The sequence below is a fragment of the Moschus berezovskii genome, chromosome 18 (assembly GCF_049115385.1).
Source record: "Moschus berezovskii isolate FMDL1 chromosome 18, NW_MosBer_1.0, whole genome shotgun sequence".
In the NCBI taxonomy this organism is placed as follows: Eukaryota; Metazoa; Chordata; class Mammalia; order Artiodactyla; family Moschidae; genus Moschus; species Moschus berezovskii.
In genome coordinates, this window is record NC_142477.1 from 42,631,561 (window position 1) to 42,703,649 (window position 72,089).

Consider the following 72,089-nt stretch of genomic DNA (forward strand, 5'->3'; position numbering starts at 1 on the left):
CTTAAGTGGAATTAGATTTTAAAAATAATCTAAAGTAGAGAGTCCTAGATTATTCAAAAATAAGGACAATCATTTATTAATTTCATTCTTGATTGTCAATGTCTCCTGAGGGAGGTAGTTTAGACATCATTGATTCTTGCCTAGAAATAATGCATTTTTATGGTCAAATTTTGAAATCTATTTTTCAATGCCCAATCCATTATAATGACCAGACTTTAGTTTCACAAATAATATTATTAAGCCTAGAGATCTAGCTTAGGAAGAGTTTAAAAGCCTTCTAATCATTTTAATCATCATTATATTCAAAATGTCTGTTTTATGGAATTGAAAATAAGCATTCTGTGAAAGTTATTTCTTTGAATTTTAAAAAAATTCAACCTCATACTGTAAGAATTAACACCAACCTTACATCAAATATTTGGCTGCTATTTGTTTTGGGAGATACAGTCATAGTGTATATGGCTTCTTCACTTCAGTTCAGTTCAGTCGCTCAGTCGTGTCCGACTCTTTGCGACCCCATGAATCACAGCACTCCAGGCCTCCCTGTCCATCACCAACTCCCGGAGTTCACTCAAACTCATGTCCACAGAGTCGGTGATGCCATCCAGCCATCTCATTCTCTGTTGTCCCCTTCTCCTCCCGCCCCCAACCCTTCCCAGCATCAGAGTCTTTTCCAGTGAGTCAACTCATTGCATGAGGTGGCCAAAGTACTGGAGTTTCAGCTTTAGCATCAGTCCTTCCAGTGAACACCCAGGACTGATCTCCTTTAGAACAGACTGGTTGGATCTCCTTGCAGTCCAAGGGACCTAGAAATTCACGATACATACAGTAAAGAGATACTAAGAAGGACACATCCACAAAGCACTCTCTAGTTTCTAGTTGTTGTTTTTTTTTACACCCAAATCCCTATTCTCACTTGCAGGCAGATGCCTTCACTTCTCAGACCCAGGCAAAGTGGTTCAGCAAGAGCCTCAGCCCAACTGGAATGGAAAATGTCAGTGACATTGCCTGAGCCTGGTTAAGGAAAATGAAAACACACCAAGTACTTCTGTTAAGAAGTTAGACATGAGCAACTGAGGAGTGACCTAGTGGGAAAAGGATACAAGCTGATCTCTAAACCTCAGCCCAGACACACTCACAATCTCCTGTAAGGCCCAGGAGAGCTCACAGATAAGCTACAAAATAATCACAGAGACTTATCCAACTACTGCCCATGTGCCCCAGGCATACAACTAACCACAGGGGTTTCTCCAACTGGGCACTTGTGCCCTTGATGCACAGCTGTGTCCTCAAGTGACCTTAGGCAGCCAGGAGCCCATTAAGCGTTCATCAATATTCTATACATCCATACATCTGATTATAACAGACTAAATGGGAAAGACAAGCACAGTGGAGCCTGTGGTGAAGTAACTTGCAACTGTCAATCAAAACTGTCAGTTCACGCCCACCTGTATGAATATGCAAAAGCCCTGTCCTTAAAACCCCTTACCTCCTACCTCATCATCCCTGTGCCAGTGCCTCTCTTGGCTGGGTCCACTTCTCCCTTGAGGTGTTCTCTCTGTTTTTTTCTGCTCTTTCTGTTATTTTTCAATAAACTTGTTTTTGCCACAGGTAAGACCTCAGATTCTTCTTTGTGTCCACACCAAGAGTCAAGGTCGACAAAGGAGGATCTTCTTTGACCCTCTCCCTACCCAGTAATAGTTTCAAAACATGAATTTAACACAAGGAATTGGCTACATAGGTTTTGGAAGAGTAAGGAACAAAAAGAAGGAGGTGGGATCAATTCATAAACTTTCCTTTGAATGTCATTAGAGATTTCATGGGTTTGATCTTCATGATTCAAACTGTTTGCTAACTTTCCCACCAAATAATCATCAACAGTAACTCTTGGAGATGCCTTTCTATTAAATACTGTTCATAAATTCCAACAGAAGGTGCACTTAAAATCTTTGGTGTGGTTGGTTTGATATTTTCCATCTCTCTGACAACTTGATAAAACTTCAAGCTGCTACTGGTCTATAACCTGGTATCCTTTCACTGTCATTCAGAAGAAGAGTTGTACCTGACCTCCAGTTTGCTGCATGTAATCTATAAAAAAAAATTGGAGTTCACACTGCTTATAAGAATGCTGTCCAAGGGAACTATGCAACGTCTCCCAACACTTGCTGCCAGTTTCAACATTCACTCTTTGTCTGACTGCAGCCATTGTATTCTTGAACCACATACTTCTTTACAAATAATAAGCTATTTATTTGATTTTTCATGGTGTTGATATCATTACCAGCTGTATCTAGAGATTGAAGATACTGTAATTCTTCTACTTCCTTACTTCTGACAGCTTCTAGCTCTCCAATATTGTCACTCAATTTAATGATGTTCATAAAGTCCTCATAGTTTCAATCAGAATCATGGATCAACCATAAGATATATTGATTAATATAATCAAGACATTGAGTTGATTTATTAATGGAAGAAGAATTTCCAATGCAAGGATTTTCCTGACAAAGATCACATGATCTTTTTCTGGAAATCTCCAGGAAGTAGCAATAAATACAGTAAGGCTTCACACAAAGCCCTTAGGAATCCTTCATCTTTGAGAGAAGTGCACAGCACAGTTGCTGCTGCTAAGTCACTTCAGTCGTGTCCGACTCTGTTTGATCCCATAGACGGAAGCCCACCAGGCTCCCCCGTCCCTGGGATTCTCCAGGCAAGAACAATGGAGTGGGTTGCCATTTCCTTCTCCAATGTGTGTAGGCCATGACAAAAGTCCTTTTCCATTTCAGCTTCAAAGAAGGTATCTACAAGATCTTCTGCTGTACCTTTCACTTGATTGTCTTTTTCTGTTATCTTTTGTTGAGCCTTTCTGAGTACTTGAGATGAAAGAGTTATCCTTCCTTTGCCAGACTACATTTTATGTGCACATGTTAGCTGAACTGGATATGTTAAAATACTCTAGTTTCAGGGGATCGGATGATGCTGATGGAGAATCTTTTAAGGATCTCCTAAAGGATGGAGGAGCCTGGTGGGCTACAGTCCATGGGGTCGCAAAGAGTGAGCAACTTCACTCACTCACTCAAAGGAAGCATACGTTTATCTTTAGATGACCTTTCAAAAGTATCTTCTGCTGATTCAGTACAACTTCACACTTACATTTCAGCCACTGGTGTTTGTAATGATCATGGCAAGACATGTCCATTATATGACATCACTGTACACTGGCACAATCTCAACAGTGAGAAGATATGGAAAACCTGCTGTTGTCATAGTGACTCACAACTTCCACACGAGGAAGCGACAGAAGCAAAAGGAAGATGGCATGACACCGTGATGTGAGGCTGCTAAAACTACTGGGCTAGAACCCCTTAGCTTGCACCTGCTGCTGTGCTGTTAGAGTCATTTGTCACAGTCACTCCTGGATTGCTGAAGAGGGGTCATATCCATCAAAGTGGGGATCTACCAAAGGTATGACCTCTACCAGATTCTTGAGGTCAAGAATCACACAACTCTCAATGTATCCACCACAATACTGTAATCCAGTCCCTTTACCTTTTCTCATTAGTGCCTCTTATTTGCAGAACCAAATATGAATTGAGTTTTCATAGGAGGCTGGTAAAGGCTATCTGCAGATTCCTGTTCTACATAAATACACAGCAGAGTCCAGAGCGAAATGGGACCTGAGAATATCCAACTTGTCCAGCACAGGAGGCAATCTACTACTCCACCCACGATGAGTTGTTTTTCTATTAATAGTATTAGAAGTAGCTGCCTGCACATCCTCCACACTTTTCCATCGGGTGCTTTTTTTTTTCCTGCAGCACATAGTGATGGGTCAAGTGAACAATCTAACCCATTAAGCTGACCTGATCTGGTTGGCCCACCCGGAAGAAAACGACATTTGGGGACTTACCACTTCAATCCTATTGTCAACTTGTGTAATGGAAAGGAAAAGCAAAGGATAATACTAGGGAGTAAGCTTGTACTATTGGACAGTTCTTTGAAATCTATTAATAGAACACTGCATCGGGGAACTAGTCATCTCAATGGGAGACAATCCAATCCCTGTTCTCCTGATCTCTGGATGATGTTCGTGCAACAGCTGAACATCAGCCTAGAGGACCGAAAACCAGAAAGTGTAGGAGATCAAATTATGCAGTAGGGAAATGTTTCCTTAACCTTGAGATTAAGGAAAGCTCAGACTGCAAACCTAAATGGAGAAACTTGACTAATTTATTTTTTTTAAACACAAAATGTGCTGTGCTGTGTTGTAAGTCATTTCATTTATGTCTGACTCTTTGTGACCCCAGGGACTGCAGCCCTCCAGGCTCCTCTGTCCAAGGGATTCTCCAGGCAAGAATACTGGAGTGGGCTGCTGTGCCCTTCTCCAGGGACTGAACCACATCTCTTACATCTCCTGCATTTTGGCAGGTGAGTTCTTTACCATCAGCACCACCTGGGAAACCTTAAATACAAAATAGCTACAAGGTAATATTTACAAACTATATACAAGGTATAAAGTAAAAACACAATAGACACCTGAATATTTTGTTTCACTCTCCCTCCTTTCTTCCATTATTTTTAATTCTGCATTTATAACAATCGCTTATTGTTAGAATATTGGCAAGTATGTTTGTATCCCCAAATAAGGCACTTCTTCATTTTGCATATTTTAATATTCATGTAAACAAATTATAATCTATATAATCTTATAAAACAAACACATTTACTCTAAAATATGTTCTGTTATTAAATTTTAATCTTGAATGTAGCTATGTTTTATTCATATTCATTGCTGAGTAATATTTCTATTTCAATTTTAAATATAATGAGTCAAAATTTCATGCTTCATTTATTCTTTCAAGTCTTTGTGGATTTTGCTTTCTGTTTCAATTTCTTTTAATATTCTGACAGTTCTGCTACAGAATCTTTGTCTTCAAATCCTAATGCAAATAAGCAGCTGTGAGTGTATCCTCAGAAATAGAATTTCTTAATAACAAGAAATACTGCATGCATTTAATTTTGTTTAAGAATTAAAAACTGCTTTCCAAAGTGGATGAGCACACTTAAAATCCTTCCAGCTGCTTCTCCTTCTTATTAATACTTAAATTTTTCCCACTTAAAATTTTTTTCCAGTGTGGTTCAGTTATTTTCAGAACTATAAAACATTTATCAGAATATTGGCCAGTGTAGATTTATGACCAAATGACCTATTGAAAAATTCATGCTATGACTGACTGTCATTAGTTTGCAACTGGAAAGTATGGCTTTCTGAGAGTGCTTTGGCATTCTGACAGAGTCAATACATACAAAATAAAATTTACGATGTGTCTCAAAGAGAATTTTTTAAAATTATAAATTATTGAAACAAATATTTTCAATCATTAAACATCTTCCAAGGCCGGATTTTTGTGCAAGGGTATTTTTACTTATAAAAGATAACATGATGATATTTAATTCACTTTTAAAGGTTGATCTCTGATGTGTACAGTTATCTGGTCAAGTAAGTAAACTGTCAAATAGATTACATGCAAAGAATAGGTCACAAACTCCACAGATGCTACCATCAGCTTTCAGTTTGCTAAGAGAAGCTGCATTTGTTGCTAGGTTAATGTCTTCCAGAATTATTAAAAATTCATCAAACACATTATAAGGGTCCATTTTATCTGTGGATTGACAGAGTTCTGAATTATATGTTAAAGTACACTGAAATAAAATATTATTTTGATAAGCTAATTATGAGTTATATTATACTAAGCCCCTTGAGGAATTATAATATCAATAAAACTCATAAGTACATTAGCATGCAAGCTACTAGATGGAGGATGAATTAGTTATTCTTGTTCAAAAAATAATTTATATATTTCTAAATCTACAGAGTTAGGGAATATGTTGAAAAATACAGATAGATATGGGCCTGAACATATCTGGGTATGAATCTGGGCTATTATTTTCAGAAATATAGAGAAACAAATGTAGATAAGTTCTGTTTACTTTGCTTATGGTCTTATTTCCTTCAAATACCGTAGTATACTCACAAATAGAAAAAAATTTCAAGTAAATCAAGGCATTAAATGTGAAACTTTCCTAATTTAATTTTCATTTAATTCTTATTAAAAACTTTGTCAAGTTCAATTTAAGATCACAGAGCTTCTGTCACACTATGAGATAAACTTTTTTGCATTAACCCTTTCAATATGAAGGAACAATCCTTTGGGGTGAGAAAGTACACTAGTAAAATTTTTATGGAGGGTATAAAGGCATTTTTTTCCTGAGTCACATCTTTATTTGGCAAAGTTCCTTGCTGATAATGCAGCCACGTGAACAGAGAAACCACAGGACATCACTCAGCTTCCCAAAGCACCCTTTCCAGTAAACAAGGAGCCAAAAGTCCTCCTCCTCCACTTCCTCCACTGTCATTTCATGTCATGATGGAGACAGCATGGATGACAGGACAGTGGCCAAGCCCTTCCAAAACGCTCCCTCCTCCCTAATCACAAAGCAGTGTGAGAACTTGACTCAGGAGCTGAGAACCTCATACTGATGTGTCACTGGATTGTAAGGAGCTGGGTAGCAAAGAAGGACTGTCTTCAAAATCCAAAACTTATTAAAAGTTTAACATTTATATAAGTTTATATAAGACTTGAGTGTTTATATAGGACTCCGTCATTTCACTTCCAAATTGAAGCCATGCAAGGAAGAATGGAAGAAAGAAAATAAAAAAGCTTCTGAAGACGACTCATCCAGGACATTTTCTGTTAAGGGCTGCATAGAAAGTAGCTTTGGGTGGAGACTGTGTGAGAACAAGAAAGAAGAAATCATTAAAAGCTTTGCCCACATAATTGATTTAGCAGAAAAGGATAAAGTGACTGTGCAGAAGACATTGGTGACTGGGAGACAATGGCCAGAACGATGCCAATGAGCAGGTGAGAGGGGTTAAGATCAGGGGATTAACCGAGTTGACAACGGGTGCATTGTCCATCATGTATATGTACAGTGCAGAAGCAGCATGCATGCAAGAGGAGGCTAGATTTTGTGGAAGGAAGGGGAGTAGTTTTCATCTGTATGTCACAACAGGTTTATAACCAAATGCCCTACTGAAAAATTCATGCTATGACTGACTGTCATTAGTTTGCAACTAGAATGTATGATTTTCTGAGTGCTTTGGCATTCTGATAGAGTCAATGCATACAGAATAAAATTTACAATGTGTCTCAAAGAGAAATTTTTAAAAATTATGTTATTAAAACAAACATTTTCATTTATTAAACATCTTCCAAGACTGAATGAGAAGAAAAAGATGTTGAAGATTTAAGATAGCAAAAGGCTGAGAAGGATAAAAAATAATGATGTAGGTGGGAAATATATACTTGCAGTAGGCTTTTCAGAAATTGCTGAATGGCCACCCAGTATTTAAGGTCATGTGTTTAAAGAAGGGTCACTCAGCACACTGGTGAGATTATCTCCAGAAATGGCAGCTGCTCAGGTGAAAAGCTCAAGCATGGAACAGATGACTGTTGGATTGAACTAAGATCAACATTTTGTTTTGATACATATCATGGAAGCAGGAGGGCAAGGGAGAAAAGATAATTTGAGAGGAGGAGATTTGGGGCTGTCCCATGAAATTTAATTTGGATAGGCAGGGGCATGAGGAGACAAGGCTCAGCTCAGTTCATTTCAGTTGCTCAGTCATGTCCGACTCTTTATGACCCCATGGACTGCAGCACGCCAGGCTTCCGTGTCCATCACCAACTCTCTGATCTTACTCAAACTTATGTCCATTGAGTCAGTAACGCCATCCAATCATCTCATCCTCTGTCCCCTTCTCCTCCTGTCTTCAATCTTTCCCAGCATCAGGGTCTTTTCCAGTGAGTCAGTCTTCACATCAGGTGGCCAAAGTATTGGAGTTTCAGCTTCACTATCAGTCTTTTTAAAAACCAAAGTATCAATGGACAGGAGATGCCTGTGTGGTGGGAGAATCATTTCCAACGTGATTTCATAAGTGAACTCAGGGAAGGAAACCACCTCTTATTTATGCCAATGAAACAACAAAGTATTGAGTGACAAGAGATAGTAAACACACAGTGAATTGTGGACTTTTTTAAAAACTCCTTGTTAAGATACAAAGAATTCAAAGTGACAATACTACAGTTGGTGAAAGAAGGTGTTTTCTAAGAGTGTTGCTCATATGGTTAACTAGGAAAAGCGAAGACAAATTGCTCTCCATTCAGGCAAATAGAGGAAGAGGGAAGATCTGATGCTGTGTATCAGTGTACATCTGCTGTGATAGCTGAAAACCTTTAGCTTTGAATCTAAGCAGTACTACATATATTTCTCTTACACTGAGTGACTCCAGAAATAAGAAGGTCAAGTATTCAGCATGGCTCATTTTTCTTCTTGTTCTGAACTTGGCAAAACTTTGCAAAATTCAGAGCTCCTGTTGAATTCTCTAGGGCACTGGAGCCTTGGCTCAGATGCATGAGCAACGTGGGAAATGGCCCCTTTGTCCTTTGATCACATACATGCAAACCAAACAAGGACCAAGCTGGAACAGACTGGATGTGCAAACTTCCAAAGAGAGACCACGACATGCATAGAGCCACGCCACTTCAGCATGTCCCCCATTCCTCAAAAGTAGGAAGCCTGATGAATCAGTGGTGATTCTACCCAGTTCAAGTCATGTTCTTTCCATGCAACCATGATTATGTTCTAATTAAAAAGTTTTGGGAGCTTAGCTTTTGGGGTGAAAGACTTTAGGAATGGTGAGGTCTTTATAAAGTATTAAATCAAAAAGGCAAGACTTTTTTTTCTAATGAATTCTCTTTTATTTTTAATTAATTTATTTTAATTGGAGGCTAATTACTTTACAGTATTGTAGTGGCTAATGTGGAGTTATTTATCTCAGGGTGAGGACAGTTGAAACTCACCTTTATTTATCTAAAGTTGTATGAAATCACAGCTAAGTAATTATTCCTCCCTCTAATGGTCACTACTCAACTTACAACCATGTGTTTAATATGCTGTTAGCTTTCTATTCCTTGATTCTTATTTCACTACCACCACAATCTACCTCTCTTCACAGTTAAAATCTTTCAGTAGCTCTCATTGCTATAGAAAATAATACAAAATCTTTTTAGCCTGGTATTAAAGGATAGCCCATTGACTCAAAATCTATAACAATATTTCCAATGTGTATGCAAAGTTCTAAGAAATGCTATGATGAATGAAATAAGTAAAGTCTCTGTGTTTACATTATAAGAGGAACAGGAGGAATGGAGAACATTTCAATAACATTCAAGTCCTATTTGTTGTTGTCGTTTAATTGCTAAGTCATGTCTGACTCTTTTGTGACCCCATGGACTGTAACCCACCAGGCTCTTCTGTCCATGGAATTTCCCAGGCAAGAATACTGGAGCAGATTGCCATTTTCTTCTCCAGGGGATCTTCCTGTCCCTGGGATCGAACATACATCTCCTGCACTGGCAGGTGGATTCTTTACCACTTGTACCACCAGGAAAGCCCTAGAGTTCTATAGCACCATTAGAAGGGGTAATGCATGTCATCTCATTTAATCTTCAAAACAATCTCATAAAAAAGAGGCAATTTTACCTCCATTTTACAGTTAAGAAAATTGAGGCTCAGATTAAGTACTTGTCAGTTTTCACTCAACCAGCAAGAGATGTGGCCAGCGTGAATATATCACAACTTGGCTTCGCAGACCTTAACCACTAAGTCTATTCCTTCCAGTACAAGTCTTCTAAGCCTATCCCTTCCTGAATACCTGATTGCATTCAGGTATGTGCAAAATTTCACCTTTACTATTTGCAACACCAAACACAAATGTGCCTAGAATAAAGAAATGTTAATGTTTTAAATGGCTTATTTTGGATAACTGGATATAAAGAGTCTCTGAGAAACATTTTTCTTGGTGATTTTCATATTCTCAAATAGATTGTGTATTCTTCATATAAGTGATTTTTCTTACTTGTTTGTTTTGCTGATTCATGGACTGTTCTAAATCTTGGGAATCCTGAGAAACCAAGTACATTTTCCATTTTAAAATAAAAACCACAGTATGTTAAACTTACTAAAATGGTAGAAATCTTACACTAAATATAACTTTTGAAATTCATAAATAATTCTGTCACTGTATTTGTTTACAACATTTATTCAAGAGTTAAATATCACATCAAAGTTGCAACTAACTTTAGATTTACAGAGATGAAAACTGTAGTCTACCAAAGAAATAACCAAATAAGAACTTGATACGGGCTGTTTAAACTGGTTCAATTTCGAAAACTCCCAAGTTGGAAAATGATTCATAGCTCTATGCTTTGGAGAAAAAAAATAAATGCGCATCGTCATTTTGTTATGCAGTAATGAAAACACAAGTGTAGATGCAGGGCATATTTTTAAATTTCTCCATCTTCTCTTCATAAAAACCATCTTAAAGTTCCTTAGCATTCCATTCTCAAAGGTATCTTTCCAATCTGACAGTTACAAACTATATGTGCAACTAAAATAATAATGCATAAGGACAGATTAATTAAGTCTGGAAACAAAATGTAAAAGCACCTTTCAATATCTTTCTTTACCCATAAACACTCTTCTGGCCCACCCTATATCTTCACCAGTGTAACCCGCCACAAGTATTTCTGCATCCGTTTGTTAAAGATTTTACTGAAATAACATGCAGATTCAAGGGGAGAGATGCGCTTTTCTCTGGTTGGTAAGGAAAGAACTGTTTGGTTTGGTTTAATTAGGTTTCCGTTTAGACACATGAAATAGATTTTACCTTAAGATGGTAAGTTAAAAAAAAAAGACACTTTAAGCAACTGGCTGAGACACCAGTACTTAGGTTAACCTGATAGTACTCTTTGTATTAAAATTTATTATATTAAATCAAGATGATAACGAGGAAGAAATAAAGACAGTGAAGTACGAAGATGCTGAACTCACCTCCTGCCATGAACACTTCAAAACTACATATATATATGGAGCAATTCTCACTGAAAGCAAGCTGCAGTCTGGTAGAAAATCTCTTAGGCAACCAAGGTTGTAACAAAGATTCACACAAAGTCAGGTCAGAAGGGAAGGGAAGCAATTGGGTTAAGACCCATGCCCCTAGGAGGGGCACAGAGCAGGAAGGAGATTACCTGGGTTGAGAGATCCTCCCTGAGGAGTGAGCAGTTCCAACCAGCCTTGGGATTGGAAACCAGGAGGATGAGCCTCCTTAGCTGGTTTGCAAACCAGTGGGACCGACTGATAGCAGGGCTATAAGAAATCTAGACTCTGCTTGTGAAGAGTACATGCATACTTGCTTACGCCAGAAACAAAATGGAGGAACCAAATAGAAACTGCTTAGGACTCTGACTGATTTCTCATGAGAGCTCCAGCACATGCCCCCAGATCATGCCCACTGCCCACTGTGGCCCCAGCTCCAGGACTCTCCCCCTAGGGCAGAGGTGCTAATGCTGGAAGTAGTGATGACACACACTAACAGAGAACAGAACCAGCTTGGACTCAACCCTCAGGGCTTTTGCTCCAGCAACTTGGTACCTGAACACATCTCCCCCTCCCCAGTAATGTGGTATTGGACACTGAGCAGAGGAGAAGCCTTGACTGTGGCTTTAGTCCGTCCATACCCGTTTCCATCTACTAGCAATGTGATAGCTGAAAGCACACCTGTGGGAAGACAGACTAGAGCTCACTTAAGATCCAGCTCTCCCGCCAAAGCCACAGGGCACATGCAGACTGTACAGGGGCACTGCCACACCAGGACACCCCTTCAAGACTAAGCTAGGTAACTGTTTCACCTAACATCACAGAAAGTTAAGCAAAATAAGAAGAGAGCGGAATTTGCTTCAAAATAAAGAATAAATGAAAAAAAAAAAAAACTAATGAAACAGAGATAAACGACTTACCAGATAAACAGTTCAAAACATTAATAATACTGGGTTGCCAAAAAGTTCTTTGAATTTTTCTGTCCCATTTTATGGAATAATCTGAATGAACTTTCTGCCAAATTCAATAAGAATGCTAGCTGAACCAGGGAAAAGAATAGATGAACACAGCAAGAATTTTAACAAGGAACTAGAAAATTCAAAAAAGAACCAGTCAGAAATGAAGAATACAATAATTGAAATGAAAGACATGCTAGAAGACATTAAAAGCAGATAAGGTGATACAGAAGAAAGCATAAGTGACCTGAAACACAGAATAATGGAAATCATCCAATCAGAACAGCCCAAAGAAATACAAATTTTATTTATTTAGTTTTGTCAATCAACTATATTTTATTTTTTTTAATTTTTAAAAATTTATTTATTTTAATTGGAGGCTGATTACTTTACATTATTGTATTGGTTTTGCCATACATTGACATAAATCTGCCCCGGGTGTACATGTGTTCCCCATCTTGAACCACCCCCCACCTCCCTCCTCATCACTTCTCTCTGGTTCATCCCAGTACACCAGCCCCGAGCATCCTGTATCATGCATTGAACCTGGACTGGCGATTCGTTTCACATATGATAATATACATGTTTCAATGCCGTTCTCCCAAATCATCCCACCCTCGCCCTCTCCCACAGAGTTCAAAAGACTGTTCTATACATCTGTGTCTCTTTTGCTATCTCGTATACAGGGTTATCATTATCATCTTTCTAAATTCCATATATATGCGTTAGTATACTGTATTGGTGTTTTTCTTTCTGGCTTACTTCACTCTGTATAATAGGCTCCAGTTTCATCCACCTCATTAGAACTGATTCAAATGCATGCTTTTTAATTGCTGAATAATACTCCATTGTGTAAATGTACCACAGCTTTCTTATCCATTCGTCTGCAGATGGACATCTAGGTTGCTTCCATGTCCTGGCTATTATAAACAGTGCTGTGATGAACATTGGAGTACGTGTGTCTCTTTCAATTCTGGTTTCCTCGGTGTGTGTGCTCAGGAGTGTGATTGCTGGGTCGTATGGCAGTTCTATTTCCAGTTTCTTAAGGAATCTCCACACTGTTCTCCATAGTGGTTGTACTAGTTTGCATTCCCACCAACAGTGTAAGAGGGTTCCCTTTTCTCCACACCCTCTCCAGCATTTATTGCTTGTAGGCGTTTGGATAGCAGCCATTCTGACCGGCGTGAAATGGTACCTCATTGTGGTTTTGATTTGCATTTCTCTGATTATGAGTGATGTTGAGCATCTTTTCATGTGTTTGTTAGCCATCTGTATGTCTTCTTTGGAGAAATGTCTGTTTAGTCCTTTGGCCCATTTTTTGATTGGGTCATTTATTTTTCTGGAATTGAGCTGCATGATGCTTGTGCATTTTTGAGATTAATCCTTTGTCAGTTGCTTCCTTTGCTATTATTTTCTCCCATTCTGAAGGCGGTCTTTTCACCTTGCTTATAGTTTCCTTTGCTGTGCAGAAGCTTTTAATTTTAAAATGAGAACAGTCCAAGGGACACTGAGGCATCAAGTAAACCAACATCAAAGTTATAGGGCTCCCAGAAGGGAAAGAGAGAGAGAAAAGAGTCAACAAAATATTCGCTGAAATTACAGCTGAGAGTGTCCCAAACCTGAAGAAGGAAACATGTGTGCAAGTACAGGAATCACAGACTCGCAAACAAAGAGACCCACACCAAGACGTATCATAATTAAAATGACCAACGTTAGAATTCTAAAGGCAGCAGAAGAAAAGCAAAGAATCATATTAAGGGAGCTCTTATTAGGCCATTAGCCAATTTTTATGGAGAAACTTGGCCAACCAGAAGGCAGTGGCATTTTAATACATGAGCTGAAATGGAATATATCTGTAACATAGGATACCCAGCAAGATTATCATTTAAAATTGAAAGAGAGATAAATAACTTCTCAGAAAAGCAAAAGCTAAGAGTTCACCAAGACTAAACCTACCTTAAAGAAATGTTAAAGGATCTTTTCCAAGTGAAATAGAGAAAGGTCACAGCAAGAGGTCAGAATCTATAGGAAAGGAAAATCCCAATAATAAATGCAAATATATAGTGAAGATAATAACAATTGACATGGCAATTATAGTAATGACATGATAGGAATAGGACGATAGTTTCCGCTATTCATTCTGACTCGCTCCTATTCCTTGGCTGCTTCTTCTTCATACACATATTCTACTTAGCACAGATTGCTAGGAAGACTTTCATAGACCATGTAACTGAGGCTTTTATTTCGAGATTCATAAACAGACGTCAAGAAAGATCCAGAGTCCTCTCTGAAATTGAATGTTATTTGTTTATATATAGGTATGTTCATTTTTCTGGAAATGGAAGCCCATTCTCTATGTTCCAATAATTAAGAACAAAATTCTAAGCCAACATATACTTATTCTATAAATGAGGCAACTGAAGTCCAGAGAAATGGACTTCAGGTCCAGAAATGAGATTCAGGTCAAGTATTACAGTGTGGTGATCTGAAAGCTTTTACCAACATCCTTAAATTTAGGTTAAGTATTTTTTTTTTTTTTACAGTTCATAATTTTTATAAATAAAATAAATTAAATTACAGTGAATAAGTTCTCTGAAATATTTCAATACTTCTGCAGGTTTAGTAACATCGTAAAATACATTTCAACTAAAGTTCACAAATCTAAAAACCTGTTAGGCATTTTTAGGCGTTTTAAGTTGGAAATGAAGACCAATGTTACATTGTAATATGCCAATTACAAATAGTACTTCAAATAGCAAATACTACAGTTTGTCCCAAACTTTAAAAACTATTCATGAACTCAACACTGAACTATTGATGGCTATGAGAATTGTTTCCTAGCCTTTTTGAAAATTTCAACCCATTTACGTTTAAGGTAATTATTGATAAGTACGATCCCGTAGCCATTTTCTTTATTGCTTTGGGTTCAAGTTTATACACTCTTTCTGTGTTTCCTGTCTATAGAAGATCCTTTAGCATTTGTTGGAGAGCTGGTTTGGTGATGCTGAATTCCCTCAGCTTTTGCTTGTCTGTAAAGCTTTTGATTTCTCCTTCATATTTGAATGAGATCCTTGCTGGGTATAGTAATCTGGGCTGTAGGGTATTTTCTTTCATCACTTTAAGTATGTCTTGCCACTCCCTTCTGGCCTGAAGAGTTTCTGTTGAAAGATCAGCTGTTATCCTTATGGGAATCCCTTGTGTGTTATTTGCTGCTTTTCCCTTGCTGCTTTTAATATTTGTTCTTTGTGTTTGATCTTTGTTAATTTGATTAATATGTGTCTTGGAGTATTTCGCCTTGGGTTTATCCTGTTGGGGACTCTGGGTTTCTTGGACTTGGGTGATTATTTCTTTCCCCATTTTAGGGAGGTTTTCAACTATTATCTCCTCAAGTATTCTCTCATGGTCTTTCTTTTTGTCTTCTTCTTCTGGGACTCCTATGATTCAAATGTTGGAGCGTTTAACATTGTCCCAGAGGTCTCTAAAATTGTCCTCATTTCTTTTAATTCGTTTTTCTTTTTTCCTCTCTGTTTCATTTATTTCTACAATTCTATCTTCTAGTTCACTTATCCTGTCTTCTGCCTCTGTTATTCTACTGTTTGTTCCCTCCAGAGTGTTTCTGATCTCATCTATTGCATTATTCATTGTATACTGACTCTTTTTTATTTCTTCTAAGTCCTTATTAAATCTTTCTTCCATCTTCTCAATCCTTTTCTCCAGCTTATTTATCTGTAACTCCATTTTGCTTTCAAGATTTTGAATCATTTTCACCATCAAAATTTGAAATTCTTTATCAGGTAAATTCGCTATATCTTCTTCTTTTGTTTGTGTTGGTGGGCAATTATCTTGTTCCTTTACTTTCTGGGTATTTCTCTGCCTCTTTATCTTGCTTATATTGCTTTGCTTGGGGTGGCCTTTCCCTCTTCTTGCAGTTTGTGGAGTTCTCTTTATTATGTAGTTTCTTCGCTGTGTGTGGGGTTGGACGGGTGACTTGTCCGGGTTCCCTGGTTAGGGAAGCATGTGTTGGTGTTCTGGCGGGTGGAGCTGGATTTCTTCTCTCTCCTTTAGAAGACAATGGGCTGCTTTTCTGGGAGCCTGATGTCCTCTGCCAGTATTCAGAAGTTGTTTTGTGGACTTTACTCCGCGTTCAAATGTTCTTTTGATGAATTTGTGGGGGAGAAAGTGGTCTCGCCGTCTTATCCCTCCGCCATCTTGTTCCTTCCTCCCCAGAACACTGGATTCTTATATTCCACTTGGTCGTGGAGTATCTCTTCCCAGCTGCTCCAGCAAGGCGCAGCCACTGTACCTTACCTTGGACGAGGGGTATCTCCTCAAGGCCGCCCCTCCTGCTTTGAATGTGGATCAGCTCCTCTCGGCCCTCTGGTGCCCAAGCAGCCACCGCCTCCTGGATGTGGTACAGCTCCTCTCGGCCACCGCCCTAACCCTGGGCGCCCGGTAGGTCATCTCAGCCACAATTCTGCACGTGGTCGGTTGCGCCAGAGCCGGGCGTCTCCCGCGTCTGCAGGTTAAGTATTTTTAAAAATGTGTTTTTGCCTCAAACATCACACTTGGTTTAAGTATATCTTACATAGAAAGAATGATGAAATTGAATTTTAATGTAGAGAGAAGAGGTACTAATATCCCTGAGAGTGGATGGGTGAAATAAGATGTCACTCAGATTTCTGAAACTGACACCTAATATTTTCTCAGAAATTGCTTTAAGACGTAATGCTTTTTTAAAGCTTTAGGAGATGATAGAAGAAAACAGAAAAATATTCTTGAAGGATGTGAAGGGACAGGTTGCGCTATTTTGTGCCCCGAGTTACCCAGCCCAGAAACGTGTGAGCCACCTTCTATCCTGTTCTCTTCCTCACAAGCCAGTTGGTTCCACCACTTTAATCTCTCTCTCCTGGGGTTGTCTTCCCTTTGTCTGTCAATACCTCAATGCACGTCATCCTTATTTTCACCTGGACTACAGAGACAACATCCTGAGTGAGTCTGTATTTTGTTTTGTTGCTTTAAGTCTGCCCATGCTCCCCCGTCTCTTCATTCATTCACTCATATTGTCAAAGGTCTGCTTTTAAGACTGAACTCACATCCTTTTATATAGCTCTTTCCTGGACAGTCCATTCTCTTACCACATGTCCAAAGCAATCTTTCCTACAAGGCATTCAGACACCTACTGATATTAATAGACTTGCCATACTTTTTCAGGTCTCTGCATCTTGTTTTATCCGATTTCTTTGCTAGAAATCATCACCTTAGTCCTCCCTCCCACAGAGACTCAGCTCAGGCATTTTCAAATTTAAAAAGTCTTTCTGGACACTTATCTCCTACTCTTGTCTCATGGTGCTGCTGATTCAGACTTAGGTGTCTCTTCTCTGAAATTCAATGACCATCAGAGCATCACTTGTATAATGAAGACCCTGATTCTCACGCCATATCCCCAGGCATGCTAAATTTCTTCATACAGTTATCATACCCTGCTTATCTTCAAAACCCTGAAGCACACAATTAAACAAAGCAGATGAACAAAATTGAAAAATGTTCAATTTAAATTTGCATCAATTCTCTTTTTCTTTGCACCAAAGCCATAAAGCTGATTATATATTTTATTCAGTTGGTCCCAATCAGTGTTTTTTTGAAAGTTTAAGGGAACACAGTCTTTTAAATAATAGCCAGTGTTAATAGTTAGTATTTATAGTGTGCTTTCTATGGACCCAGGAACAATACCAGCTATTTTACAACCATTCAGTTCAGTTCAGTTCAGTCGCTCAGTCGCGTCTGACTCTGCGACCCCATGAATCACAGCACGCCAGGCCTCCCTGTCCATCACCAGCTCCCAGAGTTAACTTTACAACCATTATGTCTTTTTAACCTTGAAACATAATCCTACTTTATGGATATGAAGACTGAGGCCCAGGGTATTCAAATGAATTAATTTCTCAAGGTTACCCAATCACAAAATGCAAAATCAGAACTTAACCACAGTTTAGTTGATGTCCTCAAATGCTGTACCACATATGGAATACCTAGTGTACCATTTTATAAAGAAGAATTTAACTACAAATATCTGATCTCTTTCCCTATGCAGTAAAATTCCACTCTAAATGTCTATTCAATTCTTTTCACATATTAAAAACAAGCCCAGAGAATGCACCTATTTAGTTCAGCGATGAGCTCATACATTATTTCATCTTGGCAACCATTTAAAATCAAAAGGTAGCAATGTAAATAACACATTTAAAAGCATACATAACAATGGAAGCAAATAGATATTTATAGAGAATACCATGGCATCATAAGCTTTTCAGAGAACCATCAGAGTGATAAAATCTTTGGTATTATCTCAGTTTAATCCTTAAGATTTTTGGATTATATGTAGATTAGGAAAATGTAGGTACTCATTTTGCATATGTGAACAAACACTGAGGCCCAGAAAGGCTGAGTGCCTTTGTAAGGGTGATTGCATAATTTGTAAGAGTGAAGTCTTCAACTAATATCTCCTGGATTACAGTCCACTACTAGTTAGCTTTGAGAGAACAGGAAGATAAGCCCTCCTCACCCTTTAAAATAACAACCTTTAAAAAAATAAGAAAGAAAGAAACAAGAAAACACTCTTTGCATCCTATCCCCTTTGACTTGCAGAAACCAGGTCCATTCCTGTCAAACCACACCCCTCCAAAACCCGCCCCCAGTTCTCACTCCCCTCACCCACACCAGAATCTCAGGAATTCATTCCTTAAATCACATGTGTGAAGCTTTGGAAAGCTAAATGGTTAGAACACAAAGTGTCCAGTATGGCACATTAATATTTTCAAATTCAAACAGATGTATTTGAAATGTTTATAAATCCAGCTGGCATCTGGCATTTGTTAGGAAAGTAACTCAGCTTTTAAAATGCCTGCCAGCCCTGTGGCAAGTCGAGTTGCACCCACTTAATGAGAAATGTAGCCGTTAGCTTCTCTCCAAGCTAGCCAGACACCACATGCTGCCACGCATCTACCAAAAGAATATTAACAAAGTGCTGACACATCCATGATTTGTGTTCGGATTCAGATTACAAAAGAGAGCTGCAATTCCAGAAAACTGATTGATGACCCTTAAGTCAAAAACAGCTGTTTAGGTGGGTCCCCTGATATCTTGAGGAACTTTTTTTTTTTTCTGTATTATATCCCATCCTTGTATTCTTATGATGTACATAGGATCATAGGATCCTGTTTCAATGCCCCATTGAGAACTGACTTGCAGGTCACACTGTATGGGCTCCAAAATAAATCTCTACATGCTTGAATGTTAAAGCATAAGGCAAGAAATAAAATAGAGATGTAAATAAAAATTACATATGTTTTCTTCCTGCCACTATTGCTTTCTATGTTTTTAATTGTATGGGGTTGTTGTTCAGTTGCTAAGTCTTGTTGGACTCTTTGTGACTCCATGAACTGCAGCACACCAGGCTTCCTTGTCCTTCACCATCTCCTGGAGTATGCTCAAATTCACCTCCATTGAGTTGGCGATGCCATTCAATTCCTTCATCCTACGTCTCCCCCTTCTCCTGCCTTAAACTTCCCCAGCATCAGGGTCTTTTCCAATGAGTTGGCTCTTTGAGTCAGGTGGCCAAAGTAATGGAACTTCAGCTTAAGCATCAGTCCTTCCAATGAATATTTCCTTTAGGATTGTCTGCTTATTTATTTATTGAAGGATAATTGCTTTATAGAATTTTGTTGTTTTCTGTCAAACCTCAACATGAATCAGCCACAGGTATATACCCTTTTGAACCTCCCTCCCATTTCCTTCCCCATCCCACCCCTCTAGGTTGATACAGAGCCCCTGTCTGAGTTTCGCGAGCCATACAGCAAATTCCCATTGGCTAACTATTTTACATATGGTAATGTAAGTGTCCATGTTACTCTTTCCATACATCTCAACCTCTCCTCCCCTCTTCCCAAGTCCATAAGTCTATTCTCTATGTTTGTTTCTCCATTGCTGCCCTGTAAATAAATTCTTCAGTACCATTTTTCTAGTTTGATCTCCTTGCAGTCCAAGGGACTCTAAAGAGTCTTCTCCAGCACTACAATTCAAAAGCATCAGTTCTTTGCTGCTCAGCCTTCTTTATGGTTCAACTCTCACATCTGTACATGACTACTGGAAAAACCACGGTTTTGACTAGACAGACCTTTGTCAGCAAAGGAATGTCTCTGCCTTTTAATATGCTCTCTAGGCTTGTCATCACTTTCCTTCCAAGGAGCAAATGTCTTTTAATTTCATGGCTGCAGTCACTGTCCACAGTGACTTTGAAGCCCCCCAAAATAAAATCTGTCACTGTTTCCACCTTTCCCCCCATCTATTTGCCATTGTTTGGGGGTACAAAATGAATATTCAAGAAAACTAGTCCAGGTTGGTAGAGAACATATGTGTGCTTTAGTTTTTCCCAGTAATGGGATTTCAGTTCATTTGGTGTCTGCTTATTTTGAGATCTCAAACTCTTACCAAGGTGTTTTCAGAACTGGTTAGTACCTTCATATCTCTTACTATCCCCCCAAGACATACACTCTCCAGCAGTTGGGAGCTGTAAATTTTCCTCAGAAGAAGCATGATTTGTCTTTGGAGTTGTACATATGATGAAATAGTCAAGAATTTTTATAGCAGGGATAAGAAGCTAACAAAACACAAAATTCACATTCCCATTTTCAATTATGTTTTTGACACAGCAGAAGCTTCCCAAGAGGCAGAAGTTTAATCTTAATCTGACATGTTTTGACTAATAGCATGAAGTTTGGAGGAAAAACAGAGAAATGAATGTTGAAACTGAGGAAATTCTCTCTCTAAGATTGTATTTGATTTGCTCTCTTCTCTACAGAGATGTCTTAATTATGTGATATTTTGTAAATATCTTGTTCTCAAATTGGTAAGATCAAGAAAATTTTAAATTGAGCAAAAATTTACATTCTCAGAGAATTTTTGAAAAGTCTTTGAAAATGAATATGTCCTCTTTCAAAGTACCCAGCATTTACTTAAAACAGTATTTTGTCTTATTCTAGGTATAAGTACGGTACACAGATGAGACTAGACATTTGTCTAATGCAGAGACAATATAAATAAGTTGCATGAAAATGGCCTCTCTCATTCTTATGCAAAATCAGCAGGTTTTCCAAAAAGACTGTCTTTGTCTGGTAGTCCCAATTCTTTTAACCGCAACCTGGTAGGTAGGATCTGTTCTCATCCTTCCTCACCTGACCACAGAAATTATTTTTGTACTATTATTGTCTATATTTAATTTAGCATTTTGTCATTTACTTGTGGTTCTTACGTTAAGTACATAAATTTTGAACCCCCCAAACTACTGTTAAATACCACATAGATACTGATTTGCTTCACCCTAAAGGAAACCCAAGGGAATATTAGAGATCATGACATTTAATGAATTACGGTTAAATAAAAATTTGCCTTCAAGTTCACAGAGTATAAATGGTTCTTTTAAGTACAGAAGGGTTACTTCTTCCTCCAGTAGGCAGGGAAAGAGGAGAGGAGAGGAGAGGTAGGAGGAAACAGAAAAAATCAGCAAAGGAAGACGTGATAGAGAAAAGGAAAGATCATATGTAAAGCCAGTAGGCCGGGAACTTAATAATTTAACTGTCTTAGTGAGTCTCATTATTAGCATTTGTGCTTTAAAAATGGGGCAACTGAGCTTCTATGAGGTTAAATAACCAGCTGAGCCAGAATTTTATTTCAAAGGCCATACGTGCTCTTGTGAGAACATGAGTCTGACCTTTCCTGAAATGCCTGAAATCAAAAAAGTGACAATATTGCTTTGCCTTTTCATATTGGCAAAGAGTTCATGTAAAGAACAGAAAAGTTTGGTATGAAAAATGGATATCTATTTTTTTTTTTAGATTTTACATATAAATGATACTATATATTTGTCTTTGTCTAGTTTATTTCACTTAGTATGATAATCTCTGGGTCCATCATGTTGCTGCAAATAGCATTATTTCATTTTTTATGGCTGAGTGATATCCCACTCAGTGGGATACCCAATGGATATAAATTACCATTGTATAAACATTCAATTGTATAAATATACATCTTCTCTATTCATTCATCTGTAAATGAACACTTAGGCTGCTTCCATGTCATGGCTATTGTAAATAGTGATGCAATGCACATTGGGGTGCTTGTAACTTTTCAAATTATGGTTTTCTCCAGATATATGCCCAGAAGTGGGATTTCAGGATCATATGGGAGCTCTAGTTTTAGTTTTTAAAGGAACCTTCATACTATTCACCATAGTGGCTGTACCAATTTACACTTCCACCAACAATGTAAGAGGGCTCCCTTTTCTCCACATTCTCTTCGGCGTTTATTGTTTGTAGACTTTTTGATGCTGGACATCCTGACCAGTGTGAGGTGATACCTCTGAATTTACATATAAAACAGAAATAGACCGACAGACATAGAAAGCAAACTTGGTTGTCAAAAGTGGAAAGGGCATGGGAGGGATAAATTACGAGTTGGGGATTTACACATACATGCTACTATGTATAAAATAGATAACCAACAAGGACATATTGTATAGCACAGAAAACTATATTCAATATTTTGTAATACCCTGAGAGTGAAAAAATTGGCTTAAAGCTCAGAAAACTAAGATCATGGCATCTGGTCCCATCACTTCATGGGAAATAGATGGGGAAACAGTGGAAACAGTGTCAGACTTTATTTTTGGGGGCTCAAAATCACTGCGGATGCTGATTGCAGGCATGAAATTAAAAGACGCTTACTCCTTGGAAGGAAAGTTATGATCAACCTAGATAGCATATTAAAAAGCAGAGACATTACTTTGCCAACCAAGGTCCGTCTAGTCAAGGCTATGGTTTTTCCTGTGGTCATGTATGGATGTGAGCGTTGGACTGTGAAGAAAGCTGAGATCACTGAAGAATTGATGCTTTTGAACTGTGGTGTTGGAGAAGACTCTTGAGAGTCCCTTGGACTGCAAGGAGATCCAACCAGTCCATTCTAAAGGAGATCAGTCCTGGGTGTTCATTGGAAAGACTGATGCTAAAGCTGAAACTCCAATACTTTGGCCACCTCATGCGAAGAGTTGACTCACTGGAAAAGACTCTGATGCTGGGAGGGATTGGGGGTGGGAGGAGAAGGGGTCGACAGAGAACGAGATGGCTGGATGGCATCACCGACTCTGTAACATGAGTTTGAGTAAACTCCGGGAGTTGGTGATGGACAGGGAGGCCTGGTGTGCTGTGATTCATGGGGTCTCAAAGAGTCAGACACTACTGAGCTACTGAACTGACTGACTGACTGATAAAAGAAGAGAACCCGATAAAGAATAGACATATGTTTATTTAACTGAATCTCTTGGCTGAACAACTGAAACTAATACAACACTGCAAATCAACTGTACCTCACAGGGAGCTCAGCTTGGTGCTCTGTGATGACCTAGAGGTATGGGATGGAGGTTGGTGGGAGGGTTGTCCACAAGGGAGGAGATATATTTACGCACATAGCTAATGCACTTCCTTGTAGAGAAGAAACTAACACAACACTATAAAGCAACGATAGTCCAATTTAAAAAAAATAGAAAAGGATAAAAAAGTCCTGAAAAAAATAGGGGAAACTCTTCCTTTTTGGGACTTGCCCATGTGCGTCTCTAGGAGTTCTTTATAGTGTTTGTCCTTATGCTTCCTTTGTTCAAACTCCTTGGCTCAGAAATAAATCTCCTGTAATTTTTCTTATTACTGACCGATTTTAATATTCTGTCCCCATATATTCTACCTTCTCTAGCACTCCAGAATCCTTTGTGATCTGAGTTTAACAGAGTAAAGTTTTGCTCCTTTTCTCTACAAAACTTCAATTCTCATTATTCCATTTCTCTCCTTTCTCCATTTACCACCTGCCTAGACAAAAACAAAGGAAACCCCAAGGAAGATTTTTTTCCTACATATCTCATGGTATCATTTCTAAAACTGTTGACACATGATACATTTTAATCTATCAACCATATCTTTTCCAAGTATACATAAGTGAATTTTAGTAGTAGTAACTTGTTTGGGTTTCCCTTACAAAAGCCAGACTTCGTTTATTCAGCAATATCTACCTATTATATGCTAGGTAGTATTTTAAGTACTATAGATTTAACAGTAAAAGAACTGAGAGAGATCCTCCTCTATTAAACAAAGCGAACAACAACAAAAGCTCTAAATATTACAACAAGTCATAGTAATGGAATCTCTTATAGTCTACCAAGATGACATGATTTTGCTATACTCATGAATCCTGAGGAATTAATAGTTTATGCCTACAACTGAAAAATCATGTATGTCCCTTGAAGTGCATTCCTCTTGTAGCTGCAAGTGAAAAACTAGAAGCAGTGGAATACATATTTAACCAGAGTAAAAATGATAGATCTTTCACTTACTTTTAACATAAACTAAGGCACTTGATATAGGGGATAGAATGCACAGTCTAGAGTGGAGAGTATTCAGAAGGCTTACTAAGATGCTTTTGAAATTTTATACTAAAACTGTCTACTTATGAGAGTTATTTATTTGAACTTGGATGAACAATAAACCAAGAGTTTGCTTTCCTCATCTTTAAAAAGACAACTTTGGAACAGATTATAATAACTTAAATTATAAATTATTTCACTAATTACAGAGCATCTTCACATTCATTCAGTTCAGTTCAGTTGCGCAGTCATGTCTGACTCTTTGAGACCCATAGACTGCAGCATGCCAGGCCTTCCTGTCCATTAACAACTCCCAGAGTTTACACCAACTCATGTCCATTGAGTTTATGATGCCATCCAACCATCTCGTTCTCTGTCGTCCCCTTCCCCTCCTACCTTCAATCTTTCCCAGCATCAGGAACTTTTCAAATGAGTCAGTTCTTCACATCAGGTGGCCAAAATATTGGAGTTTCAGCTTCAACATCAGTCCTTTCAATGAATATTCAGGACTGATTTCCTTTAGGATGGACTGGTTGGATCTTCTTGCAGTTCGAGGGATTCTCAAGAGTCTTTTCCAATGCCACAGTTCAGAAACATCAATTCTTCGGTGTTCAGCTTTCTTTATAGTCCTACTCTCACATCCATGCATGACTACTGGAAAAACTATAGCCTTGACTAGAAAGATCTTTGTGGGCAAAGCAATGTCTCTGCTTTTTAATATGCCATCTAGGTTGGTCATAACTTTTCTTCTAAGCATGGCATTCATTACCTTCTCACATTTCCACAATAAAGTGTGATGTTAGAAAAACAGAAGCTGAATTTCCATTGTATATATGCAGAAAATGAAACTCAAAAAATACACTAAAGGTCACATTGGTAGGAACTGGTGAAACCAGAACCCAAATCCATATTTTCTGACTCCTCATCCACTACTTTCACTTTTCACTACTAATTTATCTAGAAGCTACAAAACATGTGAATTTTTAGATTTTATATGGTCAGCATATTCTAGAAACACACTTTTTTTAAACTTAAAAATCAAGTAAACATTTATCAAACAAAAGACTCTTAATCATCCTAATTGTCACATATTTTCACGCTTGTATGAGGACCATCAAAAATTACAATTGGAGGAACCCCAATTTAGAAAGACTTTGAGGAGTACTTCGGGGAGTAATTTATGTGAAGAGGTGAAGGGACAGGGAATGATGGAGGTCAAAAGCAACCTTTCCTACTCACAAACATTGCAGATAACACAGTGAAAGACAGAAAGGGAATTCATCAAATACATGTCAAAATTTGGATCTCATTCTATAACAAACTTCTTAATGGCTTTGAAACCTAAACTATTGATATAGTTTTCCCTTTTTATAATAGATCATTTAATTGCCCACTTGCAATCGCTAATTCTACTCCTGGTAGCTCAGCTGGCAAAGAATCCACCTGCAATGCAGGATTCATTCCTGGGTCAGGAAGATCCCTGGAGAAGAGATAGGCTACCCACTCCAGTATTCTTGGGCTTCCCTGGTGGCTCAGATGGTAAAGAATCTGCCTGCAATGTGGGAGACTTGGGTTCAAGCCCTGGGTTGGGAAGATCTCCTGGAGAAGGGATAGGCTACCCATGCCATATTTCTGGCCTGAAGAATTCCATGGACAGAGGTCTTGAAGGGCTACAGTCCATGGGGTCACAAAGATTCGGACATGACTGAGTGATTTTCACCTCATTACACTACTGTTCTAGCAAGGTAGCAAGGTAGATATTGGAGTTAGAAGCTTTAGGGAAAGCACTGTCTGGGGCATACCTTTGGGAATTCTACAGTTGTTTAGTTAGCTCTTTTTGCTGTCTGACAAGATCTTTCAAAACCAAGAAAGGAGTATCTCAAGATAGTAACAAATAGTAACTCTCTGTTGATTAGCAGATTTGGCTTCTGTGGAGGTTAAGTTCTGGACTAAGTATCTCCTGCCTACACCATATATTCGTTTTACCAAAAAGGAAAAAAAAAAGTAAGATTTCCAACTACCTGTCACTTGAACCACAGAAGTTTTCCTACTTACAAAGGAAGTGATACTTATTTTAACAGGAAACTCTATGCATCTCCAAAACTGGATCTCAGTTTATAGAGTTCTGGGCAAACTGTCTCACCTTGCAACATCCTACCATTCATCATTGCCACTGTCGATGGTCACACATTAATTCTTGGACTTGCATTCATTGGATATATAATCTCTTATATTGGTGGCATCAAAGATTTCTTTTATTGTTTTATCATTTCTGTAGAACTGTAAGACTTTCACTCAAAATAGACATTGACCTCTTACTTATTGGTCAGTCCAACTACATGAAGCAGTTCTGGCTGCTATCCTCTTCATATTGATCCAAGCCCACATAGCCCATCTAAACCAATGACTGCTGCTCCATGTCACACTAAGAGAGTGTGGGATGGAATATTTTCTAAGGTTGGCAATAATACTAAGTTTTAGAGTCTCCAGGTGAACTTCAAAGTCGAAGACCTTATAATCAGTATCTTTTTTTCAACCCCTGCCAGCCTCCAAACAATTCCACCCTCTAAGACCCTATCACTCTCTTCAACTACATGGCTCAGGCCTTCACAAAACATAAGGAAGTAGTATGATTTCCAACATCTATTGCTTTCTGCCCTGAAATATTTCTGAGAATATTTATTTTGTTTATTCCAGAAAATAAAAAGCAGAGGGTGGAGAAAGAAATTAGAGACAACAGGACAAATACAAATGTATAATGTTATGTAATATCCTACCACACAAGCCAAGAGAAGACAATGAAATCAATCACCAATTATATTTTTTATTTTGATCACCTCCTCTTTACCCTGTTAGTGAGGGAAGGATCCCTGCCCTAGGGTTATGAAAGGACTAAACACAATATCTGACATGAGACCGATGGGACAGACAGAAGTTCATATACTTAAAGCACAAGAGAAGACGTAATGTTCCAAGCGGGATGACATGGAGGGCTGCGCTCAGGAACTGAGTGAACAAGCAAGATCTGTGGGAGGCGAACTTTCTAGTAACAAAAGAATGGAGTAAACTCTGCCCATGAGGCAAAGATGTGATTGGCTCGTTTGAATAATTTGACACCCTGGCAGGGAGAGGCTTAATGCAATAGAGCTGGTGTCTCACAAGAAGAGGAAGAGAAAATGGAGCACTCTTTCTCCCTCACCGTCTCTTTTCCTTTCTCCTAGCTTGCCCCCCAAACATTTGCACAAGGGAAAGGCCATTGCGAGGATACAGTAGGAAGCTAACCAGCTACAGACCAAGAAGAGTGGTGACTTATTTACAAAACGGAAACAGATTCACAGACTTAGAGAACAGGAACTATGGTTACCGGGGGGGGGGGGGATTGTGGGGGGGAAGGGGGGAGGATAGATTGGGTATTGGGGATTGACATGTACACATTGCTATACTTAAAATAGATAACCAGCAAGGTCCAACAAGGGGATGCTGCTCATATTCCATAATAACCTCAATGGGATAAGAATTTGAAAAAGAACAGATAATTTGTATATGCATAACTGAATCATAACTGTACACCTAAAACCAAGGTGACATTGTTAATCAACTATACTCAAGATAAAACGATTTAAAAAAAACTTTCCATTAGGTTTAGAAGAGGAGTCTGTTTATAAGGAGATATGCCCATTGGAGACAAAGCTTTTATCTCTTTCAGATATAGTGCAATGTAGGAGAGACAACAAAGCTATTTGCTTCAATAAGCCTCACAGCTATGCCAACACTTTGCCTAATCTACCCAGGAGGTACTATTTTTCAAGTATTACTCAGTCAAAAAAAAACAAAAACAAAACACTGGCTCCTCTTCCTGCTTCTGTGTTATGTGAAGAAACAAGACTGTCAGGAAGTTCAAACACTACATAAAAAAGGGCCAGAACCATAGGCTTTTGATATAGCTAAGGACACGATCCACTAAAGCTTATCTAAGTGTGGTAACCATTTGGACTCAAAGTAGGGAGTCAGAAATATTTCTCAATTTTGCCTATTTATAAGTCTGAAGCTGATCAGTTCTATGAAGACCTAGAAGACCTCCTAGAAATAACACCAAGAAAGAGGTTCTATTCATCATTGGGGATTGGAAAGTGAAAGTAGGAAGACAAGAGATACCTGGAGTAACAGGCAAGTTTGGCCTTGGAGAACAGAATGAAGCAGGGCAAAGGCTAAATGAATTCTGCCAAGAGATTGCACTGGTCATAACAAATACCCTTTTTCAACAACACAAGAGACAACTTTACACATGATGGACAATACCGAAGTCAAAAGGATTACAGTCTTTGCAGCCAAAGATGGAGAGGCTGTATACTGTCAGCAAAAACAAGACCTGGAGCTGACTGTGGCTCAGATGATCAGCATCTCATAGCAAAATTCAGGCTTAAACTAAGAAATCAGAGAGAACCACTAGGTCAGCCAGGTATGACTTACATCAAATCCCCTATGAATATGCAGTGGAAGTGACAAATAGATTCAAGAGATTAGATCTAGTAAACAGTGTGCCTGAGGAACTATGGATGGAGGTTCATAATATTGTACAGGAGGCACCAAACAAAACCATCCCAAAGAAAAAGAAAAGCAAGAAGGCAAAGTGGTTGTCTGAGGAGGCTTTACGAATAGCTAAAGAAAGAAGAGAAAGGAAAGCAAGGGAGAAAGGAAAAGGTACATCCAACTAGACACAGATTTCTGAAAAACAGCACAGAGAGACAAAAAGGCCTTCTTCAATGAACAGTGCATAAAACTAGAAGAAAACAACAGAAGGGGAAAGACGAGAGATCTCTTCAGGAAAACTGGAAACATCAAGGGAACATTGTGCCCAAAGATGTGCACAATAAAGGACAGAAACAGTTGAGACCTAGCAGACACTGAAGAGATCAAGGAGAGGTGGAAAGAATACATGGAAGAACCGCACAAGAAAGATCTTAATGAACCAGACTTCCACCTTGGTGTGGCCAGTCACCCAGAGCCAGACATTCTGGAGTGTGAAGTCAAGTGGGCCTTAGGAAGCACTGCTGTTAATAAAGCTAGTGGATGTGATGGAATTCCAGGAGAGCTATTCAAAACCCTAAAGGATGATGCCATCAAGGTGTTTCAGTAAATATGTCAGCAAATCTGGAAGACCCAGTGGCCACAGGACTGGGAAAGGTCAATCCTCATCCCAATTCCCAAGAAGGAGAGTACTAAAGAATGTTCCAACCATTGAATAATTGCATTAGTCTCCCAAGCTAGTAAGGTCATGCTTAAAATCTTGCATGCCCGGCTTCAGCATTATGCAATCCAAGAACTTCCAGATGTCCAAGCTGGGCTTAGAAAAGGCAGAGGAACCAGTGATCAAATTGCCAATATTTGCTGGATCGTAGAGAAAGCAAGGGAATTCTAGAAACTCATCGAACTGTTTCATCAACTACACTAAAGCCTTTGACTTTGTGGCTCATAACAAACTGTAGAAAGCTCTCAAAGAGATGGGACTACCAGAATATCTTACCTGTCTCCTGACAAACCTGTATGCAGGTCAAGAAGCTACAGTTAGAACCCATGTAGAATGACTAATGGTTCAAGATTGGAAAAGGAGTATGACAAAACTGTCTGCTGTCACTCTGTTTGTTTAATCTATATATGCTGAGTACATCATGAGAAATGCAGGGCTGGATGAGTTACAAGCTGGAATCAAGATAGGTGGGAGAAACATCAACAACCTCAAGTATGCCGATGAAACTTTCTAATGGCAGAAAGTGAAGAGGAACTAAAGAGCCTCTTGATGAGGGTGAAGGAGGAGAGTGAAAGTGTCAGCTTAAAACTAAATATTAAAAAAAACTAAGATCATGGCATCTGACCCCATTACTTCAAATAGAGGGGGAAAAGGTGGAAGTAGTGACAGATTTCCTCTTCTTGGGCTCTAAAATCACTGAGGATGGTGACTGCAGCCATGAAATTAGAATATGATTGCTTCTTGGAAGGAAAGCTATGAAAAACCTAGATAGTGTGTTGAAAAGCAGAGACAGTCAAAGAAGGCTATGGTCTTCCCAGTGGTCACCTAATATTGTGAGAGCTAGACTGTAAAGAAGGCAGAGTGCCAAAGAATTGATTCCTTCAAACTGTGGTGCTGGAGAAGACTCCTGAAAGTCTCTTGGACAGCAAGGAGATCAAACCAATCAATCTTAAGGGAAATCAACTCTGAATACTCATTGAAAAGACTGATGTTGAAGCTGAAACTCCAGTATTTAGGTCATCTGATGTGAACAGCTGACTGATTGGAAAAGTCCCAGATGATGGCAAAGGTTGAGGGCAGAAGAAGAAGAGCACGTCAGAGGATAAAATGGCTGGATGGCATCAATGATGCAATGGACATGAACTTGGGAAAACTTTGGGAGATGGTGAGGGACAGGGAGGCCTGGCATACTGCAGTCCATGGGGTTGCAAGGAGTCGGACATGACTGGGCACCTGAACTACAACAGCAATGAATCCCTGGAGAAGGGAATGACTATCTACTCCAATATTCTTGCCTGGAGAATTCCATGGAGAGAGGAGCCTGGCGGGTTATAGTCCATGAGGTCCCAAAGAGTTGGACAGGACTGCGTGACTAACACACATGAATTACAGGAATGTTTGCCCTCATTGAAGAATGGAAATTCATTACTACATCTTGACTGGAGAAGAGGTAGATATAAGACATATCCCAGGCAGGATTTAGAATCAGGCAGACAACAAATATTTATTAAGTGCTTATTAGATACTAGGTAACCCATGGGCAGTATTTATCCTTGGCATCCTTCCATTTTTTAAAAATGTTCTCATTCTCTATAATGTAACTTGAAATGCCCAGTGCTTCCTTGTTGACCCAAGGATCCCCTGAATCTCCTATTATTTCACTTCTCTGATGATTATTTTAATTGTAACAAAGAATTCCATAAAATCAGCATATTGAAACATGACCCTCTTTAACAACAAACCTGGGGAAATGGATTTTCAAAAATATTAATAAAGTAAAAGTAGAAAGAATGGATACATGTAAAACACAATTGATTAAAAAAATACTGAGTCTTAGTAGTCAAAATAGATAAAGTTTTTATACAAACCCATGTGTGCACACAAACAGACATACACATACACACCATGTTAAAAGTCTGGACTATCTGAATAGATACTAAAATAAGTAAAAACTAAAAACAAGGCAACAATGTTATGCTGGTATTTCATTTTTCACCCTATTAGCAAAGTTTTATTTCTTGCTTTTGTCTGTTTTTTTAGAGTATTCAATGTAGTAGTTACGATAAACATGAATTCTGACACATTGCTTGAGAATGTACATATTGACATGATTCTTCTGAGAAATAGAAGCCACATGACAGTTGGCTTAAAACAAACATAATTGTTGCAATAATAACATTTTTGAGACTGTATTTTAGGTAATAATCAGAAATTTAAAGATTATATACAAAAATATTTCAGTATCTAATTTCCGATTACACTGATTAAAAAAAAAAACAATAATAGCAAATTGAAATGAATGACATGATCCAAAAGTGAGGAAATGGCATGTGTAAGCCTATTCTGCACATATTTTAATAACTATTAATTTAAAAGTTTATTAACAGTTTTAAAAACTGTACTTAAAATGCTATCGCAGCTCTTAATATCTCAAGATCTTGAGTGGTCTAAAAAGATATACTTTAAAATCTTGGTATCAGTTGCCCTCTAGGGTTATGGGAATTTTTTCTGCTTCTTAATACTTTTTAAATCTCCCAAGTTGACAATTCCCTCCAAAAAATCTGTTCTTTGTACCAACTCCCACTTTTCTACTTGGCAGTACCTTCCTCCAAGGCAATAGACAATAATTTATAGTCAACATCGCCAGCACCACCTCTTATGGGCAATAAATTAACTGCCCAACTTAAATATTTGGAAAACACTCGGTTGAAGCTTCTAGTGTCTCCTCTTTTCTCTTTTACATTTCACAACCTTTTCTTATAGACTAATGCAAAAACTTATCTCAACACCCAGTTTTACTTTTTCTTTCAAATGACTTTAAAATGCCTTTTTATTAGTACTTTTCAATTATTAATACTGTCATTGTGGTTATTATAAAATTAAGAAATATACATACACATACATACACTTTATATATATATATACACACACACACATACACACACACATACATATATATAAAGAGCTCTTAAAATATAAAAATACAAGCAGAGATATAAGGAGAGAGGCAAAGAATTTTATAGGAAATTTATAATTAAACAAATACACATATATACAGATATATCCATACATCCATCCAGAGGTCCATGAACATTTATAAAGTAAAATGTTTTTCCTTATAAATTCTACAAGAAATCTAGGTTAAAAGCAAATGGTATTTTTTCTACCCACTGACAAAACTGGAAGAAAAAAAGCTAGTAGTAAAATAGGTTGTGATCATGAAATCAGTGTTTCCCCATCAGACTTGAGTAAATTCCTCTATTTAGATTGGTTTATCCGTGGCCACACCTGGACACAGGGAAGAGATCTTGGTAAAAAGGAAAATATAGAAAAAATCCAATTTTCTGAAATAAGTGAGTTGTTTTTCATGGAAAAATTATGGTTGAAAAGTTTGTTGACACTAAACAAAAATATGTAACTTCTCAGCACTAGCTTTTAGGTCTTTCTACTTGAGAATTAGTATTAAAGTTTACACAGTTTGGAAACAATGGAAATTGAAAACTCTAAGTTGATGTCTTTAAAGACTGAATAAGTATTTCTTGGTGAAAATATTCTCCCAGTTTTAAGTATTCATGTGAGTATATGTTTTATGTTTATATTCAGAGATGATAAAATACACTTTTTATATTGTTTTTAAAAAGTGCAAAAGACTGTATAAGAGAAATCTATGCCCATGAACATTGAGAGACAAAAAAGAGCAACTCAGTTGTAATAAAGGAAAACAATTTCAATGCTAATCAAAACATTAACTGATTAATGCTAATCAATGATGGCTCAGGTGGTAAAGAATCTGCCTGCAATGTAGGAGACCTGGTTCAACCTCTGAATGAGGAGGATCCCTTGGAGAAGGAAAGGGCAACCCACTCCAATATTCTTGCCTGGAGAATCCCATGGACAGGTACAACAGAGAGTATGCCATGTGTTTCCCAAAGAACTTTATTTTCATTCTGGGCACAGAAAAATACTGTATTTTTCAGTCTTTATGCCATTTAGGAGGGACATGTAACTAAGTTCCGTCTAAAATGTGGGGAAAATTGTGTACATTCATTTCAGTAATGGTTCTAAATCCTTCCTTTTTGTCCTTGCCGTCATGTTTTCTTTCCCTCTCTCTTTCTCTCTCTTCCTCTTCTCTGTCTTGGCCTTTCTATTTTCTTTCTCTGGCTCTCTCTCAAGCACATCCACACACATTTACAATGGTGACTACTGTTCAGTGGTAGTAATGGAATAAGATAGGATGCCAAAGCATAAATTTTGATTTAATAAAAATGCTTTTTTTCAAAAATGGGAAGTGGATATGTGGGCATTTTTCTCTCTCTCATCTTATCTTACATACATTTTATTTAAAAAATTTATTTACTTAGTATTTCATACTTTTAGAGAAGAATAATTGAAAAACTGTCCAATTATTGCAAAATGGGAAAAAAATAGTTTCCAGTTAGTAATTTCTCCAAAAGAATTTGGCAATAAGAAAAATCACCAGGCAGACATTCTGAAGAACTCTACTATGAAGCCAATAGAAATTGCAACAGAATTATTTTGGAAAAACAAAAACATATTAATCAAGTCAATTGAAATAATTAATTTCATTTATAATTTGTCCCAAATTGAGGAATCTACAATCATCTGCTTAACTGAGATATAGTTCTCAAATGGAGAAATGTAAGCAGGAGTTCACTGAGTTTGAAGTTTCTTATAAAACTTATTTGGCAGGAGATGATTGGAGTATACTTTTCCTTAGAAATTTTAAGAATAATAAAATAGTAGCAGATAGAATAATAAAATAATAAAATGAGCACTTAGAATTTCTAGATGAAGATTTTCAATATTTGCTACATACTGGAATCACCTAGGCAGTTATATAAAAAATTCCAAAGCTCAAGCTGCATCAAAGACATATTAAATCAGAACATCTCGGGGTGGGACCTAGGCATTAGTGCTTTTAAAAATCACCAGATGATTCCACTCTTCAAAAAACTTTAACTCCATCTTTTCACAGCTGTGAAGAAAGCTGATCGCTGAAGAATCGATGCTTTTGAACTATGGTGTTGGAGAAGACTCTTGAGAGTCCCTTATACTGCAAGGAGATCCAACCAGTCCATTCTAAAGGAGATCAATCCTGGATGTTCATTGGAGGGACTGATGCTGAAGCTGAAACTGCAATACTTTGGCCACCTCATGCGACGAGTTGACTCACTGGAAAAGACTCTGATGCTGGGAAAGGTTGGGGGCGGGAGGAGAAGGGGACGACGGAGAATGAGATGGCTGGATGGCATCACCGACTCTGTTGACATGAATTTGAGTGTACTCAGGGAGTTGGTGATGGACAGGGAGGACTGGCGTGCTGTGATTCATGGGGTCGCGGAGAGTCGGACACGACTGAGCGACTGAACTGAACTGAACTGAACTTTCACAGATGAAGAGTCTGAGGGTGCAAGAACGAACTGCCTTGGGTGAGGTCACATTTCTTTCTTGTTCTCTGTCTCATTCAGTCTTCTCTCTTCCTTTTTTAAAACACGTTGTTGCTTTCCCTGTGTTTTAAACAGTTATTTATACCACTTCAGTTTCTCTTGGCCTCACCTGTCTCTTATTCTGGCCACCTGGCCTCATGCCAGTGCAATCTGATGATACCCTGCCTCACATCATTGACCTTCTTTCTGCCTAAGGGCGTGTTAATAACACAGTAGTAAACAGCTTACAAAAGCTCTTGATGTTCAAATATGTGCAGTCTTAAAATGCTGAAAAGTTATTATCCCATGGGATAAACCTATGACTACTGGGGAATGTAAACTGATGGATTTGCTTTTCATTTTTATTCCCTTGAGATAATCTTGAGATGCATTTCAAATGTGCCCTTAAGCAAATGTGGGAGTTCCAACAACTAGTCACTTGTGGCAGTGATCAACTTCATAATGAACTTTTGCTCTGCTTTTCCTCCTTCCCTCGTGACCCAGGCTTTTCTTCATCTCCTTGAGTCTCACTCCTTAATAAAACATTAGGTGTTAAGCCTTTGGTTGAAGTTCTACTTTCTAAAGAATCTACATGAAGACATTACCTTTCTTCTGTTATCTAATCTTAATTTCATGATCAATGTCCAGTTTTCATGGTCTAGAGGCTTTAATGCTTTAATGATCTCATCACTGTTATCATTAAAACATCAGTATCACCACATCATCAATCTATGCTCTTCATGTATTTGTTCTTCTCAAAAGTCTCAGCAGAGCCAGTTGAGTGCAGTGTATTTGGTGCTCTGACATCTTCCATACTCCTTCTCTGAAGAATGTAGAGAGTAGACAAATGGCAATGGAAAGTAAAAAGTACCCAGAAAAAATAGGACATCACAGAGAAAAACAAACAGATTAAAAGATGGAATGAGACTGAGATGGAGAACGGGACAAAGAAAAACTTAGAATGAGAGAAAGAGTGGTTTTCTCACTATCCAAACTACTCTCAAAACATTTATTCTCCCCATGTTAGTTCTACTGTCATCAGTGTATCAAGTCATCGTCTTTATCTCTCTCTCTAGTAACTATATTGACAAACCAGGTACTTACTCATTCCATACCGGTCCAGCATTAATTACATGCATATGATATTCTAAAAACCCACAAAGTCACTATATTGATGAGACTAGAAATAAGCAATTATTCAATTTCTACCTAGTTCTCAAGATAAGAGTCTGGAAACTATGATTAACTACATCTGACTGACAGATAAAAATGGGGGCTTCCCTGGCAGTCCAGGGACTTCCCTGGTGGTCAAGTGGTTAAAACTTTGCCTTCCAACACAGGAGGTGTGGTGGGAGAGCTAAGATCCCACATATCTCACCACCAAAAAAAAAAAAAAAGAACGCAACCAAACAACAGATGCAATATTGTAACAAACTCAATAAAGACTTTTAAAATGATCCTAATTTTAAAAAAATCTTTCAAAAGGGATAGAGTGGTCTACTATTCCAGAGTGTCATAACAATATCAGCACTATATCCTTATAGGCTCCTACTCCAGGATATAGCCACACCTCCACCAGACTCACCAGTCATCATAAAACATACCATCTTTTTCATTGACTTTTTTCTAGAACTTGATAGAGCCTCTATTTTCTCAATCATCTTTCCCCAGATTCCCATTTCATGTATACAGCATATTAAAAGTAAGTCTTGAATTTAAAAAAAAAAAGACACATGTATAAGCACTCCGAAGTACAGAAATGAATTTCAAATAATGCAGATGTAAAACTGGCCCATAACCACAGGGCAATAATCAATAGCATTTATATGAATAAGATCATTTATATTATAGTCAGTTTTCTGCAATTTAAAAAACTTGTAAAATAGCTCAAAGACTATAAAAGTCACAGATAACCAGAAAAATTAAATTAGTCTCAAAAGACATCTGGTTTTTTTATTTTTTTATTTTTTGCTTTTGTTCATTTCTAAGTATTTCACAATTTTTCCCGTCAGGAGCTTGGACAAGGACAGTGATAGTAAGTACAGAAAACTGTGCTAAATTATAGAGATGTTTTGAAATCTTAACTGATTGGACTTGCGGATGGATCAGGGGCGTGCGTGTGTGGATTAGTACAGGTGTGGGTGTGCATATGTGTATGCTTGTGAGTGTGAAAGGGTGCACGTGAGGTTAGCAGATGAGATAAAGAGAGCAATCAAAGATGACTCCAAGTTTGTTCACTAAACTTTGTTCTTGTGGAATAGTCTCCTTTGGTGCGTGATCCCAGCTAAATTCCTTCACTGGAATAGGGCATATAGAGGCCCAGCTAGAAGATAGGATAATATTTATGGAAGAGAAACTAGAGGAAATAGGTAGATTCTCAGATAGGAGTGAAATGTCTTCATAAACAAGTTATACATTTAAGGCTAAAGCAGAAAGAGAAAGGCAGGAGGTGGTGGTGGTGGTGATGGGAACCTCTCTGAAGCACGTTGAACGTTTTCTAATCAGCCCTTATGTAGCTTCAACTAAGGACTCTAAGTACAACATGGTTGGGATAATGGGGACCTTTCATTCCATGTCAGTCATCGGTGGATCCCACATACAAGTTTTGTCATCAGTGGGTTCTGGGTATTTCAGAAATCCCTATTTGAATATGTACATGTTACTGAATTTGGCATGGGAGTACAGGATGGGGATGAATGAATAGCTACAAGGGAAGACAGAGAGGTGCAGTAGCTGATGAGATGAAATGGGGTGGTTGCTCTGAGGCAATCCCAAGTGCGGCACTTGGAGTGGACAAGAGGGCAAAGCTGAAAATATTAGAGACAGCAGACACAAGTTTGGTCTATTGAAAACATTGCTGAGAATCAGTGCTGGATTATTACAGCCCTCTTTAATAAGAGGAAATAAGAATCATGCCTGGTTTTTAAATTTAAAAAATGTTGCTAATAATATGATTTACAGAGCCAAGGAAAACAACCACAGAAAAGTGTTTCCAAATGTTGATAGTGATGGCCTCTGCTGGTGAGACTATTGGTAATATTTTATATTATGTTCTGTACTTTTCAAGAGCTCTATAATGAGCATGGTTACAAGAAGAACAAATAATTACAAAATATGATTATGGATAACAAGGCAAAGTAATTCAAGAATATGCCTACTTAGTTTACTTTTGTGTCTCCTCGTTAAACTGCATGATACAAGACTGAACATATAAACCAAATCCTTGGTTTGCCCTTGAAATAATGGTTAGTCCCCAAGCAGTCTTCAGTTCAGTTCAGTTCAGTCGCTCAGTTGTGTCCGACTCTTTGCGGCCCCATGAATCACAGCACGCCAGGCCTCCCTGTCCATCACCAACTCCCGGAGTTCCTCAAACTCATGTCCATCGAGTCGGTGATGCCATCCAGCCATCTCATTCTCTGTTGTCCCCGTCTCCTCCCACCCCCAATCCCTCCTAGCATCAGACTCTTTTCCAGTGAGTCAACTCTTTGCATGAGATGGCCAAAGTATCAGAGTTTCAGCTTTAGCATCAGTCCTTCCAATGAACTGTTCCTGGGTATAATGAAGATAAAGAGATGGCAGAAAAATAATATTATGCATATTTTTACTCTCCTTGTAGTTTTCAATGAAAGGAGTTTAGCCAGTAGACATGACCTAATCCAGCATTTATGAAGACACAACATAATGTGTCACATCAAAGGAACTCATGACATCTTACTATAGTGAAATGCAGTGTAAATCTCCCAGATGTCTGTTTTAAGCAATTTAGTATGGAAGGATTGGGGGCAGGAGGAGAAGGGGACGACAGAGAATGAGATGGCTGGATGGCATCACCAACTCAATGGACGTGAGTTTGAGTGAACTCCGGGAGTTGGTGATGGACAGGGAGGCCTGGTATGCTGTGATTCATGGGGTCGCAAAGAGTTGGACACGACTGAGCGACTGAAATGAACTGAACTGAACTGAAGCCCTCTACATATGAACCTTCAAGTTGCCAACTTTCAAAGATGTGAACATGCGTTCACATGTTCAATCACATGAGTTAGTTCATGTGTCTGGTGTACATTGTCACATGTGCACCCATCATAAGAGCTTGTGTTTTTGTGTACTTTACTGTCCAGTACTCTATAGTGTGGGACTTCCCTGTAGCTCAGCTGGTAAAAAATCCACCTGCAATGCAGGAGACCCCTGTTCGTTTCCTAGGTTGGGAAGATCCCCTGGAGAAGAGACAAGCCACCCACTCCAGTATTCATGGGTTTCTCTTGTGGCTCAGATGGTAAAGAATCTGCCTGCAATGTGGGAGACCTGGGATCAATGCCTGGGATCCCACTCCAGTGTTCTTGCCTGGAGAATTCCCATGGACAGAAGAGCCTGGTGGGGCTACAGTTCATAGGGTCGCAAAGAGTCAGACATGACTGAGTGACTAAGCACAACGCAACACTGTATAGAGTACAGTAGCATAGTATTTTTCTTTCAAGCCCAGGATGTCCAAAAGCAAGCATAAAAGCAGTGGTAATATAACCGTTACCTATACTTTCCAAGGTACTGTACTGTAAGATTAAAAATGTTTTCTTTATTATTATTATTTTTTAATGTATTACTTGTGTGAGAAGTATTATAAACCCATTACAATACAGTGCTAGTTGCTCAGTCATGTCTGACTCTGTGACCTCATGGACTGTAGCACACCAGGCTCCTCTGTCCATGGAATTTTCTAGGAAAGAATTCTGGAGTGGGTAGCCATTTCCTACTCCAGGGAATCTTCCCAACCCAGGGATTGAACCTGGGTATCCTGTTCAGTTCAGTCGCTCAGTCCTGACCAACTCTTTGCGACCCCATGAATCACAGCACGCCAGGCCTCCTTGTCCATCACCAACTCCCGGAGCTCACTCAAACTCATGTCCGTCGAGTCGGTGATGCCATCCAGCCATCTCATTCTCTGTCATCCCCTTCTTCTCCCGCCCCCAATCCTTCCCAGCATCAGAGTCTTTTCCAGTGAGTCAACTCGTCGCATGAGGTGGCCAAAGTATTGCAGATTCAGCTTTAGCATCAGTCCTTCCAATGAACACCCAGGATCGATCTCCTTTAGAATGGACTAGTTGGATCTCCTTGCAGTCCAAGGGACTCTCAAGAGTCTTCTCCAGCACCACAGTTCAAAAGCATCAGTTCTTCGGTGATCGGCTTTCTTCACAGTCCAACTCTCACATCCATACATGACCACTGGAAAAACCATAGCCTTGACTAGACGGACCTTTGTTGGCAAAGTAATGTCTCTGCTTTTTAATATACTATCTAGTTTGGGCATAATGAAGGCAAATTCTTTGCTGTCTGAATCCCTTGATTGTGTTAGTTGGGTACCGAGGCTAACACTGTTGGACTTACAGACAAATTGAACTTAAGAATGCACTCTTGGAACAGAACTTGTTCATATGTAGGGGACTTATTGTATAAGATCAGTTTCCACTGAGAGCTCCTTTCTTGGAGTCCTTAACCGAAAAAGAATATAATTCTGATAGTATCTTCATCCTTTTGGCCCTACCAGGCTTCTGGACCTAGCCCACCAACAAGTAAGGCAATCTGTCTCTGGACAGGGTCTTCAGATTTCCAGGCTTCACATGACCTAACTTTTATACATTCTTGTAAGGACAGTCTATAGGTGCCTCCCACTTTGTCACCACATACCCTGGCCCCAGACGCTTTCCAGGCAGGACAAAGAAGCCATCATTTTCCAGCTCATCTCTGCATCACAGCTTTTGCACACCCTACATTTTCCACACCCTCTCAAATCCATCCCCTTATTCATATTGACAAGCTGTGCTGTGCTTAGTCCATCAGTTGTGTCTGATGCTTTGCGACCCCATGGACTGTAGCCTGCCAAGCTGCTCTGTCCATGGAGATCCTCCAGGCAAGTATACTGGAGTGGGTTGCCATGCCCTCCTGCAGGGAATCTTCCCAATCCAGGGATTGAACCCAGGTCTCCCATATTTCTGGTGGACTCTTTACCATTGAGCCAAGGACAAGCTTGTGTACTGATACCATTTAGTGAACTATTGTAAGAGACACCCTAAAATTCTCCATATTTGAATAAAACTTCATGGTTTGAAAGCTTCCAAAACTTTGGGCCAATCTGCTAGTAATTTAGAGACAAGAAACATGTGCTTATGACAAGAAGCAAATCTGTGGGTTCTTACAGAAGGCATTAAAGTTGTTTCCATCACACATTATCAAAACTCAAGCAGACTTGGAGACAACCCAACAAGATCACCTCCCATTGAAAATGAAGAAATACAAGCCCAGTTATGACGCCTTTATTAAGGGGCAGTCAGGTCTGAAAGCATGTGGTTTTTATTTTTTCTTGCATCAGGGAGAGTCACGCTATAGAGAAGATCACAGCAAATCTGAAAGGTCTCACGAAGCCTACTGTTCTGAACACTCCAATTCTGCTTATCAAGGATGCCTGAAAACAGATGCTGGAGAGAACAGCAATGAGAAGAGAAAGAGAAAAAAAAGCAACTTTGCTGCTAAGATCAAAATCATCTTAGTTTGGATGTAGCCACCATAAACTAGGTGGAAAAAAAGGCATTTAATCAACACAAGAGCAATGTCTAAGGAACTAAGTGGGATCAATCGTTCAAGAGCACAGGTGGTTGGTCTTTCTCCCTCTTGGTATCAGCTTTCTGGGATGGGGTAGCGAGACCCATAGAACTGTTTTCTCAGACTTGACAAGTCAGTCCGTCCTGAGTCCTGTGACAGAGTCCTGGCTGTGTCAGTGAGGTCAGGTTGGACTCTCCGTTGGCCATCAGATCCTGAGTGCTGAATGAGGAGACAGCATGAGGGCCGTTCAGCTGTGCTTCCCCAGAGCCAAAGAGCTGAATGAAATACACGTGGGCCTTCAGGGTTCCAAGTCCTTCAAGGCTTGAAGTTTTTTTTAGGCCACAGTTCACATGGACTACTAAGTAAAAGCAGCCTGCAGAGCTGTCCTTTGCTGACATCTTGGCACTAATTTCTTCCAAATGTGCTTAGCTAACTTTGGAGTCTAGACTGTGGCATACTGGTACTCTCCGATCTGCTGCATCTCCTTTCAAGATGCCGAAAAGCACTTGCAGAAACCAATAGTCATTGTTTAAATAGACGAGTGATAAGGTTCCAGGTTTTATCACTTAACTGCCATTCTCTACAATGTTTACTTTTTTCACTAGCCCCACCCACAGGCACTTTTTCCCCTATATAAATCTCTATATAGTCTCTATTCTTTCTTATTCACTGTCTCCACAGCTCTTCTTGATTGTCGTCACCGACTGTTCCTTTCTTCATTCTGAGACCATGTATGCGAAAACACTCTGTAAAATCTAAAATTCTATAGCAATGTCAGCTATCAATGTTGTTGTTGTCATTCAACCTTTTCCAATTGCGAGTAGGTATGGGAAAGCAGTGTGGGTGAGTTTATGTACCCATGAGAGAAAGGGTTAGCTCTCACGAATGGCTCTCCATCCTGAACATTACCCCTTCCTGCCCAGAGACAGCCTGAACCCACATAGATAGGAAGATATCTCTAACTCATGACAAACTCAGATGTGAGTTTTTTTGAAGATATGCAGCAGCAGCAGGTCTGTCCCAGTTAAGCTAAGAAGCAGAGAAAATGTGTTTGGGATCTCCCATTTTGCTTGTCTCCTAACATCTCTTTTTCTCCACTCAAGTGTCCCACTGTGCCCTGCTGTTCTCCAACAAGTCCAAATCCTCCCTATTACTTAATGCCTCCAGCATCACTGGAGGTGTTAGGTCTCCAAATTATCCTCCTTCCAAACCCAAATTGCCGTGCCTTTAGGCTATAGAAGAAAAATGTCTTGTTAATCTAGTCCACAGCGGAGTGTGACAAAGAATAAGAAAATCCACATGGAAAATATTATGTTTAATAATTTGTTTAGTCATAGAAATAGAGATGGTTTTAAAAGATCTCCAGAAAACACTTTGGAAAAGAAAACTTTCAAGAGATCCCTTAATTTTAGAGGCAGCTATCTGCTCTGACATGCATGAGGCAATCTTTAACCTGGAAAATGAAAAACAGTGAAATGAAGTGATAGATATTCTTTAACAACCAGCTGGAGTACTGGTCAAACACTGCATGGTGGCAGAGGTGATCCAAGGCCGCTGTCAGAGCTGCTTGAAGGCATCCATTAAAGCTTGGAATCAATTACTTTTAATATTGATTAGACTATTTCTCCAGGCCATTTACCTATAGAAAACATTAATCTGGTCCCATTCAACTTTTCTTTTAAAGTTAGTTTATTTTTTCTAGAAGCAAGTCCAAATTGCCCTGTGGTCTATTTGAACATTAGAAATAGAGAATACAAAAATATCTTCACTAAATGGACTAAAAAATTGCTAAAAGAAATTTAGTCTCTTGGTCATAAAATAGGAAGAGAATGAAGAAGACAGGCAAGAGACCGAGTGATGAGGACACAGGAAGAGAAAGACAGAAAGTCAGAAAAAGAAATGGGCCCCAAAGAAACAGCAACAGAGATACCCCAAGAAGACAAATGCAAATGTGTTCCACACCTGCACAAGGAGAAGAGAAAGACAAGAAAGGATATACCTATATACTCGATGACACTATGCACAGAGGATGGATCATAAGCATTGTTTAAAAGACGCACATGAAGAGACACTGCAGTGGCTTTATATGGTATCAACTAGGCTACGATGATTTCCTATCCCTTTATGTATCCACAGCTGGTGAAGCAAAGACAAACTCAGGTCTGGAGGATGGAAGTAAAGCAGCAACCATTTTCCCAGGTCATACAAATCATCGCTTATCCTCTGGCTCATCTTATTGTTGTGAAACAGGGGCTGAGTCTGGAACAACTACTTCTTCCATTGATTTCTCTGCTTCTCCAAAGAGTGTGTGTGTGTGTGTGTGTATGTGTGCACGCATGTGTAGCTCCAGGATGAAAAAGGGCCCCAGTTTCTCCAGGAAACCCAGGCCATGGAGGTGAAGGAATAAGAACAGATGCTTATGGCTTCCAGCTTCTCCCTGCTCACCTCCACTTTCCACACGTCTCCCTTATCCTTGTGGACTTCCAGCTTTAGGATCAGACACAAGGCGACAGCCTCACTGTGCCTGTTCATCAACTCCCACATCAACTGTGGAAGGTCAAACCACTGTAATAAAACCCTTAATATAAATATGTGAATGAATGAATATAGTTCCTAATAGTTCTGCTTTTCTGATTATATTTTGTCTAATGCGGACATATAAATCAACTTTATTGGGATCGAGACAGAGTTGAAATTTATATTCCCACATGGCTTGAGCCCATAGAAACTGCTGCAATCTGTCCAATGGAAATATGAGTCTCATATGTAATTTTAAATTTCCTAGTAACTGCATTTAAGAATAACAAATGAAATTAATTTTAACAATGCATTTTATTTAATTCAATATTTCCAAAATACTAGTACAGCCACTATGGAGAACAGTGTGGAGATTCCTCAAAAAACTGGAAATAGAACTGCCATATGATCCAGCAATCGCACTCCTGGGCATACACACCGAAGAAACCAGAATTGAAAGAGACACGTGTACTCCAATGTTCATTGCAGCACTGTTTATAATAGCCAGGACATGGAAGCAACCTAGATGTCCATCTGCAGACGAATGGATAAGAAAGCTTTGGTACATATACACAATGGAGTATTATTCAGCCATTAAAAAGAATACATTTGAATCAGTTCTTATGAGGTGGATGAAACTGGAGCCCATTATACAGAGTGAAGTAAGCCAGAAAGAAAAACACCAATACAGCATACTAACGCATATATATGGAATTTAGAAAGATGCAAATGATAACCCTGTATACGAGACAGTAAAAGAGACACAGATGTATAGATCAGTCTTTGGGACTCTGTGGGAGAGGGTGAGGGTGGAATGATTTGGGAGAATGTCATTGAAACATGTATGTTGTCATATGTGAAACGAATCACTAGTTCAGGGTCAATGCATGTTATAGGATGCTCAGGGCGGGCATGCGGGGATGACCCAGAGGGAGGGTAAAGGGAGGAGGGAGGTGGGAGGGGGGTTCAGGAGGGGGAACTTATGTAAACCCGGGGCGAATTCATGTCAATGTATGGCAAAACCAACCAATATAATATTGTAAAATAATTTGCCTCCAATAAAAAATAAATTACAAAAAAAAAAAAACCCAAAATACTTTGACATCATCAATATAAAAATTATTTAGTGATATTTAATTTTTTTCATATTAAGCATATCTTTTGAGACTTGGTGTGCATTTAAAATTTCAGTATATCTCCATTAAGATTAGCCACATTTAAAGATCTCAGTAGCCACAAGGAGTCCAATACCATATTGGTCACTGTAGTTCTAGTGAGTGTATTGGGTGAAGGTGACAGGTTTGAATATGCTTACTATACTCAGGCAGCAAAAACACAAGGTAATCTCCACCCACCAGAGACCGTGAAGTCATACAGGCCAGGAAACCTTCAGGGAAAATTTTGGGATCTTCACTGAGGATGGCAGTTCCATGAGCAACCAAGATGAAATCTATTATACTGACTCAGAGTAGGGTATGCCTTAGGGAGTAGGCAAGACAGAGTATGTTTGGAGCCAAATTGGGTTTGTTAGCCCCTATCTAGGCTTATTGCAAAACTGTCCTTGGGCCTGCTTTGTGATGTCTCAGACCACAGAACTCTATGGGATGGTCAGGGGTTGACTAAGCTGAGCTCTTAAGGCTCTGCAGGAATAGATCTTCTTCTTTCATGAACGATCTCAAAAGAATATTTGGTGGAGAATTATATGGCTTTCACTGTGCCTCTCTAGCACCACTAGAGGTGGTGGGATCAGGGGTGGGGGTGGAGTGGAGAGAAGGGAGGAGCAACCACTGGCAGAAATCAGTCTGTGAGAACAAGTGAGGGTCCAAGGAAGCTCCAGTTGACCAAATTCAATATGGCCGGGGTTCCCAAACTCCGAGATCTAATGTCTGATGATTTGAGATAGAACTAATGTAATAATATAGTACACAAATGCAATGTGCTTGAATCAATCTGAAACCATCCCACCCTGTCCATAGAAGAATTGTCTTCCATGAAATTGGTCCCTGGTGTCAAAAAGGTTGGGGACTGCTGCAATATGGGACACAGCATATGTGCTTGGGACACAGCATATGTGCTTGGACCACACCAGGGCATGGTGTGAGGAGCAGTCATGTAGATGTGTGAGAAAGTGAAAGTTCCTTCTGAGGATCTTATTCAAGTGGAAATCTAGATCTCAAGTTCATTTCGAAAATAACAACAGCCTGAATAGTACCTACAGATCAATGCTGATCCCCTGCCATTATGATACAGAACCTCTATGGTGACTACAATCGCAATAGGATATGCTGACTAGATAGATGCTCAGCATGTGCCAGCCAGTGTTTCAAGTACTTAAACAAATATCTCATTATATTTTATAATTCTCCAAGATGAGTATTTTAGTTCTCATTTTAAAGATAAGGCAACTGACACTCCAGAGTATCTTGTCTGATGTCACTCTGCTAGAAAGTAGAGCATGTTGCTGACTTAGTTTTAACCATATGACATAATAACGGTGTTCTATTTGATGGCAGAGTTATGTCTTAGAAGAAACTTGATTACACCAGTAACCATGAGGATCAGAGTTGTTGTCCCTTCCAGGATGAGTCACTTTAAAACTATTACTACTATTACTACTATTAAACTATGAGACAGAAATAAGCATCTCTGTTCTTTCATCTTCTATTCTGGGGCCTTTTTTTCTTTTTTGTACTTCAGCATATCTCAGCCCTACATATGCAGAGAAAGCTGAAGCTGTCAAGTTAAGGTTATGCATGTAAATACTGCAGAAAATGGAGAGCTCCCCTCATCACTTTAACCCAATATTTCAGCAACATAATTAAACCAATAATCTAGATCTCTTCCAATGAAGAGAGACCTCAAGGACTTGGAATTTTCAGAATTTTCTGAGAAAATTTTATTATCTGATGTCAGCAGATGTGGCTCAAGAGGAGGACTATGCCTGTTAGAAGTAAATTTCATAAATGCTATCACAGAGATAAAGCACATATAAACCAGTCTATTTGTATTCCACATTTTAAAATAAATACAACGAAATATACAGCAAGCTTTATGAACAATATACAAAATTATGTTGACACCAGATTAATGCTAAAAGATATTTTGCTTCTTAGTCCACAAATTTCCATAAATGTACAGAGAGACTATCATATTCATGACCTTACAGACATGTTAAGAGATTAAATGGTAGATCATCTGAACAGCTTTGGAAAAAAATATCAATTCTGCATTCAAGATAATTGAGTGGGACCATGTAGTAGTCAACTAGTGCTAAGACAGTGCTAGGTAACACACAACTCTAAAGTTTTCATAACCAACAACAGGAAGTATTCATTTATCACTTCTTGGCTTAAAGATAAACTGTGGATCATCCGCTTCACTCCAATTAGCAGTCTGAGCTCGTTTACTCTATATACCTCATCATTTATCATTTTTTTTTTAAAGGACAGACTAACTTGGAAGTGTTCTCCTCGGGCCAATGCAGAAGTGAAAGGGAGAGAGGGGGAACAAATGCTGCCTTTCATAGCCTTTACACTTCCACTAACACTTCATTGGTCAAAGCAATTCCCATGGCCAAACACAACATCAAGGGGAAAGGAAATCTGTTCCAGCCATAGCAGGAAACGCTTCCAAGTTACATGGCAAACCAATAATACCCAATTTTTCACTGGTCAAGTATAAGTTTATGTATATCTGATTATAATACTCACTTTTCCCTGAGTTATGCTGCCCTGAAATATTTTTTTTTTACATATGTGTCTTCAGTTAATCTTAACAATGTTCTCATGAATCTATGTTAGAGATGAACAGTTCATTGAGGTTGAATAATTCAGCCAATGATGAACAGTTAAGCAACAGCAGAACGGAAGTTCACATCAGTCTCCTTGAATGAGTGCGTTTTAAAATGTGAAGGAACTGAATGATTTTGCAGCACTTTGCCATGCGTACCCAAAAGGCATTCATTACACGAACTACTCAGAAAGCCTTTACCAGCACTTACTATGTGAGGGCACCACACACAGCACTAAGACTGCTTCAAGGCCTTGGGATAAACAAATCATTGAACATATAGCTTTAACTTGAGCTTTGAGTACAGGTCAAGTAAATAGCATCCTCAGTCAAACCAAATCCCTCATCGTGTGTGATGAACAGTGAGCTATTTTACAGATTATAATAACTACTAGTCACACACAGCCCACCTCCTTTTAGTCACTGGTGTTTGTTTTGCCTTTATTTTCATGGCCACTTCAAGACGTATTCTTTCTCCAAGAATCAAGTATTCATTTCTTTATGCCCATAAGGATACACACATATAATGTCAGAAGGGTATATTTGTTACAAATATGTACAAGTTAGCTTGCCCATTAAGCCACATTTTCCCTCTTTTGGTGATTTTGAATTCTAGATTTGATCTAGCAGATTCTTTTGATCATAATTTTGATTAAAAAAACTAGCCACAATCTCTGTTGTGTATATTTTAAAGAAATCATAAATGAATTTATGCAATTCATGTAATGTAACTTGGATAAACAGAACTGAATATTTCCTGCAGATAGCTATCATAATCCCGCTGAAGGGAGAGAAGAGTAGAGATTTAGTATGGATAAAAATTTTGGATAGAAGAGACATTTTGGATAAGATAGATAAAGAAGTTGGATTGACACTTACTTGAATTAAGGAAAAATATTAGAAATCAATGGACTGTAGCCCACCAGGTTTACCAGCTGAGCCACCTGGGAAGCCTTAGAAATTAAAGAACGTATTTTTTTGACAAGCCTGAGATCGATCTGAACTATTTTTAATCATCTCCAAATGGAATACAAGGTAGAAAATCCCCATGTATTTTGTGAATGTAGAGCATCTCAAATCTCATGTGTGTCTTATCAATGAAATGGATGCCACCAGTTGATGTAAAACATTTTGTTTATCCCAAACTAGTTTTCCATTATTTGTTAAATTTTGTTTTAAAGGAATCCCTGCAGTATGTTTCCCTCTCACTAAAAACAACTTACAGAGAATCTACTCTGTACCAATTACTCTGCCAGGTCCTTTATATCCTTAGAGTCACACGAATCTAGTCAATGGTTCCCATTTTAATAAAGTAACGGCCTTTGAGTACTCATAAATTTCTATTGATATAACAATACGCAGCTAAGGAAAATTGATTCTCTTATGTATAACTCAATATTTCTAGCTCCTAAGAGGTTAAGACTCAGAGTACAAATAATAACATCAGAAGGAAGAAAAGTGTTAATTGTTCAGTCATGTCTGCCTTTTTGCAATCCCATGGACTGTAACTCGCCAGGCTTCTCTGTCCGTGGGATTCCCTAGGCAAGAATACTGGAGCGTGTAGCCACTTCCTTCCCCAGGGGATCTTCCTGACCCAGGGGTCAGACCTGGGTCTCCCTCATTGCAGGCAGATTCTTTACTGTCTGAGCCACCAGAGAAACCTCAATAATGTCAGAAAGGTAACTTCAAATCCAACATTTCATATTCAGTTTTCTTTTGCCTGCCTAGCACATAAATAACACCTATCAAAATAACTTATATTAACTTCTTTAGAGAAATTTAATTTTAAATGCTACCTGCACTTGCAGGATTCTATTCACTTGCATTTTCCCCTTCTTTTTCTTTTTTCCTTCTTTCTTCATCCATTTTGGGGGTAATTTATTTAGTTATTTGCTTCCCAGTTGGTTCTAGTGGTAAAGAACCCAGTTGCCAATGCAGCAGACATAAGAGACTTGGGTTCAGACCCTGGGTCTGGAAGATCCTCTGGAGAAGGCACTGGCAACCCACTCCAGTATTTTTGCCTGGACAATCCCATGGACAGAGGAGCCTAGTGGGCTTCAGTCCATGGGGTCAGAAAGAGTCGGACAGGGCTGAAGCACCTTTAGCAGGCAGGCATTTAGTTACTTGCTTATTTACTTGGGCTCTTCCCAGATGGCTCTAGTGGTAAAAAACCCACCTGCCACTCAGCATGCACATGCACACTTATTTAGTTTTGTAATTATTGTTCAGTCCCTCAGTTGTGTCCAACTCTTTACAACCCATGGACTTGCTTCCCTGTCCTTCACCATCTCCCGGAGCTTGCTCGAACTCATGTCCATTGAGTCAGTGATGCTACCCAACCACCTCATCCTCTGTCATCCCCTTTTCCTCCTTAATTAGTTCATTTACATAATAAATACAATTTGTCTAGTTACTGGCATCTTTGATTGACAACATATAAATGTCCGTATTCTAACAGCAGAATCAGTTTTATCAAAAATCCAAGTAACTTTATTTGCCTGTGAATATCATCCATTTGGTTATTTTCCTACTAAATAAGATTAAAATATGATATCTTGATACCTAAAGAAAATGGTCTGCAGAATGTTACCACTTAATAAGTCAGCAAAAATATATAGTTTTGCTAAAATTTGGTAAGTGAAAGCCATTTATTTGTGAGTGACAATACCCTCCAAATAAAACAAACATATTCCCCATTTCAGCATCACAGAGCTCAATGCATATGATACCTTTACAACCGAAGCTGATCCTAATTCTTGCTTCTTGTCAGAACCATTGGCACTTAGCAACTGTTAAACAAATTCTAAGGACAATCTAACAAAAGATCTCTGTCATAGCAGGAAAGGAAAAAAAAATGATTTCTGGGATGAGTCACTGAAAACGTAGAGTTGAGAGGGAGGCTTTCATAAAGGTACTTCTTCCCCTTTCATTCTTTAGGTTTAGTTCTGTTGATAAGGACGTTGACTCAAACAGCTTTTGGCTTTAAAAACCACCACAGACATGTTTACCTTGGGCAATGTGGTACCATCACTAAAAGGGAATATGTTAATAGAAAAAAAAAAACTTAAAAGTTACACAGTTACGTGCCATTTGAGCAGCAGAGCCTAATTAGAGAGTTACTGTCAGCTTCAATTCCTCTCTTTTAAGAAGAATATAGGACAACTGAAGAGGGTTCAAAGAAGAGCCCCAGAAATGATCAAGGAAGGGCAATGAACTTAAGGATAAATCTTAAAAGGATTTGAGTTTATATTGAAAGTGAAAGTCACTCAGTAGTGTCCAACTCTTTGTGACCTCATGGACTATACAGTCCATGGAATTCTCCAGGCCAGAATACTAGAGTGGGTAGCCTTTCCCTTCTCTAGGGGATCTTCCCAACCCAGGGATCAAACCCAGGTCTCTCATATTGCAGGCAGACTCTTTACCAGTTGAGCCACAAGGGAAGCCCAAGAATACTGGAGCTGGTAGCCTAGTCTAGAGAAAATTAAACACAAAATAATTTACAACTGCATTCAGTAAGTAATGAAATATTCTATTTGTACTTTATCTCAAGATAGAACCAAAGAGATAAGGATACAATCAAAACAAAATAATTTAGACATGCAAAAGAACTCTTGGAGAATGAAAATGATTAATTTCAAATATAAGTATTTGTAGAATCCTCAACTGATAAGTTAAAGAGGCAAAACTATCCCCTTTAGAAAAAATTTAAGTGGATGAAGACTTCACAGGGGACAGCTGCCGCTGCTGCTGCTAAGTCACTTCAGTCGTGTCCAACTCTGTGCGACCCCATAGATGGCAGTCCATCAGGATCCCCCGTCCCTGGGATTCTCCAGGCAAAAACACTGGAGTGGGTTTCCATTTCCTTCTCCAATGCATGAAAGTGAAAAGTGAAAGTGAAGTCGCTCAGTCGTGTCCAACTCTTAGCGACCCCATGGCCTGCAGCCTACCAGGCTCCTCTGCCCATGGGATTTTCCAGGCAAGAGTACTGGAGTGGGTCCCCAGTGCCTTCTCCATTACAGGGAACAGAGGTATATACAATTGAACATGAGGCAACTTCTAGATCCAGAACTTCAAATCCAAATATTTGGATTTGACATCTATGAAATGTATCTGGATTTCTAACCAAAAATACAAATTTCACTGAATGTTTGTGAGACTGTCTCATCTGAACAACTTGGCATGGGGGGGTGACACTAAGCGAACCCCTGTGGTGGACGTCTTCCCCTCCCCTCAGGGTTGATCAGAACCCAAGGCTATGATAGAACACTGGGAGCTTCTAGGTTTGCTCCAGCTGTACCAGGAAACCTCCTTTGACTATGGCATCCAGCCCTCGTTGATTGTCATCCAAGCTTCTAAAAATCTTCAGTTCAGTTCAGTTCAATCGCTCAGTCGTGTCTGACTCTTTGCGACCCCATGAATCACAGTACGCCAGGCCTCCCTGTCCATCACCAACTCCTGGAGTTCACTCAAACTCATGTCCATCGAGATGGTGATGCCATCCATCCATCTCATTCTTTGTCGTTCCTGTCTCCTCCCAACCCCAATCCCTCCCAGCATCAGAGTCTTTTCCAGTGAGTCAACTCATCGCATGAGGTGGCCAAGTCTAAAAATCTTAGAAGTCTACAAATCAAAATGCACACCTGGAAACAATTATTGCCAACTCCTGCCTGTTCTAACCCTTTCCTCTGTTGCCGAGGTACTTTTCCTATTTTCCAAAAACTGGTTATAAAATTCATTCTTGGGTGCAGGATCCAATTATATATCTTTCAAGAATTATTACCTATTTAGAGGTATTCTGACCTCTAAAAACCAGATGCCTTCCTTATCTTTTTCTAACATGAGTTTTGGATACTCTTTTGAGATTTTTCTGACCTTGCCCTTCTGTGAGATTTGCCCTTCAATGTGATAATTGGATTACTGGAATTGTTTGTCTCCTTAGTTTAGTGTACAGAGCTAAAGCCACTAATTAATATGTCATATGGGTCCTTTGATTTCGCGTCTATGGATATATTTATAAACCGTAACATTCATAATTTTAAATCATTAAAATTGCTGAAAGCTTGCTAAGCCATTTACAGAAATTTTTAGAGTAGAATTAGGAAACCAATGCTGAATATTCTTTGGGAGGACTGATGCTGAAGCTGAAGCTCTAATACTTTGGCTACCTGATATGAAGAGCCAACTCACTGGAAAAGACCCTGATGCTGGGAAAGACTGAGGGCAGGAGGAGAAGGGGACGACAGAGGATAAGATGGTTGGATGGCATCATCAACTCAATGGACATAAGTTTGAGCAAGTTCCGGAAGATGGTGAAGGACAGGGAAGCCTGGTGTGCTAGAGTCCATGGGGTCACAAAGAGTTGGCCACAACTTAGTAACTGAACAATAATACAAACCTCATGTGAATGTCATGCTTTGCAATTCCTAGTATGTTGAGAGAGGGGGAAATTACAAATAAAATATGGATTGGTTCTCAGATTGGTTGGCAACAAGGTGAAGTTTCAAGCATCATGAGCCTTCTGGTTTCATAGATCCAGTCTCGGGTCTATGTTTTTGAGGTCAGCAGTTTTTCATCTGGAGCAGTCTGCTTCCTATAAGAACAACTTCAGAACATGTCTCAGGCTTTTATCTATGTTTTTCAGGGAACTGTGAGTTTGGTGATTACATCATGCAGCAGAATTGTAGTCTAAATTGTTACCAGTTCACCAACCCAACAGCTATTCTTCGTCTGTACATCTTTGTATTTCCCAATCATTAACTCTACAGTCAGCATTTTACTTCAAAAGACAAGGACATAGGAGCTTGTACATGGTTTCAATTATGGGTGGAATTTTTCCTTTTTTCTCCTTTTTTCTTTTTACAACTAACATATTTTAATGATTTTAATCATTCCATATATTGTCAAAATGTTCAGATCAAACACAAAGCAAATTAAGAAAATACAATTAATTAATGACCTAATTATTCTAAACAAAGTAAAGCAAGTGGAATTTATTTATGAAATTAAAATTACTTTTTGTTAAGTTATAAATATTTGTGCATGTGTGCATGTACCTGTACACATATATTAGGGAAACCTCAACCTAATATCATTTGAAAGCTGATGAAAGATATTATCTATTTTATAACCATTTTTAATAAAGTGATGTAGAAATGAAAATCATAATCAAATCTTCTTCAGCTGTGTTTATGAGCCAGCAAGTTTAGAGTTAAGTGAGGCCAAGTAAATTTATTTTCAGTTTGTCTCATATTTGCACAATCTAAAATTCCAATACAGAATTCTCTTGAAAAAATGCAAAAATGTAACTAGTGTTTAGAATTCTGACCTCAAAGCAAGTGTATGGCCTATTTTTAAAACCAAAGTATATTCTCGGTATGTGCTTCAGTGGTTGGAATTAATTTTCGAAGCACAAGCTACAGTGACAATAATTACCTCCATTTTGATTGTTATTGATGATATTCTATAATTTTCCAGTGGGAATTGGCTATAATTGGTATTGCTTTTAGAATAGAATTGTTCATATAATATGTGATTTTGAAATTGACTGTATTTCTGACCCAAAAGAAATGTATTTGCTATAAACTGTCAGTAAGCATATATTTTGCTTCAAAAGACAAAGATCTAAAAATAAGATAAGAAAATATTACTGAAAAACATCATTACACAAGAGAGTATAGAACTAAATGCTAAAATTGTTTCATAATTTATTTGTTAAGGTGCTTCAGGGAGAGTTAAATATTTATGAACTGGAAAAATCAGGTAAGGCTTCATGAAAAAGGACTTGTTCGACCCTGAAAAGATGATAATGGTTTTCTCATTGATGCTGGTGATGAAGGTAATAGTAGTATGAATTGAGCACACAGTTAGGCCAAGCACTGTGCTTTACACAATTATTTCATTTAGTCTTCATCAGTTCCGTTCCATTCAGTCGCTCAGTCGTGTCTGACTCTTTGCGACCCCGTGGACTGTAGCCTACCAGGCTTTTCCGTCCATGGGATTATCCAGGCAAGAATACTGGAGTGGGTTACCATTTCCTTCTCCAGGAGATCTTCCCGACCCAGGGATCGAACCCGGGTCTCCCGCATTGGAGGCAGACACTTTAACCTCTGAGCCACTCATAGTACCTTATAAAGTAGAAATATGATTATCTTTATTTTACAGGTGAGGAAGCTGAGGTATAAAATATTGTTACTTGCCAAGTGAGGATAGAATTCCAACCCTGCCAGCCTGTTTTCAGATTGTTATTCTGAATTCCTGTCCTGGTTAAATAGTCAGAGAAGTTTGACCAGTACCATCCATGGTCATTATTGCATGTAAGCGTGCCTAGATTTCTCAGAATTCCCTTTCCTGCTGGTCTCCACTGTTCTCAGTCTTCTTGTTGGGACCTGGCTAGTTGACCTTGTGCACTCTAATACCAAATTTGTACTGAGTCATTAGTAAGACTGCCAAGAGCTTGAGAACTGCCAAATAAAAATCTGACTGCACGTTAGAATAACCTAGGTAGCTTGTTAAAATGACAGATTCACAGATCCCCATTTCTTGAAATCTGTACTTTAAAAAATAGTTTTCATATTAATCTAGGATTGGTAAAAGAGCATTTGAGATCAATAGTTTGTGGCTTATCCATGGATCAGTTGTCCCAAGTTTGTGGCTTATCCATGCCTCTGGTGACAAAATCTTTCTCAGGTCACAGTGTCTCTGAGGCTATTCTATTATTCATTTAACAAGCAAACACTTAATCAAAACTAACTGAGTCAGCCACTGTGTCAAATTCTGAAATAAAAAAGAAGGAAAAAAAAAAAGACAGTGTCTTCCTTTAAGAAGTTCTCCATTGAAAGAGAGAGAGAAGCCAAATGCAGGCTCTGCTAAGTAAGTTTCAGAATCAGTTTTTGTATGGGTTTCAGTAAGAGCACATAAAAAGGGCATTACAATCTCTTGGCTCATTACAACCTTGCTTTCTCTGCCTCTTCCTTTTGGATGCCCTTCCCACACAGTCCACCAAAGATTTTACTCACGTCATTTCAATTTAAAATCTCCACAACAACCCTAAGAAGACAGACATTAGTGATTTCAAAGATAAGGAAATTGGGATTCAGAGGGATTTACAAAATTGTCTAAGGATATACACCTAAGCAACAGAAGGAGAATTCAAAACCACAGCTATGCATCCCCAAATCCAAAAGTACACTGTTCATATATTGCAAATTGCCAACAATTTTAAGGATGTTTATCTCAGAAAATGAATAGTACAGTCAATCCTTTGCACAAGGGAATAGCTGGGATTTTAAGCCCTTTGCCTAGTTCCAATAAGTAACACATCCAGTCCGTTTGAACTGTTTACGTCTTGCTTGGTGAACAATGAGTTATGTTACAGTGAATGTAACAACAGTTCAAAACCGGAAGCAGCCCTCTTCATTCTGTGGGCTCATATTTGCTTTGGCCCCTGATAGGAGTCAAGCCACAACTGAAGTTCCGTTCCCAGGGAGCCATTTTCTTTTCTCTCAGCAGAACCTGTGCCCATATTTTTTTTCCACAAGCTGCTATTTATAAAGCATTTTGTGGTGGTTCAAGAAAATAAGACTGCAGATTAAAAAGACTAGATTGATTCAAACTAATCCTTCTTCTAGAAGGTAACATTTCATGAGGTACTACTGAATGTTACTAATCAATGTTAAGGATAGAGTTATGATGATCATTTCAACCTTTCAGCAGGGGCTACTTTGAAAGAAATTAGGAATTCAATGTACAAAATAGATGAATACATTTTAATATAGCATGAGAGTATGATTATATGCTTTATCAGGTGGTTGTGGTGGTGGTTTAGTCACTAAGTGGTGTCCAACCCTTACGATCACATGAACTGGACTGTAGCCTGCCAGGCTCCTCTGTCTATGGGATTCTCCAAGCAAGAATGCTGAGTGGGTTGTCATTTCCTTTTCCAGGGGATCTTCCTGACCCAGGAATTGAACCCCGGTCTCCTGCATAACAGACAGATTCTTTACTAACTGAGTTACAGGGAAGACTTTGCTTTGTACTCTACTTTGTCAGAGTACATTTAAAATAAACTACCATCTAGAACTATCATTCATCAATAGGATTTGAGTGAAGTTTATAAAAAGAGGGAGATGATTTTGAGGATTTGAGGAATTTGGAATTCAAACACTTGCCCACTTGATGAGGAATAGAGGGAAGATGATTATAAGAGTTGAAATAAAAGTAACATATCAGCAAACAAGGATGTCACAGTCATCAGCAATTCCAGTCTTCCAATGTAAGCTGGGGAGCCCTAAAGGCACTCAAAAGGAGACAAATACCTACGATCTAACAGCTGTCAGACTGCAGCCACTCCCTTTGGTAAGTGAACTCAGAATGTGAAAAACACAGGATACTGGCCCCAGATAGCTGAGATGCATATGAAAAGGATAATTTCAGTGAGTCCAAATTCTTTTTATCTTCCCATACTAGAAAAGAGCTAAATTTCTTAACTTGGATTATCTGGTTTTCTTTAATTAACCACAATCTTTTCAGTGCTTTCCTGGTAGTTCAGTTGCTAAAGAATCCACCTGCAATGCAGGAGACCTTGGTTCAATTCCTGGGTCAGGAAGATCGACTTGAGAAGGGATAGGCTACCCACTTCAGTATTCTTGGGCTTCCCTAGTGGCTCACTGGCAAAGAATCTGTCTGAAATGCAGAACACCTGGTTTCTGTCCCTGGATTGGGAAGATGGAGACCTGGGTTTGATCCCTGGTTTGATGAGATCCCCTGGAGAAAGGAACGACTACCCTCTCCAGTATTCTGGCCTAGCGAATTCCATGGACTGTATAGTCCATGGGGTCACCAAGAGTCAGACACAACTGAATGACTTTCACTTCAGTTTTGATGTTTGACTACTTGTCCTTTGTGGAAAAACTTCTATGTAACTTGGTTTCTATTCTTGCCGTCTGAGAGCAGTTCTCTCAGGGTTACTGCAAATGCAATCTCCCAGGTTTGACATCCTAAAAATTCCCACCAAATAAAATGTAACTCTCAACTTTTAGGCTGTGACTGTTTTTTAAGTTGACATTGTTGAATTACACAGGAACAATGGATTTTGTGTGTATATATGTGCCTTTGAGTTCTCCACATGTCACCTTTCATATTTGTTTCCTTATATTAATATTTTCTCTTATCATATTCTCTTAAGAATTCAGGAGTAAACGTATACATTTTTGGCATTTTGTAACTGAACCATGTAATAAGAAGCAAATATAACATGTAAATAATTAGAAAATACTTAAATTTTTTAAAATTTCTGCTACAATGTATGCCTTTAAAAAAAAAACTAGTCTCAACATTTTGAAGCACTTTGAAGTCTCACCCAATATTCCAAAAGAAATTCTAAAATATCTTTAAAAATTCTAAAGGTACCTAAAATACTTTTACTTAATTAATTCTAACAATTTCTTAGGATAAATGCAATGGGTCATATTAAAAGTTTTAATAATGGAAACAGCAAAAAATGAGGGTTTTTTTTCATTTTCCTGGTAGATGAATTCTGTCTGACATCACTACTAAGAAATTTGGCTTCAAATAGTTTTTGTTTTCCATTGTTCCAGAAGCTTAGGCATGACTTTTCTCCACCAGTTGTATTCAATTTCTTCAATAGTTTTATTTACCTTATCTGCTGATAAAGTAATGAAATCCATTTCTTATCTTGAACAACCACACCAAAAATGTATTGCAAGGATTTTCTAAGAAAAACATTGACTTTTGGATATGAAGTATCAAGGTTAGAGCTATAAGGGGTTAACATATCAAAATAGATTGAAAATCTGTTCTGAAGACCCTAAGGTTTGGTATGGAAGTAAGCCAAAGTCACGATAAACTATAAGATATTAAATAATTCACATAAAATGTCTGAAGTGCTATGGTAAGGTTTCTATCAGGTTGTAAGAAATCAAGAAGCGTTCTTGGAGAAACTGGTATTTAATAAAAAATTATTTAATAGAAGGATAGGATTTAGAAGAACAGATTAGAGGCGAGGATTGTGGTTATATAGGAAATAACATCAACAAACCATCAGAGGAAGAAAAAAATGTATTTAGGGGAATCAAGGCATCCATAATGTTAGGCCCATGAATCAAGGAAAATTGGAAGTGGTCAAACGAGACGGCAAGGATGAATGTCGACATTCTAGGAATCAGCGAACTAAAATGGACTGGAAAGGGTGAATTTAACTCAGATGACCATTATATCTACTACTGTGGGCAGGAATCCCTTAGAAGAAATGGAGTAGCCATCATGGTAAAAAAAAAGAGACTGAAATGCAGTTCAGTTAAGTTCACTTCAGTCGCTCAGTCGTGTCCGATTCTTTTCGACCCCATGAATCACAGCACGCCAGGACTCCCTGTCCATCACCAACTCCCAGAGTTCACTCAAACTCATGTCCATCGAGTTGGTGATGCCATCCAGCCATCTCATTCTCTGTCGTCCCCGTCTCCTCCCACCCCCAATCCCTCCCAGCAACAGACTCTTTTCCAGTGAGTCAACTCTTCGCATGACGTGGCCAAAGTATTGGAGTTTCAGCTTTAGCATCAGTCCTTCCAATGAAAACCCAGGATTGATCTCCTTTAGAATGGACTGGTTGGATCTCCTTGCAGTCCAAGGGACTCTCAAGAGTCTTCTCCAGCACCACAGTTCAAAAGCATCAATTCTTCGGCGATCAGCTTTCTTCATAGTCCAACTCTCACATCCATACATGACCACGGGAAAAACCATAGCCTTGACTAGACTGACCTTTGTTGGCAAAGTAATGTACTTGGATGCAATCTCAAAAATGACAGAATGATCTCTGTTCATTTCCAAGGCAAACCATTCAATATCATGGTGATCCAAGCCTATGCTCCAACCAGTAACGTTGAAGAAGCTGAAGTTGAATGGCTCTATGAAGACCTACAAGACCTTTTAGAACTAACACCTGAAAAAGATGTCCTTTTGATTACAGGGGACTGGAATGCAAAACTAGGAAGTCAAGAAACACCTGGAGTAACAGGCAAATTTGGCCTTGGAGCACGGAATGAAGTAGGGCAAAGGCTAATAGAGTTTTGCCAAGAGAACACACTGGTCATAGCAAAAACCCTCTTCCAACAACACAAGAGAAGACTCTACACATGGACATCACCACATGGCCAACCCAAAATCAAATTGATTATATTCTTTGTAGCCAAAGATGGAGAAGCTGTATACAGTTAGCAAAAACAAGACCAGGAGCTGACTGTGGCTCAGATTGTGAACTCCTTATTGCCAAATACAGACTTAAATTGAAGAAAGTAGGGAAAACCACTAGACCATTCACTTCAGTTCAGTTCAGTCCCTCAGTTGTGTCCAACTATTTGCGACCCCATGAATCGCAGCATGCCAGGGTTCCCTGTCAATCACCAACCCCCGGAGTTCACTGAAACTCACATCCATTGAATCGGTGATGCCATCCAGCCATCTCATTCTCTGTTTTCCCCTTCTCCTCCTTCCCCCAAACCATCCCAGCATCAGGCTCTTTTCCAATGAGTCAACAATTTGCATGAGGTGGCCAAAGTATTGGAGTTTCAGCTTTAGCATCAATCCTTCCAATGAACACCCAGGATTGATCTCCTTTAGAATGGAATGGTTGGATCTCCATGCAGTCCAATGGACTCTCAAGAGTCTTCTCCAACACCACAGTTCAAAAGCATCAATTCTTTGGCACTCAGCTTTCTTCACAGTCCAACTCTCACATCCATACATGACCACTGGAAAAACCATAGTCTTGACTAGATGGACCTTTGTTGGTAAAGTAATGTCTCTGCTTTAATATGCTATCTAGGTTGGTCATAACTTTCCTTCCAAGGAGTAAGCGTCTTTTAATTTCATGGCTGCAATCACCATCTGCAGTGATTTTGGAGCCCCAAAAACTAAAGTCTGCCACTGTTTCCACTGTTTCCCCATCTCTTTCCCATGAAGTGATGGGACCAGATGCCATGATCTTTGTTTTCTGAATGTTGAGCTTTTAGCCAACATTTTCACTCTCTTCCTTCAATTTCATCAAGAGGCTTTTTAGTTCCTCTTCACTTTCTGCCATAAGGGTGGTGTCATCTGCATATCTGAGGTTATTGATATGTCTCCCGGCAATCTTGATTCCAGCTTGTGCTTCTTTCAGCCCCGTGTTCCTCATGATGTACTCTGCATATAAGTTAAATAAGCAGGGTGACAATATACAGCCTTGACATACTTCTTTCCAAATTTGGAACCAGTCTGTTGTTCCATGTCCAGTTCTAACTGTTTCTTCCTGACCTGAATATAGCTTTCTCAAGAGGCGGGTCAGGTCGTCTGGTATTCCCATCCCTTTTAGAATTTTCCACAGTTCTTTGTTATCCACACAGTCAAAGGCTTTGGGGATGTCCCTGTAGCTCATATGGGGATGACCCTGTAGCTTATATGGTAAAGACCATTTAGGTATGACCGAAATCAAATCCCTTATGATTATACAGTGGAACTGAGAAATAAATTTAAGGGACTAGATCTGATAGACAGAGTACCTGATAAACTATGGACAGAGGTTCGTGACATTGTACAGGAGACAGGGATCAACACCATCCTCATAGAAAGGAAATGCAAAAAATAAAAATGGCTCTCTGAGGATGCCTTACAAATGGCTGTGAAAAGAAGAGAGGCAAAAAGCAAAGGAAAAAAGGAAAGATATTCCCATTTGAATGCAGAGTTACAAAGAAGAGTAAGGAGAGATAAGAAACCCTTCCTCAGCGATCAATGCAAATTAATAGAGGGAAACAACAGAATGGGAAAGACTAGAGATCTCTTCAAGAAAATTAGAGATACCAAGGGAACATTTCATGCAAATATGGGCTCAAAAAGGACAGAATGATATGGATTTAATGGAAGCAGAAAATATTATGAAGAGATGGCAAAAATACACAGAACTGTATAAAAAAGATCTTCATGACCTAGATAATCATGATGGGTGATCACTCACCTAGAGCCAGACATCCTGGAATGTGAAGTCAAGTGGACCTTAGAAATCATCACTACTAAAAAAGCTAGTGAAGGTGATGGAATTCCAATTGAGCTATTTCAAATCCTGAAAGATGATGCTGTGAAAGTGCTGCACTCAATATGCCAGCAAATTTGGAAAACTCAGCAGTGGCCACAGGACTGGAAAAGGTCAGTTTTCATTCCAAGCCCATGGAAAGGCAATGCCAAAGAATGCTCAAATTACTGCACAGTTGCACTCATCTCACATGCTAGTAAAGTCGTGCTCAAAATTCTCCAAGCCAGGCTTCAGCAATATGTGAACTGTGAAATTCCAGATGTTCAAGCTGGCTTTAGAAGAGGCAGAGGCACCAGAGATCAAATTGCCAACATCCTCTGGATCATGAAGAAAGCAATGTTTCTATTTTATTGACTATGCCAAAGCCTTTGACTGTGTGGATCACAATAAACTGTGGAAAATTCTGAAAGAGATGGGAATACCAGACCACCTGACCTGCCTCTTGATAAACCTATATACTGGTCAGGAAGCAACAGTTAGAATGGACATGGAAGAACAGACTGGTTCCAAATAGGAAAAGGAGTATGTCAAGGCAGTATATTGTTACCCTGCTTATTTAACTTATATACAGAGAACCTCATGAGAAACGCTGGGCTGGAAGAAGCACAAGCTGGAATCAAGATTGCCAGGAGACATATCAATAACCTCAGATATGCAGATGACACCACCCTTATGGCAGAAAGTGAAGAGGAATGAAAAAACCTCTTGATGAAAGTGAAAGAGGAGAGTGAAAATGTTGGCTTAAAGCTCAACATTCAGAAAACTAAGATCATGGCATTTGGCCCCATCACTTCATGGGAAATAGATGGGGAAAGAGTGGAAACAGTGGCAAACTTTAGTTTTGGGGGCTCCAAAATCACTGCAGATGGTGATTGCTGCTGCTGCTAAGTCACTTCAGTCGTGTCCAACTCTGTGTGATCCCATAGATGGCAGTCCACCAGGCTCCCCCGTCCCTGGGATTCTCCAGGCAAGAACACTGGAGTGGGTTGCCATTTCCTTCTCCAGCAGATGGTGATTGCAGCCATGAAATTAAAAGACGCTTACTCCATGGAAGGAAAGTTATGACCAACCTAGATAGCATATTAAAAAGCAGAGACATTACTTTGCCAACAAAGGTCCATCTAGTCAAGGCTATGGTTTTTCCACTAGTCAAGTATGGATGTGAGAGTTGGACTGTGAAGAGGGCTGATTGCTGAAGAATTGATGCTTTTGAACTGTGGTGCTGGAGAAGACTCTTGAGAGTCCCTTGGACTGCACATAGATCCAACCAGTCCATCCTAAAAGAGACCAGTCCTGGGTGGTCATTGGAAGGACTGATGCTAAAGCTGAAACTCCAATACTTTGACCACCTCATGCGAAGAGTTGACTCATTGGAATAGACCCTGATGCTCGGAGGGTTTGGGGGCAGGAGGAGAAGTGAATGGCTGGATGGCATCACCAACTTGTTGCGCATGAGTTTGGGTGAACTCCGGGAGTTGGTGATGGACAGGGAGGCCTGGCGTGCTGTGATTCATGGGGTCGCAACGAGTCAGACACGATTGAGCGACTGAACTGAACTGAAGGCATTCATTTCCTCCATAGTGTTCTGTACCTACTACAGGTTGGTATTTGTTACAGTATGCTCTGGTCTTTTTTAATGTGTTTTTGTCCCCACGAAAAGTGACATGTGTTACTCAAAAGAGAGCCTTGATTTTATTAACTTTTATCTCTATAATCTAGCATAATTCTTAGTATACCAAAAGTTACTGGCTTTCATAATTTTTTTATTCATTTGAGAAATGTTTCTACAGCATTTGCTAATAAGAAGGGTATCAAAAAAATAATAAGTGGACCACTCTTATCTCTGACATTGAGATTTCAGTTGGAAAGAGATGTATGTAGCTTGGGATACTATGCAATCGAGATAGGAGAACTAAAACTTGCTAAATGCTTTTCATTGCCAGCCTAGAAACAATCCTTTCACCCACACTGCAAATTAAGGTGTTAATTCTACAGATGAAGGAACCTTAAATATGTGAAACAACCTCTAATTTCTATCAAAATCTCACATCTTAGGAATTGAAAATGGACTTTCTTTCTCTGTTCCCATGAACTTAAATTTCTGGTATTTGACTCCCTACCATAGTTTTAGTCTGTTTTAGTTTCCATCTGCCCATCTATCCTGAATCTCTTGACCCTCATGTTCCCCACACCCTTGCTATCTTCACCTTCCAAATTCAACACAAATCTAAGAGATGGCATGCCCTTCATGACAGATGGTGTTCACACATCCCTTTTCAGACCACCTCCTTCTTGTGACTTCTTATCTGAGTGCCACATGCTCCATTTTACTCCTTTAGTAAAGTCAAACCTGTCTTCTTGGTTTCTCCTATTCTACCCTCCACATGACCTACACATGACTCAGTGTCCATGTTGATAACCCAACTTTTGTTGTGACGTTTATGATTCCTATCTTCTGAACCATGCTCATTCAAGATTCTTGACTTTAGCAGAGGAGATCTCTCCTAGAATTCCCAGTCATTCCATGTATCCTATAACAGATTATTCTGAAAACCTAATGCAAAACAGACACAGTCTTTGCATGGCATAGTCTTCTAATATCTTTAACTTTCCTCCCTCAAGCATTAAAGACTTCTTTTGGTTCAGAAATCACCAAAACTATCTCTGTTTGGCTATCCACTAGGTCACAGGTTTTGGCAAGGTAGTAATAACAAGAGAGGTTCCTCTTGGAATTGGAATAAAAAGGTATGTGTGGTCAGTTATCATAAACCCTTTGGATAATTTATGTTCATAAGATCACCTAATCATCACGCTATACTGTTTAACGAGCTTGACTAAAAGACAATGGAATGAGCACAGGGCTTAAAATCAGGTAACATTTTATAATTTGTTGAAAAGAGACAGAGACGTTTACCTTGAAGTGTTTATATGAACTGTATTAGTTTCCTAAAGTAGAAGGAAAGAAATTACTACAAACTAGTGCCTGGGAAAACTAAAATGTATTCTCTCACAGTCATGGAGACCAGAAGTCTAAAGTCACAGTACTAGCAGGGTCAGTTCTTTTAAAGGCTATGAGGGAGAAACCATCCTACGCCTCTGAGAAATGGAACATTTCCTGCCATGTCAGTAAACAAAGGATGTCATAGTTATCAGCAATTGCAGCCACTATGGATGGTGGAAATAAGTCCTGTGGGAACTCTGGAAGGAAATACCTGCCATCTAGTAGCCACCAGACTGCAGCCACTCCCTATGGTGAGCCCCAAGGAAACTCTGGATGGGAAAACATGGGATAGTGGCCCCAGATAGTTGAGGTGCATATCAAAGGAATGATTCCAGTGAGCCCAGACTCTTGAATCTCCCCATACATACGAAAGCATTAAATTCCTTACCTTGACATATTTGATTTCTTTAGTTAACAATAATCTTTTGATGTCCCAAATACTTGACCTTTGTTCAGTTCAGTTCAGTTCAGTCGCTCAGTCGTGTCCGACTCTTTGCGACCCCATGAATCACAGCACACCAGGCCTCCCTGTCCATCACCAACTCCCGGAGTTCACTCAAACTCATGTCCATCGAGTTGGTGATGCCATCCAGCCATTTCATTCTCTGTCGTACCCTTCTCCTCCCGCCCACAATCCTTCCCAGCACACTCCTATATATCCTAGCTCCTCCCCTTGACTTCTTGGAACAGTTTTTCAGAGATATCTGAAACGCTACCTTCCTGGATGCAGTCCTCATTCCTGGCTGCAGTCCTCATTCTGCCCCAAGTAAAACTTAACTTGCAACTTGCACATTGTGCACATTTTTTTCAACACTTTTCTTCTAGCTTCTGGAGATTATTTGTTGGCAATCTTTGGGGTACCATGGCTTGTAGATGTCACCACTCCAATTTCTGCCTCTGTTGCCACTTGCTGTTCTTCTCTGTGCCTGTTTTCTCTTCATAAAGACACCAAACATTGGATTAGGGTCCATCCTAATCCTATATGATCTCATTTTAACTAATTACATCTGCAAAGACCTTATTTCAAATAAGGTCATGTTCTGAGGTTCTGGGTGGACATGAATTTTAGGGGGACACTATTCAAGCTGATGTATGAGTAACAGTAGAAAGGATTGTAAAGTACCTAACATAATGCCTGGCACATAATTACGGCTCAATAAAGAGTAATTATAGGCATTTGCAGTTCATTAAATTAGCTAGTCAGTCTTGAGCGATGTTTGAGAGTGCTGAGCATGAACCAGAAGCCCATAGCAACTTACCACAACCATGCCACCTTATCTTTTCCTGTGTTTCTTTTTTTTCTCCCAAACCCAGACAATTTAAGCTCAGTGCTCAAGGCAAGTAAATTCAACCCTGAAATCAATCAGTTTGCTCTAGTTTCTTGAAAGCCACATTAGTACCCCTGAAATATAAGCAGGGAATTAGCAAAGACCTCTAATGCTTTGAATTAAATTTTGTGCCAAAGTGCTCTAGGCATTAATAACAGATTGTCCATTGTTCATTAGTAAAGGGAGGGTCCATAAGTGCTTCAAATTATGATGTGGGGTTTTTATTTTTTGTTTTAATTGTATGCTTTTCTTTGCTAGTCTTTGTGGAGCCAAAGACAGGAACTTCTTTGTCCCTTTAATAATTTTTTTTCTGGATGCTATAGTTAAAATCGTGGCATTCTTAGATACAGGGATTTTAAGGAAAAAATATATTTTTCCACCAGAAAGTTAACTGTGATTATACCATGAATTAAGGCAGACTGTGAGGAAACTGCATATTGTTTTACCATCTTATACAATATTTTTGCTGAATTATTCTCTGATCCGATGCCTTTAACCCACTTTGAGGGGTATTAAAAAATAGGCTACCGAAACACACTTTTGCATTTATTAAAAAATGTTGTGGATAGCATTGTTTAACACGTCACACCATAGTTGTGCTTTTGTTTTGTTTTGCAAATGTAATTCAAAAATATTTCTCTAGATTCAATTTAGAGAATTGCTTTATTCTTCTGGGTAAGTGTCCCTGTGTTCTCTGGTGGCTCAGACAGTAAAGAATTCACGTGCAATGCAGGAGACCTGGGTTTGACCCCTGGGTTTGGGAAGGTCCCTGGAGAAGGAAATGGCAGCTCACTCCACTATTCTTGCCTGTAGAATTCCATGGACAGAGGAGCCTGATGGCTAGTTGAGTTTAAAATACCCATTATTTTCAGGATGGCCACTAGAAGGAGAATTTAACTACGTACTTTTCCAATATACTTATGAGATTCTACTCAATGTGTAGTAAAAACATCACAGAATTCAAGAAAAAAAATGAGACTGCAAATACAAATTGTTATCATTAAAAAAGTTATTAGGATCTAATTTTGCAAGGCCTTGTAGGAATTCTCTAGGAAGAACAGACCTAGCATCTGTCCTCTGGAATTTAGTATGAATCATGGATACACCATATGCAAATCTAGCAATTTGGGATCCAAAATTATTCAAGCTATATTTATAGTCTAAGAACATCAAGGTTGTATTCAGTTCTGGTTGAAAGTAGCTGCTGCAAAACATTTTCATAAATGGGTTTGTTTTGTGGTAAACAAAAGATGGTTCCCATGAGCTACTAGGATTTAAACAACTTCTGAATTAATTCAAATGACATAAGTGGAATGTTTTAAGAATTATCTAACAAAACAGTTTTCTATTTGCCTATTAATTTTCTTCAGACATCAGTTCACTGAGAAAGTAATAACCTCTAAAAGGTATTGCAAAATCTTTAATAAGTATGCAGCTTTAATTTAAATATCTCAAATAAACATCCAAGTTGTAAAAGCATTAGAATATTTCCAGTGCTTGGTTTATTAGAAATGAAATTTCCCAGGCTAAAGTCCAGTGGGAGAGGAATGATTGCTCCATAATTCATCTTTTCCCATTTCCAAATGCCAAAGATCCTTTTCCCTTTTATAATAAAAATATAGTAATCATATCAAATGGTCAGCGTATGCAATGCCATATAATTGCCATGACATGCCAAAAATGTAGGCATGTCTTTGGATTACTATTTTCTTGCTACCTGGCCCATCACAACTTGACCACACAAGCTTTTGTACCATATTGCCATTCTGGCTGTTATGTGATTATGACTAATCATGGCAAAGTCAAGAGGCTTTGCTCACTATCACCATCATTTTCTGAAGATGTTACAGCAGGACCAGGATAAAGAGAGATAATTTTGTATAGAACTAATTATGACAGATATTATAATCAACTTCAAGCTTAGAAATTCTGGAGAAAATCTGGTTACATGTTAAGACATAAATGATTCTACAAAGAAGGCAATTAAACACTGAAACAGTGCAGATGCAATTTGGTTTACAAACATAATGAGTAAAATTCATTAAATCTCATTTCCATTAACTTTTATATGATTTTAGGGTCCAGCAGATCTATTCTAAAATGGTTACCTCCCACTTTCAAGTGATTCCAATTATTGAAATAACTCAATAATATTCTTGCAAAAATGAATTTGACATCCAAATCTTCAATAATTCACACAACTATTAAAAAAGCATTTGTCCTTAATTTGGAGAAATTTAATTTCCTGCCCGGATGAGAATTCCTACTTTAAAATATATTTTAACTGGTAAATATTTAGAATGTGATGCCTTTGTCTCTATATAAGATGCTCTCTCCTCAAAGTAAATGAAAAATATCTCCTAAGCCATAAACTTCATCAAGGAGAGATGAAACTCAACCAGAATATTATACTGAGAAAAAAAGATTTAATTCAAATGTCCAATTACACTTCCATAATGTGTAACTCTAAGCTAACACTGCTTGCACTTGAAGCCTCTTGAAAGTTTTCATATTAGAAAATTATAATTAAAATGTGTTCTTGATTGATTTGCTTTTATTTAATGAGAGATGCCTAGCACTAAAGCTAACAATTATATATTATATGGCTCATTGGTAAAGAACCCACCTGCAATTCAGGAGACCTGGGTTCGATCCCTGGGTTGGGAAGATCTGCTGGAGGAGAGCATGGCAATCCACTCCAGTATTCTTGCCTGGAGAATCCTAGGGACAGAGGAGCCTGGCAAGCTACAGTTCATGGGGTTGCAAAGAGTCATACAAAACTGAAGTAACTCAGCACGCACACATGCAATATATATATTTTTATTTATTTATATTTATATATATTTGGTCTTTCAAAAGTAAACAGTAGCTATTGTAAGATTATCTAAGCATTTAAAAAAAATTTTTTTTTACTAAAATGTACTGTCAGACTGCCCACTAGACCACACTATTGAAATAGTTAACTGAGTATTGTATGACAATAATCATACACTCTTATTTGGTTGGTTTCAGATTTCAGTAGTCTATAAGTTTTTAACTCAATAGAAATTCTCTCCATTTATTTATTGCTGTGGATTGTTATTGACTTTCAAATGCCTCATGACAGTTGTGATTAATTGTGTTCCTTAAATAGTTTTCAAACTGGAACTTAAAGGAGCCAGAAGCTCAGGGCTTCCATGTGTTCTACAAATTCTTTCAGTAACTTTTCATTAGTGACTCCTGGTTTTCATAACATAGAGAAAGATCTATTGCTTCAATATGCTGACTTTGTTTTTAAATACCTAGCATTATATTACCTGTTACTGCTATTCCATAATTTAAAAATAAAGTCATAAATACAAAGAAATAATTATGAAAAAAGAATATATTTTTTAAATACATGAGGCTTCCCCAGTGGCTCAGCCGGGAAAGAATCCGCCTCTAATGCAGGAGACATAGGAGATGTGGGTTTGATCCCATGGTCAGGAAGATCCCCTGGAGGAGAAAATGGCAACCCACTCCAGTATTCTTACCTGAAAAATCCCATGGACAGAGAAGCTTGGCAGAATAGAGTCCAAGGGGTCCGAAAGAGTCAAACATGACTGAGCAACTAAGCACAGCACAGCACAAATACATACCTTCAAAGTTGGAGCATATATATTCCCACTCTTTTCCATGTCCCCTAAATAATATTTAATCATTTGCAGGCACTCAAGAGGCATTTACTCCAAAAAATGTACTACAGGTTAGTCCTTTGCTTCCATCTGAAAGAGAAAGTATAAATCAATTTAAAAGAGAGTAATCAGAAAATTGAGGTTTTCTTGTGCTTTTTAAAGGAAAATGTTATTGAGGAGATCTAAAATAAAGTCTGTTTTAGTCAAAGATATTTAACCTTTAAAAGTCTTTCATCAGAGTCTACTGAATTCAAGTCAATTTTGCAAGCAATACATCATATTAACTATATCTATTCTTTAAACTTAAAAAGTTATAGAACATGTTCTCCAGTGTAGAGAGATTCAGTTCAGCAAACATCTTTTCTCACTATGAACTAGGCATGATAGGCAGTGGTGAAATAAAGACATGGTAGAAAACGGTGTCCTCTAAGAACCTCCACATGCGGAAACACAAGACCACACATTTCAGGAGGGTGTCAATACTCTCTAGAAGTAGGCTTAGGAAAATCAGAAGTATTCCAGAGATGAGAATAACTGCAAACAAATCAAGATGAGACAGCATTGTTGAGTATCTATGGTGAATATCTGTATCCTAGGCACCAAGCTGGGAATATTAACATTGAGAAGAAAAAGATTTTTGTTACCAAGAGGAACACAGGAAGGAGTCTGAGAACAGATGTGTACACAAGAAACCATGGAAACCCTGGAGAAAGTGCATCTCAGGACTGAAGATGTGAAAGTTGGAGAGTTTGGGAATCCAACATATGAGAGGGGAGATCAGATCCTTCATTCTCCAGATGACAAATCTAAAATAATATCAATAAACCCAGCTTCCCTACAATGAACATTTAGAAAGACAGGTAAATTGGAACTAATTCCTTTTAGACCTGACTTTCATTAGGCCTGTAACTTATATTTCAATAAGTATCAGCTGACTTCAGTTTATCTTAGGAAGTCAATGCTTATTTTTTGCGGGCAAATTGATGCAGTATACACTGACACATTCTATATTTTTGGATTATTTTCTGCATTTCAGCAAGGCCATATGAAAATATCAAATATCTTTAGGTTTGATCAACTTCCAAGAAATAAAATGATGGTTAAGTCCATGATGAAAAGCCAGAAAAAGAATATTTTGAGATAACCTTTAAATACACTAAAAAAATTTTTTTACACATATGTGCTAGATTTATTTTAATAGAAGTATAGTAATTAATCAAAATTTATCATTTGACATATATAGATATATAATATGGCTTTTCTGACGTTAAATATGTTTTCTATCATAATCTTCAAAGTCTGAATAGTATTACAACACATAAATTAATGTAGTACAAGTTCTTCTTAAATAAAGAAACTGGGATTCTTTTTCAGAAATAAAAACTTATTTATGATAAGTTCTAAATTAGTTCCCAAACTCATACATCTCCATCAAAAAAGACAGACTTTGATGCACACCTCAGACTTCTTTATTTGAGACCTGGGAGTTTATATGTTTTCCAAAGTTTTTTAATGATTCTGGGGTACAGCCAGGTTTGGAAGCTCCAATCCAAACAATGCCGCCTGTTAGTAAAAAACTATTTCCAGAAGACATTATTTTTGTAATATCTGTTTCTTAGTTAAGACAAAGTGAGTGACAAAATGTGCTTTAGCTATAAAACAATATATGGAATAAGTAAATTTAAAATATATTTGCCCTCATTGGAACTTTGGATATAATATTTGTTATTAAAGATATAATTAATACCTAACTAGGAGTTAATATACAGAATTTATAAAAAACTCATACAACTCAATGACAAAAACAAAACAAATCTGATTCCAAACACTATGGAAAAAGATACAGAGGTTCTTCAAAAAAGTTAAAATATAACTGTCATATGATTCAGTCATTCCACTTCTGGTTACTTACCTGAAGAAAACTATAGCACAATATGCAAAAATATAGACAACTCTGTGTTCATTGCAGCATTACTTACAATAGCCAAGATATGAAAGTGATCAAGTGTCCATAGAGAGATGAA

At 38.5% G+C, this 72,089-nt stretch overlaps 1 long non-coding RNA gene and 1 pseudogene across 2 annotated transcripts; one reads left to right on the forward strand and one right to left on the reverse strand.

The window, feature by feature from the left end:
• Positions 1–1,687: 1,687 nt before the first annotated feature.
• LOC129553095 (sorting nexin-13 pseudogene) lies at positions 1,688–5,655 on the reverse strand (annotated as a pseudogene).
• Positions 5,656–6,383: 728 nt separating this feature from the next.
• LOC148774975 (uncharacterized) lies at positions 6,384–36,728 on the forward strand. Of its 2 annotated transcripts, XR_016035199.1 has the most exons (3): positions 6,384–6,920; positions 16,182–16,476; positions 34,659–36,728. It is a non-coding gene; the product is annotated as an uncharacterized LOC148774975 (long non-coding RNA). The 2 variants fall into 2 exon arrangements; XR_016035200.1 differs by lacking the exon at positions 16,182–16,476.
• Positions 36,729–72,089: the final 35,361 nt, after the last annotated feature.